General features: G+C 42.7%; 1 protein-coding gene across 1 annotated transcript; it reads left to right on the top strand.

Moving 5' to 3' along the window:
- Positions 1-20,618: 20,618 nt before the first annotated feature.
- On the top strand, positions 20,619-62,437 carry LOC144892278 (uncharacterized). Its single transcript, XM_078778088.1, has 3 exons — positions 20,619-20,873; positions 46,131-46,193; positions 58,824-62,437. Exons 1-3 carry the CDS (start codon positions 20,747-20,749, stop codon positions 58,964-58,966), a joined length of 333 nt encoding a protein of 110 aa, XP_078634214.1. The 5' UTR covers positions 20,619-20,746; the 3' UTR covers positions 58,967-62,437.
- The last annotated feature ends 9,652 nt before the right edge of the window (positions 62,438-72,089 follow it).

Genomic DNA, 72,089 nt, shown 5'->3' with positions numbered 1-72,089 from the left:
TACAAGTGTTCATTTTGCAGCAAGGCATTTTCTAATTCGTCACATTTGCGTCAACATGAAAAACGTCACACAGGAGAGAAGCCGTACAAGTGTTCGTTTTGCAGCAAGACATTTGCTGATTCATCATATTTGCGTCAGCATGAAAAACGTCATGCAGGAGAGAAGCCATACAAGTGTTCGTTTTGCAGCAAGACATTTGCTGATTCGTCATATTTGCGTAAACATGAAAAACGTCATGCAGGAGAGAAACCATACAAGTGTTCGTTTTGCAGCAAGGCATTTGCTGATTCTTCATATCTCCATAAACATCAAAAGATTCACACAGGAGAAAAGCCCTATCAGTGTACAGTGTGCAGCAAGGCCTTTGTTTATTCATCAGGCTTGGGTCGACATCAAAAACATCACACAGGAGAAAAGCCCCATCAGTGTTCAGTGTGCAGCAAGGCTTTTGTTTTTTCATCAGCCTTGCGTCGACATCAAAAACATCACACAGGAGAAAAGCCCTATCAGTGTTCAGTATGCAGCAAGGCTTTTGTTTATTCATCAAGCTTGGGTCGACATCAAAAACGTCACACAGGAGAAAAGCCCTATCAGTGTTCTTTATGCAGCAAGGGTTTTGCAACTCCATCATGTTTGCGTCGACATCAATCGATTCACACAGTTGAAAAGCCCTCTCAGTGTTCTTTATGCAGCAAGGGTTTTGCAACTCCATCATGTTTGCGTCGACATCAATCGATTCACACAGTTGAAAAGCCCCATCAGTGTTCTTTATGCAGCAAGGCTTTTGCTACTTCATCACACTTGCGTCGCCATCAAACGATTCACACAGGAGAAAAGCCCCATCAGTGTTCTTTATGCAGCAAGGCTTTTATTTATTCATCAAGCTTGGGTCGACATCAAAAACGTCACACAGTTGAAAAGCCCTATCAGTGTTCTTTATGCATCAAGGCTTTTGCAACTCCATCATGTTTGCGTCGCCATCAATCGATTCACACAGTTGAAAAGCCCCATCAGTGTCCTTTATGCATCAAGGCTTTTACTACTTCATCATACTTGCGTCGACATCAGACGATTCACACAGGAGAAAAGCCCTATTAATGTTCTTTATGCAGCAAGGCTTTTGCAACTCCATCATAATTGCGTCAACATCAGAAACATTCACACAGGAGACCAAGAGTAAGAACACTAAATGATAACGAGGAGATAGATGAGGACAAACAGCAGACGAAGAAGAGGAAGGTGACAAAATATTTAAAATGAGCCGCAACATCTGGAATAAGATCAAAATAGAGGAGATGAGCTGAAAGACCATGACTCCCTGGAATAGAAAAGCAAAAAACGGAGAAAAACACGAGTAAGTTTTTTTTTTTTCACTTTGTTTTTTTTTTTGTATACGGGATTGAGGCTCGTGAAAGAGCTAACATTAATCACACAAAAAAATCAAAGAGACACATCAAACATATAATAAGGGGAGCGGTAGACAAGATGGGGAGAGAGGGGTAAGCACACAAACACAACATTTGAGAGCAGGGACATCAGGAGATCTGTGGGACGGTGAGGACTTGGGGGGAGGAGGCGTGTAAAATGGGGGGGGGGGGGGGTAGAAGTATAAAACACGTGGACACTGCAAGGACTTCCAGGAAAGAAGTTGGTATTTCAAAAAAGTGGATCTGGGGTGAATTTGCAGAGGGAGAAAAGATCAAGGTTTTGGATGGGGGAAGATAAGAGATGGTGGTGAACAGCTGTTTTGAAGACCTGGAGGGAGGAGTGAGATTGAAGAGAGTGAGGGAGTTTGTTCCAGAGGCGGGAGAAAAGTGGAATGAAAGAGTGAAGGTGAGCAGAGACTCTTGATTTTGGCAGTTTAGCCATAAGAGGGTTGCTGGCAGATCTTGTGCGACCTGCGGGAATATTTGGGGGACAGAGCACAGAGAGAGCTGGGGGAGCAAAGCCGGAGAGGAGTCGGTAGAAGACAGAAAGCCCACCAACCTGCCTGTGGTGAGTGAGTGAAAGGCCCTCGGAGTTAGCTTCATCATGGGAGATTCCAATGATTCTGAAAGCTTTGGTTTCAACAGCCCTTCAGAACCATTTCGAATTATACAGTGGGTTAGAAAGTTTTGTCTACTTTATTTTGAAAGGACGGATGGAAGGAAGGACATCGGCTGATATTGAAATGGCTTCACAGCTTAAAATGAACACTGAAAGATATGTGATATGAATGAAAAATATGTGAAAGATATGTATTTGTAAATGACGATCCGAAAGATTTGTGACATTAAACGACCCAAAACCAATTATATTCCTCTTTTCTTCTTTTCCTCCCCCTTCTCTTCCCATTATGAGGGATGAGGTCCAACCAAGCTGCCTCGACCACAATACTCCACCACTTCCTCCTGCCCTTAACCATCTCTCCACACTCTCCAACCCCCCACCTCATTGATATCCCTGCTCACACAATCCTCCCATCTCATCCAGCCAATCTCTTCATTCCTCGTACTTTCCTCCCGCAACATACCCGCTCTCTTTGCCATTCTCCCTTCCTCCGGACACATCAAGTGTCCAGCGCACTTCAGCCGGCTTTTCATCAATCTCTCCGTCAAGCTCAACTGCACACCAATCTCCTTCCTCACTCCTCAGTTCATCCATCCATCTTCTATCCACCCTCTTCACTTCTGCAATCAATTTTCATGATATCTCTATGGGTGCCATTAATCCCTCCACCCTCCTCCACGCATTTGCACCCACCAGAAATCCTGCCTCCAAATTTCCATCCAACTCACCGAAACTGCCTCCAACTTGCCATCACCGGTCTCTGTTGCCCCCAGATACTCAAACCAATTTCCCTCTCTGATCTCCTTTACCTCTGACCTGATACTCATTTATTTCTTCTGCTGCCTGACCCACATCACCTGAGTCTTTGCATTCCTTCAGCCCATGCTTCCCAAATGCCTCTTTCCACTCCCCCAGTACTTCCTGCATCTCCCGTCTTATCTTCCTGCATCTCCATTGCACATTCACTCCACCAACCTAACTTCTGCTTCCGGCAATCTCATCCATCTCAGTGTCGCCATCACCATGTTTCTCAGGACAGTGTCATAGGCCATTTGCAGGTCCACAAATCCCAATGCCAATTAACCTTGCACCTCCAACTTCTTCTTCCTCAGCTATGTCAGCGTGAACATCCCATGCATTGTCCCTCTTCCCTTTCTCAACCCTGCTGCTCTTCGCCGATCTCCAACTCCACACTTCCTTGTCCTTCCATCCAGAATCCTCTCCAGTACAGTTTTCATGACATGACTAAGGAGTGTAATGCCTCTGCACTTCCCCAGATCTTGAACATCACCTTTTCTCTTCCATATCTGCACATTTAGGCCTTGCCACCAATCCTCCAGTTGAACCCTCTCTCATACGTACATTCATCAGCCTCCTCGTGCAACAAACTCCAATTTTTCCCACAGCATCTGTCATCTCTGCACACATCTCGTCAATGCCTGACTCTCTTCCCCTTCTTTATCCTCTTTATTGCTGTTCTTGCTTCCTCCTCCGTGATCACCACTACCTCCATTTCCCCTCTTCATAACAAGGAAGCACCAGCTCACCATTGCTTCCTCCTCAGTTCATCAGCTCCTTCAAATATCCTTCCCATACATTCAACACTAACACCCTCCCCTCACTGTCACTAACCTCCCGGCACCATTCAAAATCACCACCCAACCCCAATTCATGTCCTCACTATCCTCATCCCTGTCCTCATCCTTACTATCCCCAATTTAGAGATTATCTTCTTCCCACCATCCTCTTCCAACTTGTACACCTCCCTTCCATATATTTCTCAACCGTATCCACATCTCTCCTTGCTGCTTTCTTCTTTTGCCCATACATGTGCAGCAATGCTGCGTACAGTTGAACCCTGTATCCTCAATCTTCTCTGTGCGCTGATTCCAAATCCTCCTTAAAATGAGAAATCTCGAAAAGGTAACAAAATAATTGTTTTCAAAATACAGTGTCTTCAGAAAGTATTCACACCCCTTGACTTCTTCACAATTTGTTGTTACATCCTGTATTTAAAATGGATTAAATCGGGATTTTTTTCCTCTGATCGACACATAATACCCCATAAAGTCAAAGTGGATTTTATTGTTTGGAATTTTTTTCCAAATTAATGAAAAATGAAAATATGAAATGTCAATTAATCCCCTTTGCTATGACACTCAATTTGAGTTCAGGTGCACACAATTTCCTTTGATCATCTTTGAGATGTCTCGACAACCTGCTTGGAGTCCACCTGTGGCCAATTCAATTGATGATCTCCGAAAGTGCTACATCGAAAAAATTGAGACATGGCACATTGGAAAGAACTCTCCAAAGGGGAATAACATATTGTTGCGGGGGCCGGAGGTACGAAGGGCCGTGGTGGTGAGAGCGTCGAATCCTAACTACGAGACCACACCTTATTCAATTGCGTACCGAGCGGTTTTGCATGGTGTGGAAAGCAGCGTTACCCCCACGAGATTTATGGACCTGAGTCTCGCCAAATTCGGTCTCGGATGATGCTTTTGGTGAAAGGACCTACCGAACAGGTTGGAAAGGAATCAAATGTACAGCCTTTTATTCAGAAGGCACAGAGAACAGAGACGAAGATACACCTTAACAATACTTACCTATCATAATAAACCCCACTGGCGCCTTCACTCTCTTACACACACACTCAGGGAATAACACTGGTTAATGGGCGTACCGATGTACGTGCTGGGATTCCTCGCAATTGGCCACGGGGTCTGGTGTGTGCGGCTCGCAGTTCGATGACGTCAGGTCCGCAGGACGAACCGCCACCTCGAAGTTGGCACGGACGAACTCAGCACAGGTAGATGAATTTCATTGCAGATTAGCCATGTAGAAATTACCAACGCTTGCGGGTCTGCCCGATGGCAGAAGAAGATCGGTGCGGACGCGATGGGTGTCGGGCGTCAAACAAAGGCCAAACACGTGTCGTGGAAGAACCTAAAAGGCAAGCGAGGTCTCGTCGTGGGCATGGCGAAAAGGGCAAGAGCTCAGGTGTGTCCTCGAAGAAGTCCAAAAAGCAAGAGAATCGTGTCGTCCTCGAGGCAAAGAGAGAACAGAGCAGGAGGTCATCGACGTGGCGAAATCCCAGGCAAAATAGAATGAAATTGCGATCCGCGTGGGCTTTTACCAGATCCGCCCACGCCCCTCAAAATGTTCCAGAGCCTCCCATTGGCTGAGGCTTGTCGCATCATGGCGAGGTGTTCCCACCCCTCACTTGTCACGTGGGCCTGTGCTTCTGGCCACGCCTTTCTGCTTATTAAAAACATGGCTTCCCTGAACCACACAAGGATGTGACATTCTGCCTAACTCAACGCATATTTGGTCTTTTTTCCTACTCAATGGGAAAGGGCTAATTTTTACATTCAATAAGACATAACTGACTAATGCAGGCTATATGTTGTTGTGCAAGGAACCATGGGGGGTTTGCCATTATGGCACAACCGCAACACTACCCACCTCTCTCACCAAGACTTGACCCGAGTCGTCAACATGGAGCGGCTGGGGTGAGGTGGCATTCTTTTAAACATTACTTTTCGTGTGACACGTTTATGTTTCCCCTTACATTTTAAACTCTAATCCCAGTGCGTGCGACATTTTTTTTTTTTTTTAAACATTTAAATGTACATTTTTAAACTAAATATGTTCCTCCTAATGCGTTGAGAAACTACCTAACAGATTCCCACCTACAGCCTTGTACTGTTCACGTATTGCCGGAATTTTGAAACGAAACACAGAACCGGTGGGCAACATTTTTACATTTTACACTAAAACACCATTTATTTTACAAAAATATGACCCAGGACCTGGACTTGAGGAATAACAATTGGAGAATTTGTTGCTGGAGTTATCTTCATGCTTCTTGCCTTGGCGGGCGGGCTAACAAAACCCGGCTGGCCCTGACCGGCATACAGGCCATTTCAAGATCAGGGCCATCTAATTCTTCATAATTGCACACATGGATCACTTTTTATTTCTTGAGCAGGGCCACTCGAATCGTGGTTCAAATGTGTGGCGTCAATGCCACTCAACAGGTGATCCATGTGTGGCAAGATGATGAGGCAGCCAAGAGGTGTAACAATGGAAATGGGTGTGGCCACTGAGCCAGTGGTCCACAAGGTGATGGATGGATCCCACGGATGATGGGCGTGAGTGGCAGCAAGATGCTGCGACGGCAAGGTAAGTCCTCTTGATGGTCCTGGATCAGGGAGGCAGAGAAGACGCAATGAGCAAAAAGGAAAAGACACGGTGGCACATGCAAAACACAGGTATGACAAGCGGGTGAGAGGAATGCCGGCAGAGTGAAGTCGAGCCTGGCCCGACCCGTTCGTGTCTCCGACCGTTAACTACACTACCCTAGCCCTCCTTGTATTTACAATTCGTATCCACGTCTCGTCTCCCCTGTTCCCTCTTTATTCCAAATTCGTCCCCATCTCCCCTCGGTTCTCCCAGGAAGGAAAGGCGGAATGAACACAATGTTTCTTACTCACGTCATGATGCATCTTACCAATCAAACGTTGAGTCCAGGTTCTCCCAGGAAGGAAAGGCGGAATGAACACAATGTTTCTTACTCACGTCATGATGCATCTTACCAATCAAACGTTGAGTCCAGGTTCTCCCAGGAAGGAAAGGCGGAATGAACACAATGTTTCTTACTCACGTCATGATGCATCTTACCAATCAAACGTTGAGTTTCAACGTTTGATTGGTAAGATGCATCATGACGTGAGTAAGAAACATTGTGTTCATTCCGCCTTTCCTTCCTGGGAGAACCTGGGGGGAGATGGGGACGAATTTGGAATAATGAGGGGACAGGGGAGACGAGACGTGGATACGAATGGTGCGAAATCCATCCCCTTGTGGATGGCTGTGGATGGTGCGAACGGGTCTTCACAAAATTCTCACTACACGAACATCATTTACACATTTTAATCTCCCCGGGTTTGTACCCTGCCAATCGGCCTTCTTTAAACTATGTGGTTCTGAGAACCCGAATTCCCATTGCCCACACTGTGGTGCCATCCGAATTTGGGTCTAACCACACCAATTTTCCATTCGTGCCCTCGCACAATTTCGGGGCTGGGTCGTTTGGCTCGACCAGCAGGTCTACCTCCCTGCACCCCTCCGTTCACTGGAGCCGCCTCCCGAGCTTGCCTGCTCCTCACTCTAACCAACCTGAGGAAGTTCCTCCCTGGCGCTTACCCCCTGATGCCCACCTTGGCATTGGGCAACCCGGGTCCTTTACCTGGATCCTCGGGCCCCACTCACACCAACAAGCTAACCTAACTGGCTCCCTGGGCCTACCTGCGGCCTTACCTGGCCGACGAGCTCCCAGTGACGGAGTGTCCCAATAACTATTTCTACCAATTAAGCCACACGCCCAGCCAATCCACCATCTCCTGCACCTCACAAAAAAAACTATTTCCTCAACATACCCCCACGTGGGGGGCACAATACTTCAACCAGTCCTCTCAACCATGAGCCCCCATCTATGGAGGTACTTGGTTGCGGCTCGGCCTCTAAGGGCCGAGCGATCCGTGCGGGTGGTTGGTCGCCTGTATGGTGGATATCTGGCCGGCATTGCCGATCCGAGAAGAGGGGGGGGGGGGAATTGGTGGGCCCAGGTGTCGGTGTCCATCCCTGCACGGGGTCTTGCGGTCCCACGCATGATGACCCAATCGGCCACGGTTAGAGCACCTCACTCTGTGAGGTGCATGCCTTCGACAATCCGAATTGCCCCTCAAAACCCACCGATCGCTTCTTGCCACGGTATGGCGCCAACAATACCGTGCGGGTGCCGGAGGTACGAATCCCGCATGCCAGTCCTTGCGAGACCAACGCAGCACCGATTCCCTCCGGTCCCCATGGCACACCACTCATCGGGGGCTCACGTACTCTATTCGTCCCACTAAGCACTACCCCGGTCGGCGTCGATGCCTGAGCCGCATCGGCCCTTGCACTCCATTTCGTACTTGCACACACTTGTCCGCAGACTCTCTCCACACACTCCGTAATCGCACACACCCGTGTGCACACTCTCTCTACACACTCCGTAATCGCACACACTGGAGCGTGCACACTCTCCACACACTCCGTAATCGCACACACCGGTGTGCACACTCTCTCCACACACTCCGTTTCAGTCGCACCCCTCACAATGGGCCCATCACGAAATCCTGGGTCTATCCCGACCCCCAAGCTCGCCGACTCCCAATCGCACCAAACACATTTCCGATATCGCTCCTTGCTTCGGGACTCACCTTTTCCCGGCTCTCTTCATTCACCTGCAATCTTTTTATTTGATTATCAGGCATTTCATCACGGTCCGAGCACCGCCCTCGCACACATTCCATCAATTCCTTCCCTATTTCATTCTCCGTCTCTCCTTCTGTCTTTTCAATTTCAATTATTCCTCCTTCTACATTCTCCAGCTTCTGTTTCACCTCTGTTATTTCCCGTTGCGCCTCTACTATTTCCTCCTCTAACTCGACCATCGTCGGTTCCTCTACCTCCCGCGTCAATACTTCCATTGCCCCAGTCAGTTTGGCCGTGCTCTCCTTTAGCCCTCGCTGGACGCTCATCTCACTCCGCTTTACCTCATCATGTGCACCCGCGAACTTCTCACTCATCTTACGCCCAAACTCCTCCCCCATCTTTTTCATGTCACACCTCCATTCTTTTATTTCTTCCCTCGTCTTGACCATGGATGCCCTGACTTGCGCCATAAATATGCCCATATCCGTCGGCACCGCGGCCTCAACCCGTCCGGCCAGCCCCGGGTGCGAATCGACGCCATCTTTACCTCCTCCTGCTGCACCCTCATTATTTCCAAGTTCAATCTGTTCGCCTGTGTCCTGGGCCATTAATTCACCTTCATTGTCTACATTCTCTGTACCCACCGGAACCTGCACGTCTTGGCCCGACATCATCCGAATTTAATTTTAATTTTGTTTTTAAATTTGTTTTGAACTAAATTTGCACTCGCTCGTAATTTCGCAGCACGTGAAACGTACTGCAGGTCCAATCCTACTCCCGGACACCAATTTGTTGCGGGACGACCGAAAGTGGTACGAATCCCCACTCCTGACAACAATTTGTTGCGGGGTGCAGCCGAAGTACGAGGGACTGGGGGGTTCCAAATTTATGGTGCACACGTCACCGAAGAGGGCGATCAAACCCTCACTTTCCCACACCTTCTGGATGCCGAGCGGTTTTGCATGGTGTGCAAAGTGGCGATACCCCCCACGAGATTTATGGACCCGAGTCCAGCCAAATTCGGTCTCGGATGATGCAAGGCCAATTGGTGAAAGGACGTACCGAACAGGTTGGAAAGGAATGAAATGTACAGCCTTTTATTCAGAAGGCACAGAGAACAGAGACGAAGATACACCTTAACAATGCTTACCAATCATAATAAACCCCACTGGCGCCTTCACTCTCTGACACACACACTCAGGGAATAACAGTGGTTAAAGGGCGTACCGATGTACAGTATGTGCTGGGATTCCTCGCAATTGGCCACGGGGTCTGGTGTGCGCGGCTCGCAGTTCGATGACGTCAGGTCTGCAGGACGAACCACCGCCTCGACGTTGGCACGGACAAACTGAGCACAGGTAGATGAACTTCAGCGCAGGTGAGTCATGTAGAAATTGCCAATGCTTGCGGGTCAGCCGGATGGTACAAAGGTTCGGCGCAGACGCGATGGGTTTCGGGCGTCGAACAAAGGCCAAACACTTGTCGTGGAAGAAACGTAAAGGCAAGCGAAGTCTTGTCGTGGGCGTGGCGAAAAGGGCAAGAGCTCAGGTGTGTCCTCGAAGAAGTCCAAAAAGCAAGAGAATCGTGTCGTCCACGAGGCAAAGAGAGAACAGAGCAGGAGGTCGTCGACATGGTGAAATCCCAGGCAAAAGAGAATGAAATTGCGATCCGCGTGGGCTTTTACCAGATCCGCCCACGCCCCTCAAAATGTTCCAGAGCCTCCCATTGGCTGAGGCTTGTCGCATCATGGCGAGGTGTTCCCGCCCCTTCACTGGTCACGTTGGCCTGTGCTTCTGGCCATGCCTTTCTGCTTATTAAAAACATGGCTTCCCTTAACCACACAAGGGTGTGACATTCTGCCTAACTCAACGCATATTTTGTCTTTTTTTACTACTCAATGGGAAAGGGCTAATCTTTACATTCAATAAGACATAACTGACTAATGCAGGCTACATGTTGTCGTGCAACGAACCAGAGCGGGTTTGCCTTTATGGCACAACCGCAACAATATGTTAACTACATGGTATTCATTAAATACTTACCCTGCACAGTCAACTTGGTGCGAGCCAACTCTTCTGTTTTTGAACATTGTTTTGCTTTGATCCAATATGGCTGCCAGACCACGTGAGCAATGACATCATAAATTTATATTCTCTAATATAATTGTTGCATAGATCACGCTCAATACATTTCAAACTGATCAGACGAAGCATTGTCCCTGTCGAATTATGACGTCATGATTATGGTAGCAATGACGTCATCGTTAACAACACCTACTCCCCAAATGGATTTCTTCTGCGCATGCGCAACATTGGAGGTCACGTCTCTTCAAAACTGTCCATGAGCTCCGCTTTCGAAGTTAAGTAATTTTTCACAATTGTGTTTTTGTCGAAACTGTATCTTTCTTTCGGTGTGTGTACCTATTGGTGTGTCTTTAATTGGATTATCGGTGTTGGTTTTTCATACCTGTGTACAGAATCGTCGGTTAGTTTGTGTCGCGTAATCTGAGGCCTAGTGTCGTAGGCTACCGTGTCCGACTTTGGCTTGAGGCTTTGTTTTTGTCTCAGCGGTTCTTCTATTGCGCTGCAATTACTTTCGGTCTCTGTTTTTCATGGTCTTTTCACCCCATACTTCCTTGTTTAAAATCTCAACTTAAAAAAAAACAAACCAAAAAATATATTTCCTCCTCTGTTCTTATCCATTTGTTCGTTCTTATTTGTTCGTTTGTTCTTCGACCACGTTGTTCGTGATCACGTGATCACGTTGTTAAAAATATTTAAACTGTCCCCTGAAGAACTGTATTCTCTCGTATACTATAACACCTTTTTCTTCTTCTTCTATAAAAGGATGCTTTCGACTTGCTCACCAAATCTATTCATTCCAAAAAAAAATTCCATCTCTTACAGTGCCTCTTTCATACATTCCCTAAACACATTCACTCTCCACCCATCCTTCAGCGTCCTCAAACGTATTTTGACTTGAAGGTCTCAAGAAACTCATTTTGCAATAAATGTTAGTTTCCCATTAATCGTACACTTTTCAAAATCCAATCTCACCCCTCCCCTCCAAATCTTCCCCATCACCCCTTCCATCCAAAACTTCCCCATCACCCCTTCCCTCCAAAACTTCCCCATCACCCCTCCCTTCTAAATCTACCCCCTTGACCCTCCCCTCCAAATCATCCCCATCACCCATCCCTTTCAAATATTCCCCCTTGCCCCTCCCCTCCAAATCTCCCCATCACCCATCCCTTTCAAATCTTCCCCCTTGCCCCTCCCCTCCAAATCTTAACCATCACCCCTTCCCTCCAAAACTTCCCCATCACCCCTCCCCTCCAAAACTTCCCCATCACCCCTCCCCTCCAAATCTCCTCCCTTGCCCATTCCCTCCTAAACTCCCCCCACACCCCTCCCCTCCGAGACTCTCCCTCGCTCCTCCCTTCCTAGACTCCCCTCTCACCCCTCCTCCTCAAAGCGTCCTCGCCGCTTCTTCCCCCTTCCAACTTTCACCTTCATCTCCCCCAACCTTCTGCCTCACTCTTCCCCCTCCTCAAATAACACCTCACTGCGCCTCACCCAATCACCATCAAACCTTTTGTCCGCCTCATTCTTCCCTTTCTCCAAGCTATTCTGAAATCTCTGACACACCTTCAACAGCTATCCCTACCTCTTCCTCCTCTTCCACATCTTACCCTACCGCCCCCCCACCCTGTTCTGTATCCGATGCTCCCCCTTCCTCTTCTTTAACAGTATGAACGTCAAACATCCGGGGCCTTCGCTCAAACTTGACTGATCTCTCCATACAGGTTGCTTCTGACAAACCAGATGTGATCTGCTTAACAGAAACTTTCCTCCTTCATGATGTCTCTGATTCATTGGTATCTCTCCCAGGTTACTCCCTCCTCCGGTATGACAGACCTGAGCCTCGTCCTGGAGGTGGGGTTGCTATCTTTATAAAAAAAACTCTCTTCCTCACTCGCCCTGCACTGCCCTCTCTCCACCTCACCCCCAGGAATACCTTTGGCTACGGCTTCCCCTTCGCTCCCACCTTTTTTTCATATGTGTGTTGTACCGTCCACCAAACAGTGCTGACTCCATCTACATCTCGCTGTCTGATAATATGGACCAACTTCTATCTTCCCATCCCAACTCTCTCTTCCTCATATGTGGTGATTTCAATTGTCACCATGTCAGTTGGCTGGGTGTGGGTACCTCTCTCACCAGCTATGGCTCTTCAGCAAAGGACTTCTGTGACTCACTGGGACTGACACAATCTGTCAATTTCCCGACCCGGATCTCAGTCAACGGAGCATCTTCTCTTCTGGACTTGGTTATGACTAACTTCCTGAAAATGTCTGCTGATCTTCTGCTCCAATCGGCTCATCTGATCATGTGCTTGATAAAGTGGACATCTCTCTGACCATTCTCAGAGAGCCTCCTCAGCGTCGTCGAGTCTGGCATTTCACTCAGGCCAACTGGCACGGTCTTCAAGCAGCCATCAATCATCTGGACTGGTCTCCCATCTCTACTGCCTCTGACATCAACTCATCCTGGGAATTCTTCCAAAGTAAATTGCTCTCTCTCATGCACAGATTTATCCCATCTCGTCTTCAGTTGTCATACCCTTCCTCCCATCCATGGTACACGGATTCTTGTGGTGAGGCTATTGCCCAGAAATAACTTGCTTTCATCTCCTGGAAAGCAAATCCAACGGAAGGAAATCTCATTTCCTTTCACAAAGCCCGAAACAAGTGTGTGTCCACCCTCAGGAGAGCCAGGAAACAATATCTCTCCGTTCTCAGGACCGAACTCTCTTATCTGTCTCCCTCTTCCAAATCCTGGTGGCATCTGGTCAAATATGTTTCTGGTGTTTGTTCCCCCTCCATCCCCTCCCTCACCTCAAACGGCCACACGGCTGACTCCGCACGTGAAAAAGCTGAATGCCTCAACTCTGTGTTTGCCTCTAAATCTTGTGTCCCAAACCCATCCCTCTCTGTACCCACCATACCCAGTCGTACCCAGCTGCTCCTGGACTCTGTGTCCTTTCCTCCTGACAAGGAGGAAACTTGACAAGGTCAACCCTCGACTCTGATTCTGCAACTGGACCTGACGGCATCAGCCCACGGGTCCTAAAATCCTGTTCTTCCGCTCTTTCACTCCCTCTCTCTGTTCTCTTCACCCTCTCTTTTGCTCAAGGTCATCTGCCATCTGCTTGGAAATCTGCCAACATCACCGCTTTGCACAAAAAGGTGCAAAAACAGATCCCAGCAACTACAGACCAATCAGCCTTCTCCCAATTATCAGCAAAGTCATGGAATCCATCATTGCTTCAGATATGAAATCTTTCCTCTTCTCCAATGGCTTGATCTCTGATCATCAATTTGGTTTCAGACCTGGTCACTCTACTCTGGACATGCTGCTTCTGCTTTCTCAACAATGGATGGAGGTCCTCAATGCCAAACAGGAAATTAGAGCTGTCTCCCTTGACATATCACGTGCCTTCGATACGGTCTGGCACCCCGCACTGCTGACCAAACTCTCCTCTTTTGGTATCCATGGAAATCTCCACGCATGGCTGGCGGACTTCCTCTCTAGTCGTAGTCAACGTGTGGCCCTGAATGGGTTTCTCTCATCTCCTCTTCCTGTTCAGGCTGGAGTTCCCCAAGGCAGTGTTCTGGGCCCTGTGCTTTTTCTGGTCTTCATCAATGATCTCTCTGACTCTCTTGAAAATCCTCTCTATCTCTTTGCTGATGACTCTACTCTCTGTCGCTCCATTCTTCATCCCTCAGATCGGCAGTCTGCAGCCTCCTCACTCTCTGCAGACCTGGACAAAATCACAGACTGGGCAAACAAGTGGAACATGTCTTTCAATCCTGACAAATCTCACACTCTTACGATGTCTCTCCGAAAAGACCGACTGGACAACCCTCCCTTCTACTTTCTGAATAATCCTCTCCAAGAAGTTCTGTCACTCAAGCTTTTGGGTCTCACTATCTGCCATGATCTTTCCTGGGAAAACCACATTTCCAAGCTGGCCTCCAAAGCCAGTCGCCGACTGGGCATCCTCCGTCGTGCGAAGTCCTTCCTTGGCACACCTGAGCTCCTCACCACATACAAGGCTTTCATCCGCAGCTCAATGGAGTACTGCTCTCCCCTCTGGGCTGGTGCTCCTGCCTCACACCTAGCTCGTCTTCACGCTGTTGAAACCAAAGCGTTCAGAATCATTGGAATCTCCCGCGATGACGCTATCTCCGAGGGCCTTTCACTCAATCACCGCAGGCAGGTTTGTGGTCTTTCCGTCTTCTACCGACTCCTCTCCGGCCTTTCTCCCCCAGCTCTCTCTGGGCTCTGTCCCCCAAATATTCCTGCAGGTCGCACAAGATCTGCCTGCAACCCTCTTATGGTTAAACTGCCAAAATCAAGACTCTCTGCTCACCTTCACTCCTTCATTCCTCTTTTCTCCCGCCTCTGGAACAAACTCCCTCACTCTCTTCAATCCCACTCCTCCCTCCAGGTCTTTAAAACGGCTGTTCACCACCATCTCTTATCTTCCCCAATCCAAAACCTTGATCTTTTCTACCCCCGCTAATTTCACCCCAAATCCACTTTTTTGAGGTGTCTTTTGACTTCTTTCCTGGAAGTCCTTGGTGTCCTTGCGTTTTACACCTATTCTGCCTCCCCCCAGGCCCTCTCCCTCCAAAAACATCTCCCGATGTCCCTGCTCTCAAATGTTGTGTTTGTGTGCTTCCTCCCCTTCTCTCCCCATCTTGTCGACCGCTCCCCTTTTTATATACTTTGTTTGCTTGTTTGTTTGGTTTGTTTGTTTGATAAATGTTAGCTCTTTCACGAGCCTCGACTCTGTATACAAAAAAAAGAAAGAAAAAAAGATGTTGCCCATGCCATACTCTTTCGATTTTTGATGTGCGCCAAGGGCGGTATGATCCGGGGACCATACAGGTCCATCCCGCCATGTCAGCTGACCTATGACGTCATAATTTGGATATGCATCCAATCACATGGCGTACTATAAGTGGTCAAAGTTTAAAATGAATCGATCGAAAAATGAAGGCAGGGATCCATTTTTAAGGTTTTCATAAAATCCAACATGGCCGCCAGGTCAAATGACCTATGACGTCATATTTATGACATGTATACAATCATGTATACCTGAACCCAGATCATGATCGCACAAAAATTAAACACAAGGACATGGTATACAGTTCATAAAACATCAAAATCCGTACCTTTGTAATGAGACTGATGAACTGCATATGCCTGAAAATTAGGAAATAGACATGTAAATATTTCCTCTAATTGTCAAAAATAAGGTCAGAGATCGATTACCCAACCCAGAAACATAAAATGGTGAAACTCGCGTAAATCTTGACAAAAAACTCAAGAACCGACATGTTTGACTCAAAAATGACCTTTAAGATGACCTTGAGGGTTGACCTTGACCTCGAATCATCAAAATAACATCATAATTGGATTCCTCGACCTCGAAAACCCCTGAAAAGTGGTACCATACATGATTCCAACCCTTTTAGTTATTTAACTGATTTTCCTCTAATCCGGGTGGCGGCCATTTAGTATTTCGCCAATATGGGGCCCCGGGGGGGGGGGGGGCGCCCGTCTTGGCGCCCGTCAAAAATCGAAAGAGTATGGCATGGGCAACATCTGGGCCAAATTTGGTGCTTTTGGAAGAATTTGAACCAAACGGCCCCAAAATATCCCTAAGGGCCCTGACGACTTGCCATTCAGTTGAAGATCAACCGTTATTTGTGCGGGGCCGACAGAAATCGTATGCCCCTCATGCTCATCATGCAGCAATGACTTATCAGCACCAGCGACATTCTCGCCATCATCCACATGATGGGTGGTGGTGGTATCACCATCACTGCTGGACTGGAGACACCTCTTTTGAAGATGCCCAATCTTGCCACATCCGTTGCATGTGTACCGTTTGAAACGGCACTGGAGAGCCACATGATTCGCACCACAACGCCAACACATGTGCTGAGGGCCTCTCGCTACCAAGGAAGCAGGTTTCGGAAACACAACTGGTCTAGGCACAGCCTTATACGAGGATGGAGCAATCTTATTTACAGTATCTGCACTCGAAGAGTTCTGCCCTTTTGACGAGATCTCCTTCAGGTTTTCAGCAGTTGTCGCACACGCCTGTGCAGTCGTCACTGCTCGTCCCAGGTCAAGATCGTCTTCTTGAGCAATAAGTTTGCGTAAGATGACATCGTGATTTACCCCAATCACAAAGAAATCTCGGAGCATCTCATCAAGTACAGCACCAAATTGACATGGCTCTGCTAAACAGCGCAGGTCAGCAACAACGCTGGGAATGTCCTGATCCTCCCATCGAGTGTGTGTAAAACTTTTGCCTTGATATGATGACACCAGCTTTCGGCTTGAAGTGGAGCTTGACAAGCTCACAGAGTTCCTCATAGGAAAGGTCAGTAGGTCGCCATGGTGACAGTAGGTTTTTGATGAGTCCGTACACCTTCTGCCCGCACACAGTCAACAACACAGCACGATGACGGATGGCATCACCAGCGGCCGCCATGTTGTTGGCCACTGTTACGGATTCGTCACTTCAGTTGTTGTGGTTTTCATCCACTTGAAACATTTCTGATTCCATGTATTATTATTATTGTTGTTTGAGGGAAATAGCAATTATTATTGTCAAAAGGTAAAAACGTTAAAGTTTTAAATGAAACAGGAACCGGACAGCAACAAAGAGGAAGAGGAGAGAAAGAGGGCAGAGCGAGTGAGTCGGACAAGAAAGCCGAGTTGCTCCAAGTTCGGAAGCGAACATTGTCGAACGGGAGTCACTCGCGAACTTTTGGGTTTCCCAGGAAAGGGATTCCAGCGACAGAGTTGTCATCGCTGTGACCGATCAACCTGCGTGTCAGGTTTTTGGCGGTGGATTCCGAAGAGAATCATCGAAGGGCCATTACGTCTCGAGAACGTGCCGTCGGCCATTTTGACTTGCGCGTTTTGCGCGTCGAGCAAGGTTTCTTTGCTTCGTCAGCCATTTTCACCGCTTTCAGACGTATCTGGTGTGTGTGTGTGCACCGTGGCTTTTGACGATTAATTTGTGGTTCGCCGACTTTGAGCCATGAAAGTCCATACCCGAGGGTGTGATCTCTCAGTCGCCTGGAGGGCGCCTTTGGATTTCCCAGTCACCTTGAGGGCGCCTGTGTGCAGCTTTGGCTGGGTGACTGTACTTGCCATCCGAATGGGATTCTGGTCTCGATCGGACATCGTTCTGGCGATCGCTGGAGCGGATCGACTTTGGTGTGCAGCCGGTATCGACTTTGGGAAAGAGACATTCAGAATGTTCTTGTTTCACTCACTTGGAACACAGTGAGTTATATATTACAAAACTGATGGTACCATCCGAGGATATTGATTGTACTTTTGGTTCATATTATTGTTGTACTGTTATTCTAGTGTGATCTTAAAACAATATTTGTTTGTGAGTAACAATTGGGGTGGCTTCTCCATTGATCTTTGACATACGGAATAAAACATTTTTCTGCCGTGACTCCTCTCGGGGCTCGGAGGTACACAGTGACCAGGGGGTCGGGGAGGAGCACATAACACCACAAAGCACTGGTCCAGCCTCTCTACAAAATCCACCCAATCCTCCCCATCGGAGTATTCATGGCAAATGCCAATAGTCACCATCGAGACACGAAAGGGTCTTCACCTCGTCACCACTTGTGATGTCTGGAAGCACAAACAATCAGACCAATGAAGGCACTCAACTTTATATCCGCTTTATTACCCTGCGCTCGCATAGGGAAAAGCGGGGTTAAGTATTCAGGTGCGTTCGTGTGTCATACGTGTGCTGTGTGCCGCACTGGTCTTCATTTTAAAAATCAATTTTTTCAGCAACCGTTGGTCCGATTGAAATGCAAATTTTCACCACAGGAGTGCCTCTTCCTGCAGAATATTTTAATGATTCTTATGACGTCATAGGTCACATGGTACAGTCGCCATCTTGGAAAAAGTTCGCACCTCTCCATCTCTGAAACCACTGCATGGAAAAAATCGAGGCCTGGCTCATTGTCAAGTACTCCGCATGGGAAATAAGATATGTTGATGATGATGTCATCGGTGCCTTAATTACGGCATCATAATTCGACAAGTACAACACTTATCCGATCATTATTAAAAATAAATTCAGCAACTGTTGGTCTGATGGACACTCAATTTTCACCATCGGAGCGCCTCCTCCTTTAGAATATTTTCATGATGATCATGACGTCATAGGTCACGTGGTACAGGCGCCATCTTTGAAATAACAAAAAATGTTGCACCTCTCTATGGTGGAGGTTTTGGAGGTTTTGAGGTTTTGTTTCCAAAACAGGAGGTTTTGGATATGGCTCCAAAACCGCTGCATGAAAAAAATTGAAACATGGCTCATTGTAAAGAACTCCATATGGGGAATAGGTGCTGTTAACAATGACGTCATTGGTGCCATAATTATGACGTCATCATTCGACAGGGACAACGCTTCGTCTGATTAGTTTGAAATGTATTGAGTGTGATCTCTGCAACAATTATATTAGAGTTTATAAATTCATGATGTCATCGCTCATGTGGTCTGGCAGTCATATTGGATCAACAAAAAATGTTCAAAAACAGAAGAGTTGGCTCGCAACAAGTTGACTGCTCAGGGTAAGTATTCTATGAATACCATCAGGTTAACATTGCACTCAGCTCCACGTTCCTAGTCCCGTGTGTCGGGCATCCGCACACCGGACTCACGTACATCACACCATGTAATGTCTGTATCGTAACACCATGTAATGTCTGTAATGTAACACCATGTAACGTCTTTATTGTAACACCATGTCATGTCTACATTGTAACACCATGTGATGTCTTTATTGTAACACCATGTGACGTATTTGTTGTAACACCATGTAATGTCTTTATTGTAACACCATGTGATGTCTTTATTGTGACACCATCTAATGTCTTTATTGTAACACCATGTCATGCCTATATTGTAACACCATGTGATGTCTTTATTGTAACACCATGTGATGTCTTTATTGTGACACCATGTAATGTCTTTATTGTAACACCATGTCATGCCTATATTGTAACACCATGTCATGTCTTTATTGTAACACCATGTGACGCCTTTGTTGTAACACCATGTAATGTCTTTATTGTAACACCATGTGATGTCTTTATTGTAACACCATGTGATGTCTTTATTGTAACACCATGTAATGTCTTTATTGTAACACCATGTAATGCCTATATTGTAACACCATGTGATGTCTTTATCATAACACCATGTAATGTCTTTATTGTAACACCATGTTATGTCTTTATTGTAACACTATGTAATGTCTTTATTGTAACACAATGTAACGTCTTTATTGTAACACCACATAATGTCTTTATTGTAACACCATGTGATGTCTTTATTGCAACACCATGTAATGTCTATATTGTAACACCATGTGACGTCTTCGTTGTAACACCATGTAATGTCTTTATTGTAACACCATGTAATGTCTTTATTGTAGCATCACGTAATGTCTTTATTGTAACACCATGTCATGTCTTTATTGTAACACCATGTAATGTCTTTATTGTAACCCCATGTCATGTTAATATTGTAACACCATGTGATGTCTTTATTGTAACACCATGTAATGTCTTTATTGTAACACCATGTAATGTCTATATTGTAACACCATGTGATGTCTTTATTGTAACACCATGTGATGTCTTTATTGTAACACATTGTGATGTCTTTATTGCAACACCATGTAATGTCTTTATTGAAACACCTTGTAATGTCTATATTGTAACAACATGTGATGTCTTTTTCATAACACCATGTAATGTCTTTTTCATAACACCATGCTGTAATGTCTTTATTGTAACACCATGTAATGTCTATATTGTAACACCATGTGATGTCTTTATTGTAACATCATGTAATGTCTATCATGTAACACCATGTAATGTCTTTATTGTAACACCATGTGATGTCACCATGTAACACCACATAATGTCACCATGTAACACCACGTAATGTCACCATGTAACACCAAGTAACACCATGCAATGTCACCTTGTAACACCACGTAATGTCACCATGTAACACCACGTAATGTCACCATGTAACACCAAGTAACACCATGCAATGTCACCTTGTAACACCACGTAATGTCACTATGTAACACCATGTAATGTCACCATGATTCTTCTGTTTGAGGTCTCAACCCGCTCTGTCTTTATTTCCGTTTCCCTTCCGTAGGGGGCGTGGTCATGAACAAAATGTGCACTGTGCAGTGAGTCACAGGAGCAGAGGCTCTTTACTGCCTTGGACTGTACTGCCTTGGACTGTACTGTACACTACGACACAACACTTTACTTTCCTGTGTCCAATGAACCGAGACCGAGATCTCTCCGATGAGGAACACGTGGTGAACACTCCGGGATCCACGATGGTCTCCGATGGAAGGAACCTGCTTGATCTGGGAGAATCTCCCGCGGACAAGGAGTTCGGACCCGGTACGTGACGTTCTTATTAGTCCCCGACCGGTGTACACCGGAGGGGACTTTCGGTTTGCACTCCGTCCCTCTGTCTCTCCGTCTGTCCGTCTGTCCGTTTGTCACGCAAAGAACAGTTTTCCGGACTTTTTTTCTAATCTCTCAATGCTAATGATTTCAAACTTGGCACATGGTTTCCTCATGATAAGTTACAGATCAAGTTCGAACTTCACGACGTTTCGATCAGTTTTGACAAAGTTATGGCACTTTGAACTTTGGTAATTCCCCAACAGTTTTCCAGAGGACAGACTGCCGGTCGGGGACGTGAATTGCAGCGCAATACTCAGAATGCTTGTTCCCGTGAGGGTCCGTGCTGTGCACTGTGCACGTTCATAATAATAGTTTATGTTAGAATCACACCATGTACGGATCGAGTTCCCTCGTACAAGATTGTGTCGATCTCCTGATAGGGTTCCCTCGTACAAGATCGTGTCGATGTCCTGATCTGGTTCCCTCGTACAAGATCGTGTCGATCTCCTGATAGGATTCCCTCGTACAAGATCGTGTCGATGTCCTGATCTGGTTCCCTCGCACAAGATCGTGTCGATGTCCTGATCTGGTTCCCTCGTACAAGATCGCGTCGATGTCCTGATCTGGTCCCCTCGTACAAGATCGTGTCGATGTCCTGATCTGGTTCCCTCGTACAAGATCTTGTCGATGTCCTGATATGGTTCCCTCGTACAAGATCGCGTCGATGTCCTGATCTGGTCCCCTCGTACACGATCGTGTCGATCTCCTGGTCGGGTTCCCTCGTACAAGATCGTGTCGATGTCCTGATCTGGTTCCCTCGTACAAGATCGTGTCGATGTCCTGATATGGTTCCCTCGTACAAGATCGCGTCGATGTCCTGATCTGGTCCCCTCGTACAAGATCGTGTCGATGTCCTGATCTGGTTCCCTCGTACAAGATCTTGTCGATGTCCTGATATGGTTCCCTCGTACAAGATCGCGTCGATGTCCTGATCTGGTCCCCTCGTACACGATCGTGTCGATCTCCTGGTCGGGTTCCCTCGTACAAGATCGTGTCGATGTCCTGATCTGCTTCCCTCGTACAAGATCGTGTCGATGTCCTGATCTGGTTCCCTCGTATGAGATGGTGTTGATGTCCTGATCTGGTTCCCTCGTACAAGATCGCGTCGATGTCCTGATCTGGTCCCCTCGTACAAGATCGTGTCGATCTCCTGATCGGGTTCCCTCGTGCAATATTGTGGGGTCTCGTCTCATTGCCCATTACAATATATTGAATACACTGGTCACTGCATCACGTGTGCTGCGGATGACGTGATCACGCAGAGGGAGAGAACGCGACGTGGTTGGCTTGAGTTTGAATGGATTTTATATTATTTTTTATTTTTTTATTTTTTTTGTATACAAGATCGAGGCTCGTGAAAGAGCGAACATTAATCACACAGAAAGACAAACAGACACACAAAACAAATAACATCGGGAGCGGTAGACAAGATGGGGAGAGAGGGGGAAGGACACAAACACATTTGAGAGCAGGGACCGAGAGACATGGAGACATCGAGAGAACTGTGGGAGGGAGAGGGCTTTGGGGGGGAGGCATGGGAAGGGGGGGGGGGTGGGAGAGGTATAAAACATATGGACACTGCCCAGACTTCCAGGAAAGAAGTTGGAATTTCAAACAAGGTGGATCTGGGGTGAATTAGTGGGGGTAGAAAAGATCAAGGTTTTGGATGGGGGAAGATAAGAGATGGTGGTGAACAGCTGTTTTGAAGACCTGGAGGGAGGAGTGTGATTGAAGTGAGTGTGGGAGTTTGTTCCAGAGGCGGGAGAAAAGAGGAATGAAAGAGTGAAGGTGAGCAGAGAGCCGAGATTTCGGCAGTTTAACCATCAGAGGGTGGCTGGCAGATCTTGTGCGACCTGTAGGAATATTTGGGGGACAGAGCACAGAGAGAGCTGGGGGAGCAAGGCCGGAGAGGACTCGGTAGAAGACAGAAAGACCACCTACCTGCCTGCGGTGAGTGAGTGAAAGGCCCTCAGAGATAGCTTCATCGCGGGAGATTCCAATGATTCTGAAAGCTTTGGATTCAACAGCGTGAAGCCGAGCCAGGTGTGAGGCAGGAGCACCAGCCCATAGGGGAGAACAGTATTCCATTGAGCTGCGGATGAAAGCCTTGTATGTGGTGAGGAGCTCAGGTGTGCCTTGGAAGGACTTCGCACGACGGAGGATGCCCAGTCGGCGACTGGCTTGGGAGGCCAGCTTGGAAATGTGGTTTTCCCAAGAAAGATCATGGCAGATGGTGAGACCCAAAAGCTTGAGCGACAGAACTTCTTGGAGAGGATTGTTGAGAAAGTAGATGGGAGGGTTGTCCAGTCGATCTTTTCGGAGAGACATAGTAAGAGTGTGAGATTTGTCAGGATTGAAAGACATGTTCCACATGTTTGACCAGTCTGTGATTTTGTCCAGGTCTTCAGAGAGTGAGGAGGCTGCAGACTGCCGATCTGAGGGAAGAGGAATGGAGCGGCAGAGAGTGGAGTCATCAGCAAAGAGATACAGAGGATTTTCCAGAGAGTCGGAGAGATCATTGATAAAGACCAGGAAAAGCACAGGGCCCAGCACACTGCCTTGGGGAACTCCAGCCTGAACGGGAAGGGGAGATGAGAGAAATCCATTCAGGGCCACACGTTGACTACGACCAGAGAGGAAGTCCGCAAGCCATGCATGGAGATTTCCATGGATACCATAGGAGGAGAGTTTGGTGAGCAGAGCTGGGTGCCAGACCGTATCGAAGGCACGTGATATGTCAAGGGAGACAGCTCTGATTTCCTGTTTGGCATTGAGGACCTCCATCCATTGTTGAGACAGCAGAAGCAGCATGTCCAGAGTAGAGTGACCTGGTCTGAAACCAAATTGATGATCAGAGATCAAGCCATTGGAGAAGAGGAAAGATTTCATATCCGAAGCAATGATGGATTCCATGACTTTGCTGATAATTGGGAGCAGATCGCTCCGATTAAACGGATTAAACGATCGGATTAAACGATCGCTCCGATTATGTTGTTTGGAGTTACGGTGTTTGGCTTGCTCCTTCATACTTCAGAATACAACAAATATCGTGTCCATCTCCTGTGCCGGTTAATCAATTCCGTTCGTTGTAATCGGAGGTCGAACAGACATTTTTGCCTCGGTCACACATAGGCGGATATTTTGGCGACTACGGGCGACTGCCGGCGATCAAGATTTTTCGGCGACTACTGGCGATGTCGGGCGGTCAAATATGGTCAGGCGGCAGTATGGCGACTGCAGGCGGCCACATTGCGCCTGCATTGCGCCGACGCCCCAAGTGGGATGGCGACTGTCGAAGATCGACGACGACTGCATTGCGGATGCACGGCGGCAGCGTGGCGACAGTCTGGCGGCTAGATTACGACTGATGGCGGATCGCGGCGACTGCATTGGGGCCGGGTGGCGGTTTACTCCGACGTCCGCAAGACTGCAATAAGACCGCCGGCGATTGGAGACGATTCACACATGATGATTGTGTGATCACTGCACATCGGATTTTTATGTGAAAAAATAAAAAATATTTTTTCACAATAAACGGCTTTTTGTGCGCAAAAAAATTATTTGCTATTTTTGGAGAAAAAAAACATTTCGCCCTTTTTCGGGAAAAATAAAATAAAATGCCCTTTTTGGTCGAAAATGTCTGGCAACACTAAAAAAAATTAGGGAATTTTTCAAAATTTTTAACTGCGATCGATCTCAAAAACAAAACGTTGCGTCCACTTGCGTGCGTTGCGTCCCCAGTGTGTACAGCAGTGAGGCGGTGTACTACAGTGAGAGAGTGTACACAAAGTGTGAACAAGTCTCCTATCAAGATGAGTGCTGCTCTTCGTGACAAGTGGCTGAAGGAATTCAACGCTGGCGGCGATGGGGCCACCTTCAAGTACGTGTCGAGTGACACGGCTTTCTGTCGAACTTGTGAAAAGACTTTCCGGGCGAAGCAGAAGTCTGAGCTGGCCCAACATGTCCGAGGAGACCGCCACAAGAGCAACTTGGCCTTGAAGAAGAAGAGGACGGTCACGCAAGCCACCATGGAGGACTTTGGTGGCGGAAAGAGGCACAAGTGCGACGTCGTGGCTCAGGAGCTGTGCCAGGCCATGCTGACCGCTGGCATCCCATGGTCGAAATTGGAAAACCCTGCCCTCCGGTCGTTCCTGGAGAAGCACATCACTCTCCAGATCCCCGATGAAAGCTGGATTCGAAAGCACTACCTCGACAAGTGCTACGGCGAGGCCTTGGCGGGGATCCGTGCCGACCTCGGACAGCAGCCCATCTGGCTGTCCGTCAACGAGACGACCGATTCGGCAGGTCGATATGTGGCCAACATCATCGCGGGATGCTTGTCCAAGGAGGGGTACTTTCGTCCCCACCTCGTCCAGTGCATGTTTCTGGAGAAGACCAACTCCGGGGAGATCGTGCGCGAAGTCAATGACATGCTGCGCTATCTTTGGCCTGATTTCAAGCCAGAGTGCCTCAAGGTCCTCGTCAGCGATGCCGCGGCCTATATGATAAAGGCCGGCCATGCCCTGAAGGATCTCTTCCTGGACTTGCTGCATGTGACTTGCGTTGCCCACGCGCTCCACCGTGTCTGCGAGACAGTCCGAGAAATGTTCAAGGACGTCAACGACCTGATTGCCACGACGAAGAAGGTGTTCGTCAAAGCCCCGTCGCGTGTTGTCCTTTGGAAGGAGCAGCAGCCCAATCTTTCTCTCCCCCCAGAGCCCATTCTGACTCGGTGGGGGACTTGGATCGACGCCGCGGTGTTTTACGCCGAGCACTTCGAGGCCGTCAAGGACATTGTGGACCAGCTGAACGATGACGACGCGATGGCAATCCGGAGTGCCAAGGACCTGTTCGGAAAGGCGGACATCAAGCTCAGTTTGGTCTTCTTAAATGCCCACGTGTCGTTCATCCCGAAGATCCTTAAGCAGCTGGAGGAGGCCGGCATGGAGCTGGCCAAGGCCTTCCAGCTCCTTGATCAGGCCAAGGAGGAGCTCGAAAAGATCCGAGGCTGCCGTAAGGAGATCCTGCTCACCAAGTTCAAGGCGGTGCTGCAGCGCAATCCCGACATTGGTGTGCTGAGGACAGTGGCTTTGATCCTGGATGGAGATCAGCACGGATCTGAGGTTGGTGTGCTGGCTGGAGTCAAGCTTGCCGACATCCCCCTCTTGAGGTACTGCCCCATCATCAGCGTCGACGTGGAAAGGTCCTTCTCCGTCTACAGAAACGTCCTCACCGACCGCCGACACCGCCTCACCAAGGAGAACATTACCAAGATAATGATTTCAAACACCTACTTTAACCGTTCCTAATAGGGTCTTGTCAATTTCTTCTAGTCCTCTACTTATCAAACAATGCGGTTGCAATAAAGGTACCTGAACGTCATTTTTTACCTGTTTACTAGCCCAGAGTGCTTAATGTTGTGCAGGAAAAAGCTTACCATTTTTTGTTCTTTTTTTGACTGATTTCTGAAAAACTTGGTAATAATAAAAAATGAATAAAACGGGGGAAAAAAATATTTCGGGATTTTTTCACATAAAAAAAAAAAAATTCCCGCTTTTCAAAACATAAAAGGCCTATTTTCTTAACATAAAAATCCGTAGTCTAGTGATCACACAATCATTCACACATGATTCACACATCAAGAGACGATGTCTACACCGAACCTGCCACCAGCTGACGATGACGATGACTCTGGCAGTCAGGATTATTGACACATTAGTGATTACTTGTGGATATTTGTGCTATTGGATACTTGTGCTGTGCTATTGGATACTTGTGCTATGAACATTGTGATTCATTATTGGATACTTGTGCTATGAACAAATTTGTATTTAATATGAACAAATAAATTTGTTTGTATTAAATATAAATTTCAAAAATCACTGTTTCGTCCTCGCTACAGGCACTCATCAGACGGCTAAAGCTACCGTTACAGTGTTTCTATTTTGCATTTTTAAAAAAAATCTTTATTTCTCTATTTTACATTTCACTTTATTCATTTCAATGATGTATGATGTATGCTTTATGAAGCATAAAGATGTTTGATGTACAATAAGAAAGTTAATAAAGATGTATCATTGTAATGTAATAATCAAACTTTTCTGCAGGGAGAGAGAATGGAAATAAAGTCCAACAAATTATTTCCACTGGTCCCAAGTCCCATAAATAAAGTTTCCAAAGGACCAAAGTCCCAAAAATAAAGTTCCCAAAAGTCCCAAGTCCAAACAATAAAGCTATATCCTTGTCGGCACCACAGGACCTCACTCCACGGAGACCCTCACACCATCCTGTCTTGCCATGGAATGGAGTTCAGCATGAGCCAGCAGTAGGTCATTCGCAGCAATATCTTGGTCCAGTGCTGCCAAGTCATTCAGAAGGACCGGCTTCATCCTATGTTCATCATCCATGATAGATGTTGGTAGAGAGACCCTTGGTAGACCTTGACCATAGAACATACTGCAGTGAGCTGAAATGTCCACCCCTATTTATACCTGGCCAGAAAATCGTGGTATGTCGTAATGCAGTCGCCAGGCAGTCGTATCTCTGTCGCCAATGGCCGTAACTCGGCCGCCACTAGTCCTACTGCTGTCGTCGTCAGTCTCCCATAGCCGCAGGGGAGACGTGACAGTTCTTCTGTAGTCGATATGCAGCCGCAACAGTGTCGGCCCGTAGTCGGGAAGATGCCGCAGGAAGGCCGTATGGCATTCACATCTCTGCCGTGCTAGCTGGTGGGGCGATTGCGGAAGACTATGAGCGACTGGGTTGCGGCCGCTTTACGCTCTTATTACGGATACCGACGACAGCATGGCGGTTCCATCACGACAGCATGGCGGATTTTTTTCCATTGCGACTGAGCGCGCCGTTTTAAAACATTTAAAAAACTTTTTGGCCCCTTTGCGACTCTTGCCGACTGCAGCCGACCTGGGGAGGATAACCACGACTACAGGCGACCGTCCATTACGGTTTCATTACGATTGTCGGCGGATGGTGGCGATTTTTTCAGTCGCCAGTAGTCGCCGACAAATCCGCCTATGTATGACCTAGGCATTTGATTCCTGAGCAGCTTCGTCAATCCTCTTGGTAAGTGTGACGTCCCGCACGCGTCATAATTCTGCTTCCGGGTCCAAACACAAAACCACTGGAGCCAAACACCAGCTGGACTCAGTGAGAAAAGTGCTCGGTCATGCCGCAGTGTTGCGTTCCTGAGTGTGTAAATAGATCAGAAACCAACCAAGAACTGTCTTACTACCGATTTCCTGCTGATAAAAAACAAAGGCTGAAGTGGCAACATACTACTACTACATACAACATGCTACCACTACTACTACAACATACCACGACTGCAACATACTACATACTACTACTACAACATACTACTACTACAACATACAAATACTACTACGACTACTACTACAACATACTACTACTACTACTACTACAACATACTACTACTACTACTACAACATACTAATACTACCACATTACCACAACATACTAATACAACGACAACATACTTCTACTACGACAACATACTACGACTACAACATACTGTTACTACAACATACTACTACTACAACCAACTACATACTACCACTGCAACATAATACTACTACAACATACTACTACTGCCACATTACCACAACATACTAATACAACTACAACATACTTCTACTACTACAACCTACTACTACTACAACATACTATTAGTACAACATACTACAACTACAACATACTACATACTACTACAACTACAACATACTACTACTGCAACATACCACATACTACAACAACATACTACTGCTACTACAACATACTACGACTACAACATACTAATACGACAACATACTAATTCTACCACAACATACTAATACTACTACAACATACTTATACTACTACAACATACTACTACTACAACATACTATTACTACAACATACTATTACTACAACATACGAATACTACAACATACTACATACTCCTACAACTACAACATACTACTACTACTACAACATACTACTACTACAACCAACTACATACTACTACTGCAACATACTACCACTACAACATACTATTACTACAACATACTACTACTGCAACATACTACATACTACTACTACAACATACTACCACTACAACATACTACTACTACTACAACATACTACTACAACTAAAACATACTACAACTACTATAACATACGACTACCACTACTACTACTTCTACTACATACTACTATGACAACTTGGCACTATGACAACTACTACTACCACTACATACTACTACCATTTCATACTACCTCTTCATACTACCACAACATACTACTACTACCTACATACATACTACCTACATACTACCTACATACATACTACCTACATACATAATACCAACATACTTACTACCTACATACTACTACTACCACTACATGCATACTACCTACATACATACTACCTCCAAACTACTACTACCACTACATACATACTACCTACATACATACTACCTCCATAATACTACTACCACGACATACATATGACCGACATACATACTACCTACATACGTACTACCGACATACATACTACCAAGATACATATTAGCTGTATACAACCACTACAACTACGTACTTACTACTAACATACTACCACTACATACTTACTATCTACATACTTACCAGCTACAGACTTTCTATCTACATACTTACTATCTACATACTTACTATCTACATACTTACTATCTACATACTTACTACCTTCATACTACATACTGCCTTCACACTACATACTACCTTTATGCTATTATACATGTTATACATATTAGAAAATAAGTTGGTCAGAGTGAAAAGTGTCACAGGCTCCATTTTCGTGTTTGGACCCGGAAACAGCATTATGACGTGGCGCGTTACGTCACAGCTTCCCAAGAGGACAGGCGCCCACGGAACTACGTAACTTCCGGTTAGTGCACCCTTCGCGACAACAGTCACGTGATTGGATACATTGAAAACAAACCACAAAAGGACATGTGTTACAGCCGGAAATTATGGAAACGGTATAGGTTATTTGATCATAAATCGCTTAATTCTTGTCTGATCTTTACAATTTTAACTTTCCGACAAGCTCGAAGTAATTCTCTTTCTAACAATATAAAGTTTTATGAAAAATAATACGAAATGTTTGTATAGCCGCCCGCGGAACGACGCAACTTCCGGTTAGTGCACCCTTCGCGACAAGAGTCACGTGATTGGATACGTTGAAAACAAACCACAAAAGGGCACGTGTTACAGCTTACTTCCGGTAGTCTCGCCCTCACCGACGTTTGAAGCAAACTCTCTTCCCTTGGATTTTTGGTTCATGAGTTATCAAGTGACAACTATATTCGTTATGTGTGAGCGTCTGTCTGTGTGTGTGTCTGTCCGCAGCATCACTACCCTATGATATCTGATCTTGATGAAACTTGGGTGGGACGTTGATATCATGATCTAGTTGTGTGGCGCAATACCACACAATGGGCGCAATACGCCCTCGAGTGGGCGGATTGCGCCCATTGTGGGCGGAGCCACGCCCGAAAAAGATGTCTTTTTTAGGGGGTAATCTAGTTCAAACAACATCTTCTCCGAGGGGTTTGGTGGAATCTGACAGCGGTTTCGATATTTGGTTCGGTCGATGTCATGTGCCTAGCCCCACGGAGCTCGATTTTTCATTTTCGCCCCAAGGTCACAAGGTCACGAAATTTAGAAAAGTCGATTTTTGATGGTTTTATGACATTATTCGCTTCCTGATAGGGTGAAATGTCGTACATGGTCTTATATTATCACATACATCATGAAATACAAGTTTTCCAACAAATTTCAGAATCTTTGACCTTTGAAGGTCACAAAGGTCAAATGTTTCAAAGTTGTCGGAATCAAACCAAATTTTCGGTATTGTGTAGCTAACTAACCTCATAACTGATTATTGCACATCGGATTTTTATGTGAAAAAAGAAAAAATATTTTTTCACATAAAACGGCTTTTTTGCGCGCAAAAAAATTATTTTGCTATTTTCGGAGAAAAAAAGAATTTCGCCCTTTTTCGGGAAAAATAAAATAAAATGCCCTTTTTGGTCGAAAATGTCTGGCAACGCTAAAAAAAATTAGGGAATTTTTCGAAATTTTAAACTGCGATCGAAATTTGTAACTGCGATCGAAATTTTTCACTGCAATCGATCTCAAAAACAAAACGTTGCGTCCACTTGCGTGCGTTGCGTCCCCAGCGTGTACAGCAGTGAGGCGGTGTACTACAGTGAGAGAGTGTACACAAAGTGTGAACAAGTCTCCTATCAAGATGAGTGCTGCTCTTCGTGACAAGTGGCTGAAGGAATTCAACGCTGGCGGCGATGGGGCCACCTTCAAGTACGTGTCGAGTGACACGGCTTTCTGTCGAGCTTGTGAAAAGACTTTCCGGGCGAAGCAGAAGTCTGAGCTGGCCCAACATGTCCGAGGAGACCGCCACAAGAGCAACTTGGCCTTGAAGAAGAAGAGGACGGTCACGCAAGCCACCATGGAGGACTTTGGTGGCGGAAAGAGGCACAAGTGCGACGTCGTGGCTCAGGAGCTGTGCCAGGCCATGCTGGCCGCTGGCATCCCATGGTCGAAATTGGAAAACCCTGCCCTCCGGTCGTTCCTGGAGAAGCACATCACTCTCCAGATCCCCGATGAAAGCTGGATTCGAAAGCACTACCTCGACAAGTGCTACGGCGAGGCCTTGGCGGGGATCCGTGCCGACCTCGGACAGCAGCCCATCTGGCTGTCCGTCGATGAGACGACCGATTCGGCAGGTCGATATGTGGCCAACATCATCGCGGGACGCTTGTCCAAGGAGGGGTACTTTCGTCCCCACCTCGTCCAGTGCATGTTTCTGGAGAAGACCAACTCCGGGGAGATCGTGCGTGCAGTCAATGACACGCTGCGCTATCTTTGGCCTGATTTCAAGCCGGAGTGCCTCAAGGTCCTCGTCAGCGACGCCGCGGCCTATATAATCAAGGCCGGCCATGCCCTGAAGGATTTCTTCCCGGACTTGCTGCATGTGACTTGCGTTGCCCACGCGCTCCACCGTGTCTGCGAGACAGTCCGAGAAATGTTCAAGGACGTCAACGACCTGATTGCCACGATGAAGAAGGTGTTTGTCAAAGCCCCGTCGCATGTTGTCTTTTGGAAGGAGCAGCAGCGCAATCTTTCTCTCCCCCCGGAGCCCATTCTGACTCGGTGGGGGACGTGGATCGATGCCGCGGTGTTTTACGCCGAGCACTTCGAGGCCGTCAAGGACATTGTGGACCAGCTGAACGATGACGACGCGATGGCAATCCGGAGTGCCAAGGACCTGTTCGGAAAGGCGGACATCAAGCTCAGTTTGGTCTTCTTAAATGCCCACGTGTCGTTCATCCCGAAGATCCTTAAGCAGCTGGAGGAGGCCGGCATGGAGCTGGCCAAGGCCTTCCAGCTCCTTGATCAGGCCAAGGAGGAGCTCGGAAAGATCCGAGGCTGCCATAAGGAGATCCTGCTCACCAAGTTCAAGGTGGTGCTGCAGCGCAATCCCGACATTGGTGTGCTGAGGACAGTGGCTTTGATCCTGGATGGAGATCAGCACGGATCTGAGGTTGGTGTGCCGGCTGGAGTCAAGCTTGCTGACATCCCCCTCTTGAGGTACTGCCCCATCGTCAGCGTCGACGTGGAAAGGTCCTTCTCCGTCTACAGAAACGTCCTCACCGACCGCCGACACCGCCTCACCAAGGAGAACATTACCAAGATAATGATTTCAAACACCTACTTTAACCGTTCCTAAAAGGGTCTTGCCAATTTCTTCTCGTCCTCTACTTATCAAACAATGTGGTTGCAATAAAGGTACCTGAACGTCATTTTTTACCTGTTTACTAGCCCAGAGTGCTTAATGTTGTGCAGGAAAAAGCTTACCATTTTTTGTTCTTTTTTTGACTGATTTCTGAAAAACTTGGTAATAATAAAAAAAGAAATAAAACGGGGGAAAAAAATATTTCGGGATTTTTTCACATAAAAAAAAAAAAATTCCCGCTTTTCAAAACATAAAAGGCCTATTTTCTTAACATAAAAATCCGTAGTCTACTGATTATACATTATTTTCTATCTCATTTCTAGGTCAGTAACCTTCGTTTTGACATTTCCAGGCCTGGCCTGTCCGGGCCTGTTTCGGTTGTAGTCCGTCCTTTGTCATTGAGGACCGCTCTCTCGTGAACCATCTTCGTCTCCTGACTTGTATAAATCTACATTCCATCTATAATAGTAGTTGTGACAATTTGTTTTTGAGGCAATTCATAAAATTAATTATTAATCCATTAAAAGCCATTTTTTTCCAAAAAGCGGGATGACCCGAACCTCGTGTTCCCGTTTTCTCATCAAGATCTTTCTTTGTGCCCAAAATAGACATTATTTAACAATATATTTTCATTCTCCCAATGAATCTGAATAATCACTAATCAGACATGATCGATTTATGCTCAAAACTTATTGCAGAAAGCACAGGAAAATGAGGTCTAATGAGAGAGCAAAGGTGATGAGAGTACCTGATTCGAAGTGTACAGGGCGAGAGTACAAGAAACACATCGAGGAAGTGGAGTACATAATTTGACATGTACAGAGCGAGTGTGTGGAAGACACACACACACACACACACACACACACACACACACACACACACACACACACACACACACACAGGTACCCAGCCAGCATGTCGATGACCATGCCCCTCCAATTAGCCGTGCTAACGAGGTGAAACACCTCGTGAACCAGGTCATACCTGCATCCCGGCTGAAAAGACTCCAAAGCCGAGATGGAGTCGGAAAATATAACAGCACGAAGGGGGGGGGGGGGGGGGTTAACAGCAATTTAAAAGGTTAACAGCAAGGGAGTCCAAACCCATCCCTTTAGCCACCCTCACACACTTAAGCCCGAAAGGGGGAGGATGAGAGGATCTGCCGAGAGTTTGGTACTTTCAGCAATCTGAAAACAGAGCATTGCCTGGGTGGTTGTACCCAAAATAAATGCACTTGGCCCAGTACTTTAGGCTGGAAACTTCCGACTGAAGGGACAAGGGCATCTCGCCAGCTTTGACCAGACGAGCACTCACTGGAGTGCTTTTGAAGACCCCAAGGCAAATATGGAGAGCTCTGGATTGAATAGTTTCCAGCTTCCTGGGGTTAGTTGCGGACATATCCCAAAAAGCTTGACTACCGTAATCGAAATGGGAATGGACGAGGGCTTTATTCAGGAGAATGAGGCTATCCTGATGTGCCCCAGAGAGAACATGAAAGGTTGAGGCCCTTAGCACACTTGGCAGAAAGTTTGTTTTTATGGGAATTCCAAGTTAAGCCCCTGTCAAAAGCGACCCCCTAAAAATGACACATCGGGAGAGGCTTTTCGGGCCGTGAAATTACCGCAAGACAATAATGCGCCCCTGTGCATAACGCGCACCCCCAACTTGGACTTTTGTCATGGTGTAAAAAATCTATAGCCCTATCTATAATAATACGTACGCCCATTTCAGAACTCAAATGAAAAAAATATCGACGTAAAACATGTTATTACATCTTTCAAAAACGGCGAGGTCCATCTCAACCACGACTGTCGGCCACAATATCATGATCGTTGAACATAGCGGCGCTAATGAAAGAATATCACGGCAGGTCAAGGAACGAAATTTACGACAGTCGTAAATCATATCAATCACGATGTTCAGTTGTGATTGCGCAAACTTTAAACATAGCAGCGCATATTAAATAAACTGCGGAAGTCGGATAGCAATCCAACGAAGTAACCCGTAGCCTATTGTCGGACGACAATCACGTGGTACCCAAGTTGCTAATAATTGGTGATATTTTATTGTAAAACCCAAGCCTTATCTGGCAGCTTCATTCAGTTGTTCAAAAGTTTTGCCAGCTTTTCAATATAACAAGTCATTCCTAAAGGAGTTAATATTCCTCATTAGTCGTGAAGCTATCTGTAGCTCTCTGCACCGATATGGTCACAGTGAATAATGCACACACGTCATGATCAGAATATTTCGACAAACATTGTGTGATCAATATTTTGATAAATATTTGATAAGTTGATGCACAAGTATATATTTTACACAAAAGCATAATGTGGATCATATTCTCTTAAATGAAAAGGATATAGATTTTGACAAACTTAATAGCTAGACAATAGACATCTATCTATATTAAACAAAGTACTGAACGCTGGAAATTAATATATTACAGATGCCAACATTCAGTAACGATTTCGATGTGTCACACACACACACACACACACACACACACACACACACACACACACACACACACACACACACACACACACACATACACACACACACATACACACACACACACACACACATACACACACACAATACAAAAATTAATTAATGATGTCAATCAATAGTTTTTACATGGTAAAAACTTTCCACGAAGGTCTTATGGAAACTGACCATAATATACCAAACAATGATCGACATTTACTAGACCACTTAGTCCTCCTCAAAAGACTGCACCTTCAAACATTTGTGTAAAATGCAAATGGTAGTTTTTAAACAAAAAAACAAACACGTTTCTCACAAGCCTCAATGTCTCAGATACCCTTGGGTTCTATTTAATTTCACTTTGTAGCAACGGATATACTTGTGTAAATGAATAATGGAACAAATATATACATCCTTGTGGTTTGTTTCCCGATGTGTATCGGACGCACAGTGCCAGGACAATAGCGGAGAAGTTCGATACATTTCAATAGTTCTCACTGTCTAGTAAAGAAACACATGTTCTAAAATAAAATCATGATCAGAAGAAATCAGAGAGATATAAAAAATAATCACAGTACGGTCATTTGTCAAATATCTTAATATTGAAACAGAACACCAAGATAGTCGCTATAAAGGTCGGTACTCTTTAAGATATGAATTATAGGAAATAACCAATGTCAAGTGGTACTGTCAGATATACAATGTATGATACTTGTGTCGGTCTAAGACCTCAAGGGAAGGAAGAAGAAGAAGAATCAGGGCAACAATGTTTAATAAAATCGATTACAAACACACAGTGTGGAGCAAGGCTCGAGAATGCACCGCCTAACACGCAGCGGGCAATTCCTCAAGACACTCGCTGCAAAATAAGTAAAAAGGCATTTCATTTATAGCAAAATATCAGACAAGAATCTGCACTAAAGACATAGCAAAACCTGGGCCATAAAGACCCACCTTCCCTCGTCCCTTCCTGAAGAAGGCCAAACTTAGACAAAAAGATGTAAGCATAGGATAGGCTGAGCCTTTTTGGCTCTTTATCTAAACATATCAGACCCGAGCGCAGGCCGAAGAAAATATTCTCATACACTAGGCTAAATGGTAGATGAATGATTGGATACACATGCTGAATACAATAACTATCAAAGGATGTGTAATGTCTATATTTCTTTCCAAGGTTGGTTACATCCTTGATTTAGGAGACATACTAGAAACTACAAAGATATATAATTAATTATTCCCTTCGTGAAGGAGGCGTTTGGCGACATGTTTTCCCTGTACGTGGGTCGCGAGCATTTTATCTACTGTCTGGCACATACATTCAAGGACTTGTTTACTGGGCTAAGGATCCACCCTGCACCTCGAGCCTCGAAACCACATTTTGTCCACTCGCCTCTGCCTGCAGCTGAGTTCAAATCAGTTTTCAGAAGCACGATATATAATTTCAGATGTTATGATCAATTGAGTCATGGGATTTAAACCCTAATGGCTAACAGTTGTACCAAAATGATCAATTTCAATCAGTTTGAGAAATATGCAAGTTGACGGGTTTGACTTTACATTATTTTTGGAGACTTGAGATGCAGTTGCAAATTGTAAGACAAAGTTGTACAAATCTTAAATACCAAGACAACAATATCTGTTGTACAGTTGTCGCCTTAATGTAGGTACATGCAAGTATATCTGGCATCTGCCAAATGATTTAAACCTGATTCTCACACATGCTTCACTGATTCCATAATTTAAATGTCAATAACACCATTAAAGTGTTCATGGTAGTTGGTCAGGTAAATCATGCATGTGAAGTCACTTTCACTCACAGGTGTGACGACACACAAGGGATCATATCTCATCCATCTTCTTTGGCCATGCCTGTCTTCAGTGTGTATGGTGATCGCTGTATTCAACAGGGAAGCAGCAGCGACTATTTCTACATCTGTTGCCCAGACAGAGTTTTTCTCCACACCACTGGATGGCAAATACTGGTATGGGTCATATCAGGATGTCCAGAGTATCCTTCAAAGTGATGTCGATATTTAGCATCAGCGAGAATGTCCACGACATTCGATCTGATGACACCATGTTGGGATTCGCTTCCACAAATCTCCTTGGAGATGGCCCAAAATAGACAGTTTCCGTCACCAACTATGGGATCTATTCTTTTGGGACTGTCATCCAGGACACCTGGCTTTCGAACTGGGCATTGACCACGTGGTTTTGGAATATCCAGTTTTTCGCAGTTGAATCTTCGCCACGAGGCATTCTTCGGGATGAACTGGATCTCTCATTCTTCAATGTCTGTGATATTCACTTCTTGTGAGGATCGGGCGAATTTCGAAGGCACGGATGAGGAGGATGGTTGTGATGTCGTTGGGGAGGATGGTTCCAATGGTTGGGATGGTGAACTCGGTCCATGATTCGGAGATGTCAAGGATGGCAGTGAGTCATATGGAGATGATGGTGCAGAAGGAGTCGGCGCAGACTGGTGGATACTGGAAGAGATGGTGGCATCTGCTTTTTCTCCGTTGTACCATCTCTTGAGGTTAGCGGCGTTGTACTTCTTCTTCAGAACAGAGGACCCCTTCTGTCGAATATACAATCCCTTGCCAAGGACTTGGTGATGACATAAGGTCCCTGGAAGCGGGCTGTTAGCTTATCACCCATCCGTGTCTCTCACCGACGATTAACACAGGCAACCTGATCGCCGGCCTAGAAAACAAAAGAATTAGTTACCCATCTGTGTAAATATGTGTCGAAAGATTACCGTATGCATGCCCAAGAGGTCAAACCAATCAGATACCTCATCACGATGTACATGTTAAAACATGTTATATTTCATTTATATAATTTGCAATAACTCAATTGTTCATATTCATCTGTTCACGACGGATCTGTTGCTAGATTTCCATTTCAACACAATGTCATACTGAGGATTACATAGTTAGATTGCAAATTTCAATAATGTATTGCTTCCTGTTTACCTTAAACATGGGACCACTGTGCTTGATATCATAACGTTGCTTCTGTTTCGCCTGGGCTGCTTCAATGTTGCTTCGGGCAGTAGCACGTCGACGTGAAATGGCATCAGCCAACTGCTTCATCCGGGTTGCGACAGCATCTGGGTCAGGTTGTGATGGCAGCGATGAGTCCTCTGCGTCAGTGGGGGTCTGCAGATCAACAGGTAATCGGGCCTTCTGACAATAGAGGAGTTCTAAAGGTGACATCTTCGTTGAGGCTTGTGGGTTTGTCCGGTAGGCAAATGCAATGGGCTGCAGGTACTTGTCCCAATCGTCACATTTGTCGTTGATCATCTTCATAAGCTGCGTTACCATAGTCTGATTGAAACGTTCTGTCAAACCGTTCGTTTGTGGATGATAAGCAGATGTCATTGCTTGGTCTGTATCAAGGATGTCACACAACTGCTTCACCAAAGAGTTACAAAATTCGCGACCTTGGTCGTGAAGGAGAACCTTACTTGCGCCGAACCTATGCACCAGTCCCATCAGAAAAGCATGAACAGTGAACACTGTCAGCAGATTTGTCGCTTAATGAATCAACCTCAACCCATCTGGTCAAATACTCAGTGGAAACAATGACATAATGCTTCTCATCGGCCGCCTCCTTCAATGGTCCAATAAGGTCAACTCCCCGGCGATGGAAAAGGTCTTTTACCGGAACAGGGTGTAACGTAGCAACATGATGTCTGTTGTTGGTGTTTGCTTTTTGACATCTCTGACATTTCTTACAAAATTCACGTATGTCGTTGGTCATCTTCTTCCACCAAAATCTCTCGCTGATCTTCACTCTAGTTGCATTCTGGCCAAAATGGCATCCCCCAACGAGGTCGGAGTGAAGGGATTCCATGACTTTCTGCTTCTCGTCATCTCCGATGACAACCTTCTACTTCTTGCCATCTTTGCCTTTGTGGTACAGGACCCTGTCGATTGTCTTAAAAAATGCCTCCTTCTTTCTTAACCGCCGCTTATCTTCCTTGTCAAAATCAGGAGGATAGGTACCAGATTCAAGATAGTCTGTCAGATATGTCACCTCTGGAGCATCCATGGTGATGAAATAACTTGTGATAGCAGTGACTTCTCAAGCAAGGATGAGAGGACAGTGATATGAATGATATTTATATACAGAAATACAAAAAAGCCCCAAGCATGTCAGATTAATTAAATGATAGTCATTTAAATACCTCTGCCCCTCTCCCACCTACATCAAACTTTCATGCACATATGCTGGGGCACAGTTTTAAGTGACATTGATTGCCAGATTATCAACTGATTATCCGTTTCGGAGATCGTAATGTGTGCGTTTATCAGAATTTATTTCTTGTTCTTGAGTATGTAGTTTTCTTACTCATTGCGCTGCTAACCAGTTAATCTAATCTAATCTAACATTAATCTAAACATGTTTTCAAACCAGAAAGAGTCTCATTCTAGAGTCTAATTGTTTTGATTTATATTGTGTCCCTGTATTGTATGCTATGAGTATTAATATGCACATTTTGAGTATTGTACTAAATATGTGACATATAATATGAGAATACCACTGCTGTTAATATCGATATTTAAAATTTCCATGAACGCACGTTTTGTAATGTATGTCAGTATTTGTATCGTTATGGGAGAGCTACATAACATAACATAAGAATTCCTATTACTATTTATCGATCATATACGTAAGTATGTAAATTGTTGAAATGTGACAATTTCTACAATAAAATATAGTTTAAAATAATTGTCACCCAGTGTTTATATATATATTAAATATCTCCATTAGCTTTTGCGTAAACTTTATTAAAACCGCCAACTCCGAGTTGGGATTGAGACCAAAACCACTTGGTCATTGTAAAGAAAACAAACTTGTGTAATCTCATTTATTTTCATCTTCTTCGAAATTTCATCCGCAAAAATAAGCACCACAAAAATTAATGTTTGATGCACATCATAACGTGCGCGGTTTATTCGAAAATTTTGATTTACGCCATCATGATGTATGGTTACAACAATGTGATATTGATATCAAATCTCAAGAAAAGAAAATACACACTATAGCTATAGATTACACGATTCGTTTCTTCAAACATGGTCTAACACGTGTAACGTCTTCCACGGTGAGCGTCAAAATCAATCAATAATTACTATGTATATCAAGTGTTTTAAAGTATGTCTTAAAAAGATTGAGAAAATGTGTTAGTCCGCACTCAATCAATTCCCCAAACAATATTAGCAGTACTTTTACCACGTCCCCTCTTGTAAACCAATATTTCCATATGTATATTTATATTTGATGTTAATTTATCAAAATATAAACAAATGCATACGAATGTAAACATTCATCTTGAGGCCCATAATTGCTTCTGTTACGTGCTCCTCCCCACACCCCGGTCACGGTGTACCTCCGAGACCCGAGAGGAGTCACGGAAGAAAAATGTGTTATTCTGTATGTCAAAGATCAATGGTGAAACCACACCAATTGTTACCAACAAACAAGTATTGTATTAAGGTCACACAAGAATAACAGTACAATAACAATAGTAATCAATTGTACAACCAATATATCATTTTCCTATGATGGTACCATCAGTTCATACAAGGTAACTCATTGTGCTCCAAGTGAGTGAAACAAGAACATTCCCAATGTCTCTATCCCGGCATCAAGCCAAAGTCGATCCGCTCCAGTGATCGTCAGAATGATGTCGTATCGTAACCAGAATCCCGCTCGGTTGACAGTCACACTGCCAAAGATGGGCGAAGGCACACTCCAGAAGCGACGGGGAAATCGCACCTTCAGGTATGGACGTTCGACGGCTCCCAATCGGCGAACCGCAGATTTCCCACTCAAAAGCCACGTTACACACACACACACACCAAGTTAACGTCTGGATGCGGTAAAAATGGTTGAAGCCAGGTGAAAAACCTGGAGCGATGCGAAAATCGGCGTGAGTCAAAATGGCCAATGGCCCGTTCGAGATGTAATGGCACTCCAACGATTCTCTTTGGAATCAACCGCAAAACCTGTCACGCAGGTTTATCTGTCACAGCGATAACAACTCTGTCGCAGGAATCCCTTTCCCAGGAAACCCAAAGCTCACTCGTGACCCTCGTTCGCCAATGTTCGCTCACGACCTCGAAGCAGCTCAGCTTCTTTTCCAACTCACTCGCTCCGCCTTCTTTTCCTCTTCCTCCTCTTCATCATCTACCGGTTCCGGTTTCTTTTAAAACATTAACTTTTTTTACCTTTTGAAAATAGTAATCTCTATTTCACTTAAACGATAACAATAATAGTACATGCAACCAAAAATGTTTACAGTAGATGAGAACCACAACAACGGAAGTGACGAATCCGTACCACTTCAAAATGTCGCATGTATATAATAGCGAAAAAAATTCATATCTATGGCACGTGCACACACTTCCCAACATCCTGTAGAATTGTATATGCATAATTGTATATGTCCTCTTATATGCAGCGTCACACGGCAATGCAAGAGAGTAATAAAAGTTCAGTTCATACAGGTAGATATTGACATCCTTGTTTCGATTGACAGGTGTTGTGGCGTTAAATAATTGAGATAATTATATTGTAATTATATTTCAATTCGGAGTAACAGGTTCATGTTAAACAACTGAAATAATCATTATTTATATTTAAAAATCACGCAATGCCTTATCTGCTTTCTGTATATTATATCAATTGTGAGAATACAATAAATAATGCGCGTATTGAAACGCCAAGACCTTATCTGTTGAGAAAATGCTCAGCAAATATGTTGTATTGAATGGTAATGTAAACGAGCATGGGGGGCGATTCTATTCTGATGGGGGTGAGAAACGTATCCGCCGGGGGCGAGTTTATACTGGTACAGAGTCTGTTCTGGTACGGATGGCATTTCGAAGGCACGGATGACGAGGATGGTTGTGACGTCGTTGGGGAGGATGGTTCCAATGGTTGGGATGGTGAACTCGGTCCATGATTCGGAGATGTCAAGGATGGCAGTGAGTTAGATGGAGATGATGGTGCAGAAGGAGTCGGCGCAGACTGCTGGATACTGGAAGAGATGGTGGCATCTGCTTTTTCTCCGTTGTACCATCTCTTGAGGCTGGCGGCGTTGTACTTCTTCAATAAATTAAATACAGTATCAATCTGTACTGGTACAGATTCGCAAGGGGGGAGAGTTTATACGGGGGCGGATTTATTTTGCGACACCGGCAAGCTGACCGAGCGGTTTTGGGGAACTTGAACTTTTGTTTTAATGCAAGCAGTGGAGGCTCAAGAGTTTAGACTGCCACAATGCAGCTCAGGGGAGCTTGCAACCTGATTCGAAAAATGTCAAGCAAACAAAATGAAATACAATCAATTTACTTCAAAGAATGCAAAACGATACAATAAGCAAATCATATAAGTATGATGACGGACTTAGTTAATGAATCATGACAGACTGAAACAAGAACGGCACTCAGTCGAGAGCATACCTCCGCCTGGTTGGCCATGTCACTCAGTGGTGAAGAATCACTTCAAAAATTAAATAATTCTCATATCCGAATCCATATTCAGATCTTCACCAAAATCGAATATATTCTTATTTGTGACATACATAACTTGTCCAAGTTTCGTCCAAATCCATCCATAACTTTTTGAGATGTCCTGCTATGTATTGTTTTTGGCCCTATCTCACAATGGTGAAGAATCACTGACAAAATTCAACAATTCTCATATCCGAATGCATATTCAAATCTTCACCAAACTCGAATCCATTTGTCCTTGTCAGACACCCTCTGGTGCACCAAGTTTCGTCCAAATCCGTTTGCAACTTTTTGAGATATTCTGCAATGTATCGTTTTGGCCCTTTCTCCCAATGATGAAGAATCGCTGAAAAAAAATTCGAACAGCTGGATCCGAATCAGGATCTTCACCAAAATACCATCATTTCGTCCTGGTAACATACGCTCCTTCTCTGCCAAATTTCATCCGAATCCATCCACAACTTTGAGATATTTTGTTCACAAACAAAGAGACAGACAGGGGTGAAAACATACCCTCCATCGACCTTTGGTTGCGGAGGTAACAACTAACACAGGCCACATACATCCGATACGAAAGGCCGACACAACATCACACACACAGACCATCTATCTAACCCAAGAAGGGAAAGGGAAGCAAAAAAAACAAAAAAAACAATATTCGCAGGGAATTCAAATAAAACGGGACGTGAGGATGGGAATGGAATGGGGTTCAGGCCTGTTTGAAGGTCAGATTCATCGATGCTCGTCAGAGCGGGGCTTGGTGGGAACAAAGTGAATGGACCAGTCATCACGCTCTGCGATTCCTTTCTCCTTTGAGCCTTTTCCTTTCTCCAACCTCCTTCATGCAACACATCAAATCCCTCAGCTCAGGAAGTTCATCGAGTTCGACTCCCTCGTAAAGCACACGTCGAGCCCGTTCACAGCATGAGGCACCGATTGTCCCCGCAGAGACCCAAAGAAGCGCCCTTTTCCACGGAATACCTCTTTTCCTTTTTGTCCACCTGATTCTTGCACACTGAATCCTTCAGAACGTTCATAGAGATCCAGTCCCTCACACCAACATGCTCAAGCCGTTCACGCCACGAGCAAGGATTCTCTTTTTAACGTGCCGCCAAGAGCCGCTCTTCCTCTTCCTCTGCCTATCTCCTCCCACACGTTCTTGCTACAAAGAAAAAGAGTTGAATCCTTTCCAAAGCTGTTTTTGTGTTCCACCACCAACAGTCAAAATCACGTGGATGAAAGGGAGTGGATATGGGGTAAACTTTTAGAAAAAGTAAAAATAATACGAAAAGGTCCTATTTGGGATCCACAGTTGACCTGGCATTTCTTGCGCAATCCACCCAAAACAACACGAATCGTCTATGCTTGCTTTGTAAACGATTGACAGTCCCACAAACGTAACAATATTAATCATAAAACGACGTCACCCCGACAAGATGTTATCATTCCTCAATACAGGACAAGGGTTGTTGTGACCATAAACCAAACCACACATCCTTCCACAAATGTTTGACGCGGGAGAGCCGGCTGGCTTCCCCCCACCTCCCCATCATGGCATGGCTGTTCTCAACACTGCACTGAACCGTTCAATTAATTTTAACACAGTGTAGTTTCTACCACATTATAACTTTCACCATGTGATTGACGACTTAAATGGTGTTTATTTTGCAACATCCTCGCATCCAGTCGTGTGTATCTTCTTTTTGTTATAAAAGAGCAAATGTATATGGTTATGTCGCTGTGTATGTATGTTTATTGGCGACGAAAACGTCTTCTTCTTCTTCAAAAAAATTACCACCCTCTTGATTAACCCTCTTAATTGCGTTGAGACTGCTGAGACCCCTCAGACCTTTGATGACCCTTTAATTCCCCCAATACCCTTCAGACCACCAAGACCGCTAAAGCCCCAAAATACCCTGTAGACCCCCAAAGACCCAAAATACCCTTCAAGGCCCTGAGGCTCAAAAATACCCTGAATACCCAAATACCCTGAATACCCAAAGACCCTGAATACCCAAAGACCCTGAATACACAGAAGGCCCAAAACACCCCGAAAACCCAAAAGACCCAGAAGACCCAAAAGACCCAGAAGACCCAAAAGACCCCGAAGACCCAAAACACCCCGGAGACCCCAAACACCCCGAAGACCCAAAACACCCCGAAGACCCAAAACACCCCGAAGACCCAAAACACCCCGAAGACCCAAAACACCCGAAGACCCAAAACACCCCGAAGACCCAAAACACCCCGAAGACCCAAAACACCCCGAAGACCCAAAACACCCCGAAGTCCCAAAACACCCCGAAGACCCAAAACACCCCGAAGACCCAAAACACCCCGAACACCCAAAACACCCCGAAGACCCAAAAGGCCCCGAAGACCCAAAACACCCCAAAGACCCAAAAGACCCCAATGACCAAAAAGACCCTGAAGACCAAAAATACCCGGAAGACCCAAAGACCCTTAAAGACAAAAAAGACACCAAAGACCCTTAAGACCCAAAAGCCTCTGAAGACAAAGACCCAAAAGACCCTGAAGACACCAAAGACCCTGAAGACCCAAAACACCTCAAAGACCCAAAATACCCTTGAAGGCCCAGAGGATCCAAAAGACCCTGAAGACCCAAAACACCATGAAACCCAAAAGACACCGAAATGGTCAAAGATGCCTATCCCTCTGAAACGACGTGTGGTGAGGCGCGCAGAGTGCGCCGAGTCACGCTAGTATGTATAATCACGCAAGCATAATATATAAAACAAAGTGTGTGTATGTGTTGGTGTGTGTCTAAATGTAAGTGTTAAATTTAACTTCCACACCCCGCACGACACTCCGACAAGCTAAGATGACTAATAAACAAGGGATCACGGAAAGTCAGACCTGACGGGATACAAGTTACCGGCACAGATCGAGCAGCGCCGACTCGGACGTGCTTTCTCGAGCTTGCCCCGCAAGAGACCTCCCATTCCCGTGATGCTGAAATAATCAGAATCACTACAATTTAACACAGGTGGAGGCTAATTAACTTGGTGTGTGATTTTGAAGGTGCTTGGTTCCACCTGAGCTAATTTATAATTGCTATTATATGGGGGTGGGCACTTATCCAACTAAGATATGCTAGTTTTGTATTTTTTATTAATTTTCTGAAATTTGCATAATTTGTTTTTCACTTGGAAGTTGTGGGTTGCGATATGTAAATAAATTGGAAAACGTCTGATTTAATGCAATTTAATTCCAGGCGAAAGGGCAACAAAAGTTGAAACTTTGAAAGGGGGGTGTAGACTTTCGATACAATGTTCTGATCATGACTTTGTTTAGAACTGTTCCTTAAAATTGAGATCGAGTGTGATGTTTTATTTTCAGATTTTATTGTGGCTGTGAAGGTGGAGTCCGAGTGGCTGGACCAGTCTTCCTCGTTCGACAAAGGTTTGAACGACAACAATCTTCATGTTGTAGTTCTTTTTCGTTATTTTTTATGATAAAATGAGAACGCTATTTTTGTTTGTTTTGCCAATTGAAGTTTCTGGTTGATGCTAATCAGGGGGGAGTCATAATTTCTTTACGAGTGACTGTTGGGCAGTGCATTGGTTCAATGCAATGTCCATGTGAATTATTATTGATCATTTATTATTGATGATTTTGTGTTGTTGACCGTGATGGAAGAAATTAGGGGGGTTAACGTAACACTGCATGCGTAACAATGTGAAAATGGTTGATCAGAGTCGTGATGGCAATGTACAAAAGAGCGTGCACAGCTGTAAGGACGAAGGACGGGAACAGTGGTGAGTTTGAGGTGAAGGTGGGAGTGCATCAGGGGTCGGTACTAAGTCCACTACTATTTGTAGCTGTGATGGAGGTGCTGGGTCAGAACGTAAAGGAGGGTTTACCGTGGGAGTTGTTGTATGCAGATGATCTGGTGTTGATTGCAGAAAGTATGGATGGACTGAAGGAGAAGATGAACAAGTGGAAGGAATGTATGGAGACAAAAGGTCTGAAGGTGAATATCGGAAAAAACGAAGGTGATGGCAAGTGGTAAAGCATGTGTTGAGGTGGAAAGAACTGGGAAGTGGCCGTGTGCTGTGTGTAGGAAGGGTGTCGGAGTGAATTCCATTCAATGTACAATGTGCGCTGAGTGGGTTCATCAAAAATGTAGTGGTTTGAGAGGGTCATTAACCAGTGTGGCAGCTACATTCAAGTGGAAGGTGTGCACAGAGGGAGCTGCAGATGGAGGAAATGTTGAGTTGGATCTTGGAGATGGCGTGAAGATGGAAGGTGTGAAAACATTTTGTTACCTAGGAGACATGCTGAATGGAGAAGGTGGATCAGACTCTGCAACGGTTGCTCGAGTGAGATGTGCATGGAAGACGTTTCGGGAACTGAGTGGCGTGCTGACGAGGAGGGGAGTGTCGTTGAAGCTGAAGGGAAAGGTGTATGCTGCATGTGTGAGAAGTGTTATGATTTATGGGAGTGAGACATGGGTAATGAACGTAGAGCAGCAACGAAGGCTGGAAAGGGTGGAAATGCGAATGGTTCGATGGATGTGCGGAGTATCGTTTAGAGAGAGCAAGACAAATTATGAATTGCGAAAGATGATGGGAATATTGCCTGTGATTGATGCTGTGAAGAGGAACAGGTTGAGATGGTTTGGTCATGTGTTGAGGAAGGATGAAAGTGACTGGTTGAGAAGAGTGATGGAAATGAATGTAGAAGGAAGTAGAGGACGGGGAAGACCGAGAAAGACTTGGCTAAAGATCGTTGAAGAAGAAATGCGGGCAAGGGGGTTAACAAGGGGAGATGCAGAAAATAGGGCAAAATGGAGAACATTGTCATGGGGACCGCAAGGCTAACCCCCGGTCTTGCAGGGAAAATGGCCTTAAAATGTCTGTTGTTGTTGTTGTATCTTCTGTTGTTGAGATGAGGTGTTGATTGCAAAAGTTAGAGCAAAAAAGGGAAGGGTATATTGTAGTTGGATTTGCAAACCATGGAATTCTTTTTTTTGTTTTAAATTTAACTTTATTTTTGTTGTTGTTTTTGTTTTTCCTGCAATGTCAAAGCTCATGAAAGAGCTAGAACACTGAACAGATCAAGACACAGGGAAAAAAGAACAATCTAGAATGGCACTCAGTAGAGAGCATACCTCCGCCTTCTTGGCCATATCACTCAATGGTGAAGAATCACCGAATTATTTTTTAAAATCATATCTGAATCCATATTCAGGTCTTCACCAAAATCTAATCGATTCTTCCTTGTCACGCACGCACACCCTTTCCACCACGTTTCGTCCAAATCCATCCATTACATTTTGAGATATTCTGCAATGTATAGTTTTTGGCCCTATCTCCCAATGGTGAAGAATCACTGAAAAAAATTAAATCATTCTCATATCCGAATCCCTGTTCAGAACTTCACCAAAATCGAAATGATTAGTCCTTGTCACACACCCAACGGCTCCACCAAGTTTCGTCCAAATCCGTCCACTCCTTTTTGAGATATCCTACTTTGTATCATTTTTGGCCCCACTTCCCAATGGTGAAGAATCACTTTAAAAATTCTCGTAGCCGAATCTGGATCTTCACCTAAATCTAATGATTTCGTCCTTGTGACACACGCTACATCTCTGCCAAATTTAGTCCGAATCCATCCACAACTTTTTGAGATATTTTGTTCACAAACAAACAAACAAACAAACAAACAAACAGACAGGGGTGAAAACATAACCTCCATCCACCCTTGGTGGTGGAGATAATGAGCAGAGGTGAATCATGATCCTGATTAATGTAGTTTCACCAGCAGGGGGTTTATGGTGGACTGCGTGTACCCTGCAGAAACCTAGGGGGAACAAAGCACGGAAAGAGCAGAGGGTGCAAGACCAAAAAGGAGACCCTAGAAGACAGAGAGACGACCAAGCTGTCTGCGATGGGAAAGTGATAGGCCCACTGACTCATCTTCGTCACAGTAGATTCCAATAATATTGAAGGTCTTGGTTTCTATTGGCGTCAAGCTTAGCAAGGTGTGAGGCAGGGGCACCGATTGCCCAGGGGGAGAGCAGTACTCCTTCAAGCTGCAGATGAAGGCCGAGTTGGTGGATATGAGTGCAGGTCTTAGCTCTTTCACGAGCCTCGATTATGTATACAAAAAAAAAAAGAAAAAAAAAAAGGTGTGCCAAGAAAGGATGTTGCATGATGCAGGAAGCCCAATCGGCTGCTGGCTTTGGAAACCAACTTTGAAATGTGGTTTGCCCACTGACAATCATGCCTGAAAGTGAGACACAGGAATATGAATGACTTATTTACACCACTTGACTTTTTCACATTTTCTTGTGTTTCACCTTGAATTCAAAATTGATTAAATGGAGATATCTTTTGTCACTGATCTGCACATAATACCCCTTAATGTCAAAGTGCAATTTTTGGGGGAATTTTTAAAATAAACCAATTAAAAATGAAAAGTTTGAATGTCTTGAGTCAATAAGTATTCTTGGGAAAATGCCAGGGGTATAGAAAATGCCCCTTTATGTAGTATGCTCCATGTGGCAAAGTACATCATAGAAAAGAAGGGACATTCCATAGCTTGTAGAAAATGCCAAACAATACAAAATAAGGGACATTCAAAAATCTTGTGTGCATGGTGGACTCCCTGTGTGTTCTGAGGAACCAAGTAATGCTCTGGAAAAGTTCATATTAAGGTGTGCCCGACATCTGGCAAATAAAATTCATTTACTTCTTCATGCAGGTGAATGAATCAAATTGGCACCTCTTTGTATGAACTGGTGTCTATTTACTTCTGTCATGCCTCTGTTTATACAAGTGCACATTTGCATAAATAAATACAAAACAATTACCAGACATTTGAACACAAATAATCATTAAAATTCTGGAAGCGGTCGAACTTGGTGGGAAGGCTTCTTCCTCTTCCTGAACGTCATCATACTTTTCTCAAAACGTGATCAACTTTGATTGATCAACATTCAGCAGCATATATTCAACGCAAAGGTAAAATGATGATTTGACATTTGTCATGGATTCTGATTTGGATGTAAATGCTTTTCCATTATAATTGCCCTCATTTCAAATACTAGGGCATGCCCGTACTATATCTATATCTAAAATTATATCCCCCCCCCCTCTATTTACATGAAATGGTTTGGTCCAAAGCGAACGGCTTGCGAGTACGGTGACAATCCCCCCCCTCTATTTACATGAAATGGTTTGGTCCAAAGCGAACGGCTTGCGAGTACGGTGACAATCCCCCCCCTCTATTTACATGAAATGGTTTGGTCCAAAGCGAACGGCTTGCGAGTACGGTGACAATCCCCCCCCTCTATTTACATGCAATGGTTTGGTCCAAAGCGAACGGCTTGCGGAGTTTGGTAAAGAAATCGCCATAGCTCGCTAACTACTTGTCCGATTAATATGAAACCTTGAAAAGGCACATCCTCGGGTCCCCAGCAATATACCTGGCAAGTTGCAAGTATATCGGACCGGTAGTTGTCGCGAAACAGCGGTCACAGACAAACATACATACATACATACATACATACAAACATACAAACATACAAACATACAAACATACACACAGAGATTACTGGAATTCTAGATAGATGTTCATGTGTCTTTTCGCTTTGCAACGCGGGGTACTCCTGCAAGTACCACATATGAAGGGGCCTTTTCTGTGCCCCTGTCATTTTTCCCAAGAATGTCCCTTCTTTTCTATAGTTTGCCACATGGCACATACCAGATAAAGGGGCCTTTTTATGCCCCTGGCATTTTTCACAAGATATATTTTAAATACGAACAAAATGCATTTGTTCATCGTACAAGACTTTATACAAGACTATACAAAAGACTTGAAGAAGTAAGGGGAAAAAAAGATTCAACCCAGATGGGATTTTAACCAACAATCCCAGCTTGGGAGTCTGATGCTTTATCCATTAGGCCATTGAGCAAGCATGTTCGAATTATTTTTAAATATATTGTTATGTCGGTGGGGTAAAGGAATATCTCGGGCCAGGTAGATCTGTGCAGGTAACATGGTTCGACTGTCGCGATAGGGAATCTACCCTGTAATAAGTTCTATGTGTAGTCCAGTTTTCGGGATAAGCTGTATTGATGTGCCTGCTATGATGGAGCAGGGCGTGCTAAATAGTACAGGGATTATGGAAAAGATTCCTTTGTTCATAGTCCCCTCTGTTGTCAAACCTGTGTCCCTTATGGCAACGCACTCATTCAATCACTTAGATAGGTCCTTAGTGCACTCATTAAATAATTCCCCCCCCTTACCACAACGGCTTTGGAAAACGGGCAGGAAGCCAGGCCGGGGCACCGCCAATGGGGCCGCAACCAGCCACACCACCAGCTGGCCTCGCAATCAGCCTCGTGGCAGGATAGCCACGCCCAGGGAGCGGGTAATTGGTTGGAGTGGGAGGAACTTGACAAAGGGGAGAAAGCCATCAAGTGCAAACATTCTGGAGGTCGAGTGACGAGCCTCTGGTTGGAGAAAGAAAGACCTGACGTCACAGGGCGAACAGTAAAACTGCCGGCTCGCCGGGATCGCGCTCTCATCTCTGCTGGCCTGGGCTGATTCCTGTCCTTCCTCCCTCCATTCAATTCCTCAAATTCATTTTTCATTCCCTCCATTTGCTCACTCTGAGCCTCCATTTTATTGTTCATTTCTCCCATCTCTCCCTTCAATTCGCATTTCATTCCATCAATTTTATTTTCCAATCGTGCCATAAATTGCATTAAGACCTGGTTGACTTTGGGGGCCGTCCCTACAGCGGGGGAAGGTGTTCAAGATCAAATAGCTCCATCACCATGTTCAACCCCCCCATCTACAGTCACGTGAAAAAGTAAGTACACCCCATGTAAAGTTTTGACTTTTTCAACATATTTCTACATACAGCTATTTGATCTTCATTTCAACAATATTGATAGATAAAGGTGATATAACATAACAAATATCATGAAACATTTACATTTTGTAGTCCATTGCATAATTTAAATAAACATAAATGCAAATTTCGCATGTGGAAAAAGTAAGTACACCCTTGGCTCTAATCGGTGGTATTGCCCCCTTTGGCAGAAACAACCTCAAGTAGGCGTTTCTTATAACTGTCTACCAGTCTCTGACATCGACTGGGAGAAATTTTTGCCCACTCCTCCATGCAGAATTCTTTCAGGTGTTCGATGTTTGAGGGGTTTCTTGCGTGCATAGCTCGTTTCAAATCCCCCCACAACATCTCGATGGGATTTAGACCCGGGCTTTGACTTGTCCATTCCAGAACCCTCCATTTCTTTCTTTTCAGCCATTCCTTGGTGGATTTTTTATTTTTTATTTTTTGTATGTTTAGGGTCATCATCATGTTGCAAGGTCCACCTTCGGTTGAGCTTCAACTTTCCGACAGATGGCCTCACATTATCCTCAAGCACCCTCTGGTACAATGAAGAATTCATAGTGGATTCTTTGATGGTGAGCTGCCCAGGCCCTGATGCAGCAAAGCTGCCCCAAACCATAATATTTCCACCACCATGCTTTACAGTTGGTATCAGGTTCTTGTGGTCAAATGCTGTCTTTAGTTTTCGCCAAACATGTCTTCTGGTACTGTGGCCAAATAGCTCCACCTTTGACTCATCTGTCCAGAGCACATTTTTCCAGAAGTTCTTCTACCGACTCCTCTCTGGCCTTGCCACCCCAGCTCTCTCTGGGCTCTGTCCCGCAAATATTCCAACAGGTCGCACAAGATCTGCCTGCATCCCTCTTATGGTCAAACTGCCAAAATCAAGACTCTCTGCTCACCTTCACTCCTTCATTCCTCTTTTTTCCCGCCTCTGGAACAAACTCCCTCACTCTCTTCAATCCCACTCCACCCTCCAGGTCTTTAAAACAGCTGTTCACCACCATCTCTTATCTTTCCCCATCCAAAACCTTGATCTTTTCTACCCCCGCTAATTTCACACCAATTCCACTTTTTTGAAATACCAACTTCTGTCCTGGAAGTCCTTGGTGTCCTTGTGTTTTATACTTCTCCCTCCACCCCCCCCCCCCCTTCTCACGCCTCCTCCCCCCAAGCCCTCTCCCTTCCACACATCTCCCTGCTCTCAAATGTTGTGTTTGTGTGCTTCCCCTTCTCTCCCAATCTTGTTTTCCGCTCCCTCTTTTTGTGTGTTTTGTTTGTCTGGTTGATTTGTTTGTGAAGTCAATGTTAGCTCTTTCACGAGCCTCGATTCAGTATACAAAAAAAAAAAAAAAAGTGCTGGTCTTTGCCTAGGTGTTCATTGGCAAACTTTAGTCTTGCCCTGATGTTCTTTCTGGACAGCAAAGGTTCCTCCTGGCACACCTCCCATGGAGATCACATTTGTGCAGCCTCTTTCTGAAGGTAGACTCGTGCACTTTGACATCAACAGTGGCAAGAGCTACCTGCAGGTCCCGTGATGACATTCTGGGGTTCTTCGAGACTTCTTTCAGCATCTTGCGGTATGCTCTCGGGCTGAACTTGCTGGGGCGGCATGGCCTGAACAAGTTGGCAGTTGTTTGGAATCTTCTCCACATGGAGATGTTCTTCCGGACAGTCGAATGATTGATTTCAAATTGTTTGGAGATCTTTTTAAATCCTTTCCCAGACTCGTAGGCATCTATAACCTTCTTTCTGAAGGCCTCAGAGAGCTCTTTTGATCGAGGCATGGTTATGCTGCACACTTCAACAACAAAGAGCAAATCAAACTGAATGTCTGAGGTTTAAATAAGACAGGTTCCTCCAAGATCCTCTCCAACGATGTTCTAATCATTTGCACCTGAGCTGGTGCACCTGATTCAAATTTTAGGTATTTGAAGTAGTGATAAATGTAGGTGTGCACTTACTTTTTCCACATGCAAAATTTGCATTTATGTTTGTTTAAATTATTCAATGGACTACAAAATTTAAATGTTTCATGATATTTGTTATATTATATCACCTTTATCTATCAATATTGTTGAAATGAACATCAAATAGCTGTATGTTGAAATATGTTGAAAAAGTCAAAACTTTACATGGGGTGTACTACTGTACTTACTTTTTCACGTGACTGTACATCCTACTCACCCCAAATGCTTCCCGCATCTTCCATCCTTTTTTCCATATTGCCCACCTCCTCCATCCGTTAAGAAGAGGTCACTTTCCCGCGTGGCTTTTACCAGGAATAAAATTTAAATTTTAACTGACGCCCTGTTCGCGTCCCGCACACCGATCGACGATGCAAATGTATCGCCTCCGACTACGAAAATTTTGTTTCCAAATTCTCCACACTCTTGACACCAAATTTTTACCACGGTTACATCCCACTCCTGACTACCAGTTGTCGTGCGAATACCCTCCGGTTAATACCGGGGCTCCCGAATGATCAAACGGCTTTAATTGAGGCGACGACCAAATATGGATTCGGCTATAAACTGCAGGAGGAAGAAGTGAAGAGGAAGAGGCGGAAGCGCTTACCTATAGCGATCCAACCGCAGCTCCGATCCTGCAGGGGAATTAACTCAACGAACACATGTTGAATGGAAAGGGAAAATAATGCAAGGGTTTATTTACAAGGAATCTCCGGACAGGGAAATACGCGCCGGTAATAAAATGTCCTAAATCGGGATCCTGCACACTGACTTCCAAATACGAGACAGGGGAATGAATTGCAAAAATAACTGTCCTCAGTGTACGTGTGAAATGTGGTGCGTCTTAACTGTCTGCAGTCTTGTCCACCGTCCAACGCGGCTCCAAGCTCCGGCGCGAGGAAACCCTCCGTCCGCTTCGCCCACGCGCTCCGCCAGGCCCGAGCCAACACCCCACTCCAGGCTCCTCGTCAACCGCCCACGAGGTCCGTTCGCTCCCAGCACCAAGAAGGACCGAGCACTGCTCCAAGCACCAACGCAGGGCTCGCGATCTTCACACGAGGTGGATCTCCAACACGAGACACAAACAGACAGGAACGGCAAGAGCACGGGATGAAGGAAGGATACGAATCAGACCAGGCCGGCAGAGAAGAGAGCGCAATCCCGGCGAGCCGGCAGTTTTACTGCTCGCCCTGTGACGTCCGGTCTTTCTTTCTCCAACCAGAGCCTCGTCTCTCGACCTCTAGAACGTTCGCACTTGCTGGCTTTCTCCCATTTGTCGAGTGCCTCCCGCTCCATCCAATCCCCCGCTCCATGGGCGTGGCTATCCTGACATGAGGCTGGTTGCTCGGCCAGCTGGTGGTGTGGCTGGTTGCGGCCCCATTGGTGGTGACCCGGCCTGGCTCCTGCCCGTTTTCCAAAGTCTTTGTGGTAAGGGAGGGGAATTATTTAATGAGTGCACTGAGGACTTATCCAAGTGTTTAAATGAGTGCTTTGCCATAAGGGACACAGGTTTGAGGACAGAGGGGATGACGAACAAAGGAATCTTATCCATAATCCCTGTACCATTTGGCACCCCCTGCTCCCTCGTAGCGGGGACATCAATACAGCTCATCCTGACAAACCGGACTACACATAGAACTTATTATAGGGTAGATTCCCTATTGCGACAGTCGAAGCAGGTTACCTATACAGATCTACCTGGCCCAAGATATTCCTTTACCCTCTGACATAACAATATTAAAGGGGTATAAAGTGTGTTTTTACTGTATATTTCGATACATTTATTTTTGTATATATCTTTATTATATTCTCCGGGGGTGATTCTCTCTGTTGAACGTCTGTCCGGGGGTGTGGCTTCCTTCTTTGAGAGAGTAGCTCCACCCATTCTGGAAGAGGCTTCAAAAACAAATATCCACCATTTTATTTACTCGCATAACTTTGAAGCCTGTTTTGTTCGGCCCATGGTGTCTTGCTCTCTCTCACAGTTTCATTTCAACTCTAATTCGATATCTCATTTCATTTTTCACAGTCGCTAACATGGTTTTGGACTCGGTTGAAAAAAAACGGGAATAAAATCCGATTAAAGTTTCCGTTTATAGAACGAAATGCATTTTCATTGGCCTATAACATAAAGGCCATTGACACTCTCTCACTCCTTTATCTCCACTATAATATAACTCACCATCTGATTTCATTTTTATCGATGGTTTTAGATTCGGTGTCAGCAATAATTGATAACATTCACGCACACATGGGAAATTGCCGAGATATATGAAAAAAAAATCACGGCACGGGCTGTCATACACCGCCTAAAATAACCGACGGGAAAATGGCGAGATATTTTCAAAATTAGTGGCGGACTTTTCCATTTGATGACAGTCGTCACGATGAAATATTTAATTTATACGTCGTCACAATAATGTGGGGAAAGGGGCAAAGCTTCGTTCACGTATCGTCACAGACGGCAAATTGCCGAGATATATTAAATAATTGCGGCTTTTCGCGGCACGATATATCTTACACTGCCCAAGTACAAAGACAGGAAATTGCCTAGATTTATGAAGAAATCGCGTCGGACGTTTCCATCGTCATGATTAAATGTTTAACTTATACGTAGTGAACAATGTTGGGAGAGGGTCGAAGCTTCATTCACGTATTGCCACAGACGGCAAATTGCCGAGATTGTGTGTTTGTGTGTGTGTGTGTGTGTGTACATGTGTGTGTGTGTATATATGCATATGTATATATGTGTGTGTGCATATGTGTATATGTGTGGATGTGTATATGTGTGTGCATGTGTGTGCATGTGTGTGTGTGTGTGTGTGTGTGTGTGTGTGTGTGTGTGTGTGTATGTGTGACCCACTCCTGTGTGTGTGTGTGTGTGTGACCCACTCGTGTGTGTGTGTGTGTGTGTGTGTGTGTGTGTGACCCACTCGTGTGTGTGTGTGTGTGTGTGTGTGTGTGCGCGTGTCGAAGAGAGACACAGAAATGTGAGTAACAGAAATGAAAAAAACGAGGTGTGTGTGTGTGTGTTTCTGTGACACACTCCCCAGTGTGTGTGTGTGACCCACTCCCCTGTGGGTGATCCACTCCCTGGTGCAGTGTGCATGATGGGGGCAGGGAGGGAGAGGATTTGAGCTCTTGAAGTCACATTTTACATGAGATGTAATCACACATTTCAAACTGTATTTCCCATTTGCACGCACATGCATTCACATGTTATCAGAAGTAAATACATTGTGTAGATTACATCATTTGTGGATCTGATAAATTGCCAGTAACCATTTTGTAAAACTGAATGTGCAGCATCAAATCAAGATGTCCAAATATCACACCCATCCATGCCCGTGGGATTCCCACGGGTGACCCCACTAGTCTTATTATAATAGAGCAAACGTATATGGTTATGTATGGACCAAAAGGTCTTCTTCTTCAAAATAAATAATTAACACCCTCTTAACCCTCTTAATTACGTTTAGACTACTGAGACCCCTCAGACCTTTGACTACCCTTTAATTCCCCCAAGATCCTTAATACCACCAAGACCCCTGAAGACCCAAAATACCCTGAAAGACCCATAATGCCCTCAGAGACCCCAAATACCCTGAAGACTCAAAACACCCAAAGACCAAAAATACCCCTGAAGGCCCTGGGGCTCAAAAAGACCCTGAAGACCCAAAATGGCCCCGAATACACAAAAGACTCCAAAGACCCAAAATACCCAAAATACGCCAAAGACGCAAAACACCCCGAAGACCCAAAACACCCCGAAGACCCAAAACACCCCGAAGACCCAAAACACCCCGAAGACCCAAAACATCCCAAAGACCCAAAACACCATGAAGACCACAAAGACCCTGAAGACCCCGAAGACTCAAAACACCCCAAAGCTCCAAAAGACGCCAAAGCCCCAAAACACCATGAAGACCCAAAAGACACCGAAATGGTCAAAGATGCCCATCCCTCTGAAACAACACGTGGTGAGGCACGCGGAGCGCGCCGAGTCATGCTTGTATTTAACAAGTACAAAAAGTTTTAATTAAAACAAAAGCCGCGTCGATGTTACACAATGCCTAGATGCAGCTGTGCCTATAACGTCGATGTTATAAGCACAGGACATTCCTATTGATTCGATTACTTGATGTTATTTTTGTGCAAAGTGAAAATATATCTCGGCAATTTCCCGTGTGTGGCGACGAATTTTTAATATATCTCGGCATTTTCCCGTCTCTTATTTCGAGCGGTGTATGACTGAGCATGGCGCGATAAAAAAAAAAAATCTCAATGGACTTGAAGCTACAGGCCTTTGAGAATTCATTTCGTTCTATAAAGGGCAACTTTCATCGGATTTTCTTCCCGTTTTTTTTCAACCGAGTCTACAACTATGTTAGCGACTGTGAAAAATGAAATGATATATCGAATTTGATTTGAAAGAAAACTGTGTGAGAGAGGAAGACACCATGGGCCTACAAAACAGGCCTCAAAGCTATGCGAGTTAATAAAATGGTGGATATTTGTTTATATGAAGCCTCTCCCAAAATGGGTGGAGCTATGGTTCCCAGAATGGGTGGATCTTTGAGGTTTTGTCTTTTCTGCAAGAACAAGAAGAAGAAGAATAAGATGACGCAGTGGTAACAACAACAACAGCAGAGGGCACTCTATGAGCAGCGTCTGCGACGCGGCTAAAAATATTTAATGAAGCAAAAACTATCACACTCAGGTGGAATTTGTTTCGAACACCATTAACGAGACCTATTGGCCAATGTATATTCCAAGTTTGAGCTAGTTTTAATGTGGAGCCCTTGAGATATGAGTGCCAACATATTTTGGGTGGACGGACGGGTGGACGGATGAACAGACACCAACGTGATTTCGACGGTTTTCAAAATAAGACTCAAGAATGCGGAAACAAGCCGTTGATGAAATTTGGAACATACTACCTGGATGTATAAAACAATTTCTCGTGTTTAAGGTTCCCAAAAGCATAATGAGCTCCATCATTAGGAAATGAAAGAATATAAGATTGGAGAACCCCAACCTCGCCCTCTCCCAGGGAGCGGACCTGTTTCTCCAGGTTTGATCGGATTTAAAAAGTCTGATGTGTATGTTTGCAAGTTTGTAGCAGATGCTCCATAAGCCTTAGAAACTTGAAAAATCTAAAGTTCAGTTTTAATGTGATGTTTTTCTTTTCAGAATTGATTGTGAAAGTGAAGGTGGAATCTGAGTTTGAGGATGACTCTCTATCTCAAGAGAAAGGTCTGAACCACAACAACATTCTGCTTGTTCCAGTTACAGATAGTCATGTGTGTGTGTCTACATTGCACAGGAGGTTGTGAGAGATGCTGTTGCACTTGTCATTTAAGGCCACATGGTGACTTTTGGCCATGTTAAAATGACCCAGCTCATTAATAACAGATTCCTCTCTGCATATTGAAGCATCACTATATTTGTTTGAGATGTTCAGGGTAAACGTGTGTTTCAGAGGAGGAATTAATCTGTAAAACTATTCGGGTCAAATACATCATCATTCACAATGCATGTTCCTCTTGAACAAAACAAAATAAGGAGAGAGGCTAGATGCTAGAGCTTCGTCACTGCCGTAAGTAGATGATAAATGTTGTTCCTGGGACAGCCTCAAATCTCCATTCACTTACATGTTAATTTTCCTCTCACCATCACTTTTCTTCATTTCCCCTTAACACCCCCATTACTGCTACTCCCTTATGAACCTCCTAACATTTACCCTTATGGACCTATGATCCTTCTAGCCTTATGGACCTATGATACTTCTGGCTCTTCTACTATTTTCATTTAGTTTTCCGTCCACTCAAAAATATTTCCATCTTTTTTACCCAACTCACCAGTATTTAAATTAATTCTCTTATTTGTTTTGTGAACTTTTTTACCAGTTGCCTTTTCAATAAGTCTTATTTGATATTTTTCACATTCATTATGTTTTCCATTTATATACCAAGGTTGATTACACCTCCACTCTTTAGTCTGGTTGAGACATTACATCATTTATATAAGAGTAAAAAACGCGGCGGAAGCCCGTTAAAATCCCGAACCCCCCTTTTTAACTTCTCACTTATATATATTTTAACACTTATAACCATAAGGGAGACTATCAATTCCATTTCTAAAATTAACCTCTTATCATCAAAAGCCCCCAATGCTTTCTTATTCACCTCTTCTGAATATAATTGATGTTTATAACTTCTTATTCCATAAATCTTTCTAAACTCTTCTTTCTTTGTTGTTAAACAGTTATAATAATCCTTAAAGTTTATTGTTTCATTAATAACATTTTTCTTTACACCTTTTAACTTCTTATCAGTCTTTTCAACGTTATTCACAATGTTTTTATAAGCATATGCCTTTGACCTCAATCCCACAAATTCAGTCATAACACTTCCTCCCAATTCATCCTTGAACTTTCCAATCACCTTTTTATTTTTAGAAGAGAACAATCCACTCTCTGGACTATAATTACTGGTGTCATAGATATTGATGTCCTCCTTCATGTCTGAATAAACATCATCAGTATTGATCTTCAAAATAAAACTATCTGTATCCATATAAAGTAGATTAACATCATTTTGATATTTCTTCCTCAAGTCATTTAAAAATAATCATACATTAATGACTTTGATAAATCAAGAATTGATGTCCCAATATAAATAGGTTTGTCCATTTCAATACTCTCTTTCATCAAATGGATCGCACAAAAGTTCTCAGTAAAGACCTCAGCTCCAGTAAAACTCGGTCTATTAATTAATTTTGATGCTTGTTCCCAAGATGTTGCGAGTCTGATATTTTGTCTTTTCCTCACGTTCTCCATGGTCTTACCAAAGACCGCATTATTCATCAATTTTTAAAAGTCTTTCTCAAAATCTGTTTTTGACTCTGTTCTTCTTTGTGTATTAAAATCAATGTACTCCTTTAGCCAATGACTTTGATTGAACTTTAGAACCCTGTGGATCTTCTCTACTCTTAGACCTTTTGATAAATATTGTCGCAAATTTATTTGGTGGAGAACATAATTTTTCTTGTTATATAATGTAGTAAGTAATTTTTCTGTTGATTCACCGATATCAAACGACTGTTGATAATCACTCAACCATTCTTTCTTTGGAATTTCTTTCTCACAAGCAAATGGAAGATCTTTATGTTTGATATGAAGTTCTTCGGGATATTTAAAATCAACCTCAAAATAATAACCAACCTTTGAATCATCCAATTCTTTTTGTGTGGAGATACATACATCTTGTAAAACCTTTTTGTAGTCTTTTTCCTTTACCCATCTAAGTTTTCCATAAGGAAGAGCCTGAGACATTGCCCAGCCATCCAGGTTGTTCGCGTCATAGTACATAAAGTAAGAACTCTTTTTCGTTGAATCATAATTCGGAAGATATTTCTTATTTGCTTTTGCGTATCTACTCGAGCAGCCTTGTGAAATTCCACCTCTTTTTGCCTTTTCAATCATCAAAAGCATATCAACATCGGCTATCAAATCCAAAACTTGTTTTGTCATTTTCAACATCGCACTCCAAGCCAATCCAGGTGCTGTGTAGTAGTGAGCAGGATCCAATCCATATCCAGTGCGACAAACAGATCTAAAGGCTTCAAATACATCGGCCAATAAAAGCACATCAGTTTTGAGATATAAATTGTGATACTCGCCAAGATTCTTGATGTTATATTTTTCCCAAACATTTTGTGTGTGTACATAATCTTTATCAGATATATGACTGTTGTTTAATTTGTTATAGAAATTTTCTTTTAAAGGAAGTTGTGTTTCATTGAATCTCTCAAATGAGTCCATATATTCATAGGGGTAAATTCCCTTTTGTGTTAGTAAATCTTTATCTGAAAAATACTCTGAAAGACATGGAAACTCTTTTAGATTTTGAACCAAGTTAGCCAATGGACTTGCCATGAATTTAAATGTATCAAGAAATCTGATATGAGTAATAGGAGATGAGTGAATTGTTTTTGTGAATGAAATGTATTTTTGATCTGTGTTAGGAATTGCTGAAATGTGTCCAGATGTCTGAAAGTTCAGTAATAAATAGATGCGTATCATAATGAGCGTTGTTATGAAGAAAGACAGGAATGAAAGTGGAGAGTTTATCATTAATATTACAACTTTGATGAGCCGGACCTCTATATTTACCAGTGAGATGACAATGATCTCTAACCTTTAGACCTTCACCAATTTTTTCCTCACAAATATGACAAACATTGTTTTTTCTAAATTCCCTTTTCTCTTCACTCGTCAAGGACATTGGTTTATTGGTTTCCCTCATTATCTTGGTTAATCGAACACAGTCTTTTTCAAGTCGTTTCACAAACTCCTCAGGGGTATTTGAGCCTCTATACTCCTCTAACTAGTTATATTTATCACCAACGGATGATTTGATATAATAACAAAAACCGCAAGGAGTATGTTTTTGATATTTATTTGTGTATGATTCTTTTGGATCTGGAGAAGCAGTATCTATTTTTTCTAGAATACTTTCGAAATCAGCATATATTACAAACGGATGTTTGATCTTTTCCTTTTCATCTTTGAATGTGATCTTTGAGCCTTCTTTAGGCATATTGATTACCATTGATTTATGTTCACCACAATAATTTGAATGTTTATCTAATCTTTCTTGTGAATTGAAGAAGTTAAGACAACGCATACAAATATATATTTTATTTGTTCTTTTATATACTTGTGGTTTTATTAATTTAGCAATATCTTTGATGTATGTACAATGTGAATTTTCCTCTGAATTAAAATATAGAAGATTAATATGAGTTTGTTTACAATTGTCAGAAAGCTTTAAAACCTGAATGTTGTTTGTTTCTGTTAGACCACAAACATTAACTGATAAATTATTCATCTTTTCAAATTTAGGAATATCATTTAAAGCCATCGGAAACTTTAGATCTTTCGTATTTAATGTATTCTCATATTTTTTATAATGAGATACTCTTTCATCATGAAAATGTGGAGGATGTAAGTGTGCTAGAATAGACCAGAGAAAACATTTATTGTCTTTATTTTTGATATTGATAACTGCTTTTCTATTTTTGATAACACTGGGTAAATCAATGTAAGAAGAAGCTTTTAGAGGATCTGATTTAAGAATATGAATGTCTATGGAAATAATTTTTCCTATATTGAATCCACTTCCTACGATTGAATTATCCACATCTTGCTCTTGTTTAATAAGTTCATCATAGACTCCTGATGTTTTAAAATCTTGATATGAAGATATAAAGTGTGGCTCAGTTCTCATGTATGGTGTATCTATAACTCCTTCGTCCTTTGTCATTTCTAATTTTACTCCCATTTAAAATTTAAGTGGTTTCATTTCTTTTAGTGTTTTTTCAATCAACGTTTGAACAGCAGGTTTAACTATTTCTACAGCATCAACTATAGACTCTGGTTCAGGAGGTTTGAAGTTAAAGACTCTTATTTTAATATGTCCTTTGAATGCGCCATCAGAGTTTTTAGTTGTGATAAAATTTGATAAATGTAGAATTGTTTTAAGATGGATTTCGAAGCCTTTCTTGAGGATATTTTTTATTACAGACAGAATAGTGTTTTGTTTCCTTCTGAATAGGAGCTAGTAGGTGAAGTAGATTAAATGTGTGTTTGTTAGTTTTAAAGTGTCTTTTGTATTGTTTATATTCTTGTTCACAAACATCGCAATACGTTGCTTTGATCATATTTATATGGTAAAATTATACTTAAAGTAAAACACCTTTTTACAGGCTTTTTTAAAGATGAAACTGTGCTTAAAGTAAAACACCTTTTTACTCAGAATCATCTGAGTCAGATGTCAGAACAGTCTGAGTCAGAAACACATCAGAATTCAACACTAAAATCATCATCATCACTATCATCTAAGTTCATTGAGAACACACTATCATTTGTGTACACTGAAGTATCATCAATAAAGCTACTCTCATAACTATCATTTGAACACAAACTATTCGTATCATAACTATCTTCAGATCCTAGACTCTCAGTGTCATATTCAGTATCATAACTCTCAGAGTATTGACTGTTAATATCACTCATTTACATACCATTAAACTTCCATCAATATCTATATATTTTCTTTCATTAGAACTAATAACCACAATATTTTTTACATTAAATGTTATTTTCAAATAATCTCTAATAATCAAGGTACGGATTGATAGTTTACCACTAATATTCATATTATTAATTTCACCCACATCTTTGGGTCTATTAAAGAATATACAAATGTTTCCTCGAGAATCATTGATGGTCTTATCATTCATTTTCAAAGCTTCTTTATCAATGATCTTTTCAAGCTTTGAATAAATTGCCAGTAGTAGTGGAGAAACTTTTGTCAAATTTACTTAAATAGAGTTATTAATTAACATAGCTTATCCCATAAATTTAATAAAAGGACACATGTTATTCTCCATTATGGGTTTAATCCAAAAATTTCCATATTTATTTTTGTTCAATTTAACATCTTTGACATATTTTTCTGCTGGTACCGAAGTAGAGATTGATTGAAATTTGTCTTTTGTGTTTTGAAACATTGTATTTATTGCCTAATAAACTTATGTTTAGTTTAAGTAAAAATTTACCATATAAATATGATAAGATCTGAAGGATATTTAGAATTTCCAGACTCTCCATATGATAATTTAGAAATCTGCCACCGTTGTGGTAGAATAGGGCTTAATAATGAGGGTTCATATAAACAATGTATTTTCTGTGATTTAATTTTAATTAATGATAATAATAAATAAATAAAAATATATAACTCTTTTAAATTAGAACCAAAAATGAATTACTTTACAAGATTAATAAGAGAGATGAATGTTAAGCATTATGATGATAATACACCATTTCTTTCAAGGGAAGAGACTATTTGTATTGAGGAAATGTATAAGGGTTTAATGATATTTATTATTCAAAATAATTTTAATGGATATGTTAATACAAGATACTATATAAATAAAATAATGAATTATTTTGAAATTAAACCTGAACTCAGGATAAAATATAGAGTTTCTAAAATAGCTCAAAAAAAGTTAGATGACTTGTTTTCCAAATATATAAATGAATGATTTTTTACCCATTTGGGAAAATAAGATAAAATTTAATAACCATAAAAATATTCCAAATTCATTGAGATGTCTAATAGTTGGTTCAAGCGGCTGTGGAAAAACCTGTTTGCTCTTAAAGATGCTCCTCAGCCCTAATTTTTTAGATTATGAAAATTTAATAATTTTTACAAAGTCAAGTTTTCAACCTGAGTATCAACTTACTCTCACAGGGTTTTAATGCGGATCTTAAAAAGGAAGACATTATCGGTTTATTTAAACTTCAAAACAAACTAAATGATTATAATATTGATGATATAATACAATTATTTTGTGATACACAGACATCAAAACCAAAACAAAAACCCATAACTTGTATTCTCAGTGATAATACAGATGATATACCTTCACCTCAAGATTTAGATAAATCAAAAAAGAACCTCGTTATCTTTGATGATTGTGTTAATGAGAGAAACCAAACAGTAATGGATAGCTACTATACAAGAGGGAGACATTCTTCTTGTAATTGTATTTATCTTAGTCAGTCATATTTTCAACTCCCTCAGTGCTCAATAAGAAACAATGCCAATACTTTTATTTTATTCAAGTTAAATTCAATAGATGTAAATACTTTTTGGAGAGATAATTGTTCTACGTTATGTAGTAAGAAGGAATTTGAAAATTATATGAAACACACGATTGGAAAATATAAATATATTGTTGTGAAACAAGATGAGATACTAACTGATATTTTTTTCACAAATAAATACAGAAGATGAATACCGAAGAAAGAGCAAGAAAGTTTAAAGAACATCAAGAGTTGGTTTCAAAAGTTGTAAAGCAACAGGAAGACATAAAGAAGAAAAGGAGACAGAAACTAACTGGTGAAGAAGCCTTTGAAAGAAAACAAGAGAAATTTTTTAAACCACTTTTAAAAACTCAACAAACGATTTCACCTACAGTTCCCACGGTAGAATTTACTCTGAAAAAACTTCAAATGCTCAAAGATTTTAGTCAAATGACAGAGCAAGAACTTGGAGAATTAGAATATGATGATGAAGGATTATTTCGGCATCTTGAGAAGGTAAATAAACTTTCCAATTATATTGTAGAAGCTCTTCAAAACAATGAATATTTGAAGGGTTCAAAAAAACCAGAGCAGGTCTCATTCCAACAGAAGAACCAGCACAGTTCCATCTTGTGAAAGAAAAGTTATTGATATTTAATGATAAATTGGTGTTCTTAAGTTCTGACCAACCAAATGTTGAATTAACCCCAAGATTAATGTTTCTTCCAACAAAAGATGGACATGCTAATTCACCTTATTTTGATGAACCGCTTGATATGGAAAGAGAGGAAGATAAAGAGTATATTGAGTTGCTAAACGCACTTGATTATGGAGTTTCTGTTGCTGGTAAAAGTAAGAAGAATGAGAAGGAGAAACATATTATTGATGCTTTAAGTAAGCTTGGTTCGGGTGTTAGTTTTCTTCCAAATGACCCATCACAATTAGTTAATAGACTATTATTGTTGTTAGGTAGTAAGAAGGCTGGAAACAACAATTGTTTTAATGAAGCATCCGCCATTTTAGATCAGTTGATGAATATGAAAATAATTAATAAATGTCAATACAAAGATATTTTATTAGATATTAAATAAGATGAGAAGCACAATTCTTATTTTTAATTTCACAACGAGTGATTACACAGCTTCATTCCCTTACCCACTACAACTTGACCCCACAAAAGAATACGACGCATCTTTATTGTCGATGGAAACTTATAATACCTTGTTTAATATCACAGAGAAAAACAACAAGTTTAGTTATTATCCAGGAAGTGGATATAAAACTATAACCGTTTCACCCGGAGCTTACGAGATTTCTCAAATATCTTCTGAAGTCTCTTGCCTTATGAAAGAACAAGGTGATGAACCAAAAAATATTGTAATAGATATTCAAAAACACACTTCAAAATCAACTACTAAACTTAAAAATAATTATAAAGTTGATTTCACGATTGAAAAATCGTTTAGAGAGCTATTGGGTTTCTCTTTAAAAAAGATTGAAACTAACGGGACGATTTTACAGTGATAATGTCATTCAAATATCCTCCTGTATAAATTCAGTATTAATTCATTGTGATTTGATTTATGGTGCTTGTAACGATGGAATAAGAACAAATACAATATTTTCATTCAGCGCATACTCAACCCCGATTGGTTATAAATTTAATATGGAACCAAAAAATCTTGTCTATTTACCTGTGTCAGGAAAAACCATATACAGAGTAAATTTTAGGATAACCGATCAAGATAATCGTATGATCTCCTTTAATGAAGAAATTATATCCATCAGAATTCACCTACGTGAAGTTTTTCAATAAATAAATAATGGTTATTGTGAGAAAACACGAGTTGGGAAAATATGAAATAATTACAGGGGATGGGATGTTCCTTTCACCATACTATAAGGGTGAAGGTATGTTTCTTGGTAGAGGATACTATAAACCAAAGAGACAATGTGGTGTGGGACATCAATTTAGAAATAAAGGAAATGGGATAATTGATACTCTAATGGGTATTGGTTCAACCATTCTTAAACATAAAGACCTAATTGGTTCAACTACTTCTGCTGTGGGCTCAGTTGCAGGTGCTATAAAGAGTATAAAAGATGCTCAAAAGGAGTCTCATAAATTACAAGCAATCAAATAAATTAAAAAAGGTAAAACTCAACTATCTTCACAAGAACGACAAAAAATCATGAAAATACTTGGGTCAGGGATTCAACAATTTTAATGCTATATAAATACAAGTATGGAAGCGATTGATAGTATCTATGATTTAGATGATACGATTATCATTTCAAACTCCACTAAAAAGGAAGACTATTTTAAGGTAAATGCTATAACAGGAACAGACTGGAATTCAAACGGAACAAAAAGTTTTGAAATAAATAATCAACAAACTTACTTGAATCTAGCTGATAGTTTCTTGCTGTGTAAATTTAAATTCACTAAGGCTGCGAATAACACTAATGCTACACTCGTAAATGATTTCTTCTGGAAAATGGTTGATAGTGTTCGCCTGTATATTGGAACACAAGAGGTTGAAGCGGTTGATTATGTCTCTGCTACATCTGAAATGATGAAATTTACACTATATTCGTTTAGTGATAGAATGGGTAAGGGAGCTGTTGAAGGTTTTATTCCTGATATGTCAACGGGAACAAATGCTGACCCTGGTTATAGTCAAAGGAAGTCAATGTATAATGATGATACAAAAGCAGAGAATAGTTTTTCCTGTAGCAGTACCTCTGAAAGGTATATTTGGATTTTGTGATGATGAAAAAGTTTTGTATGGTCTTAAAATTAGATTTCAACTACAAAGGAATGATAATGTAAATAGGTTGCTTTTTGGGGTTGAAAATGCTTTTGGCGACAATAATAAATTTGTTATTAATGATTTGTGTTGGCATATCAGTGAATATACTCCTAATCTTAAAACGGAAGAGATGTTAAATCGAAGACTTAACTCAAAGAAACCGCTAAATGTATCATACCGTAAAAGAAGATGTCAACACGTTAAACTGGAACACACTACCTACACTTGGAATTTGGGTGTTCTTCAAGGAAAGCCACGATACCTCTGGCTCATTTTTAAAAAACCAGATGGAGAGGAGGGTACTGATAAGAATAATGCGCTGAGTGATAATGCTAATGTGAAACAACTTCGGGTTTCTCTTGATGGCACATTTTATCCGCGAGATAGATTGGAAATTGATTGGGAAAAAAATGATTATGCGGAAGCCTACAAGTCTTACCAAAAGGTGTGTGAAAGCAACGGTAATAATGAACCTATTTTGGTTATGGTTGCGTTTCAAAAACTTTATACAATCTACACAATTGACCTGAGTTCTCAAAAGGAAACTATAAAGTCTAATAGAGTGGATACTTCTCTATACATTGAAAGAGGAGAGAATGAAGAAGTTGATACTTATTGTTTGCTTTTGGAGGAAACAGAATTACAGATTAATACAGATAATGGTGTTATGATTAATATCACATAGGTTTTTTCTCATAAATAAATGAGTAGGAAAGAACCGGTATATGTTAATTAAATCAATCTTAATAAATTAACATCTTGTATTCAACATCAAAAGCCTTGTATTATTAATGTTAATACAATTCAAAGAAAAGGGACAGTAAGAATTGATGTTTTACTCACAAGAGAGCAGGTAAAAACACTAAATGATGCTGGATCACTTAAAATTAAAATGACAAAACCTATGTTAAAGAAATATTCAATACAAGAGGGAGGATTTCTCCCGTTTCTAATTCCTTTATTTGCTGGTTTAAGTGTGGCGGGAGCATTGACTGGTGGTATTTCAGCAGCGGTAAAAACTGCTAACGAAAGGAAGGCACAACTAAAAGCTCAAAAAGAATTGGAAAGACATAACAAGGAGTTGGAGAAACAAATTAGTGGAAGTGGTGTAATTGTAGATTTTGCTCAAAACCTTGAAAGTCTACCTGATAAAGCTAGATTGTTGGTTGGAGATATGCTTTCCTCTATCGCTCAAGCGGGTGTTAAACTAACTAAACGGGGTAATGGATTGTATCTTTCTCATAAATAAATGGATAAATGGTTTAAACAATTTGGAAAGAATACAACGTCAAATATAGAACTTGCTGAATATTGTAAAAAACTAAAAATTGATAATGTGGTTATTTGTATGAGAGATGAATTAACAAAGTTGTCCAGTAATACAAAGAATATTATTATGAATTTAGACACACAGAATGGTTCTCATTGGGTTTGTATTCATAATAGTCAGGATAAATATTATTTTGATAATTATGGTATGCCACCACCTGATGAAGTAATACAATTCTTACAAAATGTTGTTTATCACACATTTCAAGTTCAAGAAATTAATTCTAAATGTTGTGGCCTAAATCTAAAATTATGTATAATTTCAACTCAACAATAATGAAAATTTTTATGATGTCATTTTTAATCTAATATAAATGACATGTCGGAAAAGATGGTTCTATCTTTGGAGAATCCTCTCAGGATATTGATTTATCAAATTATTATACAAAGGCACAGGCTGAACGACAAAAATATAGTATAAGTAAAAATATTAATATGAAAAATACTTATAAATTAATCAATTATCCAAACCCTACAGATGCGAATGACTAAATTAGATTCAGTGATTTATCACAATATATATCTTTAAATAAAACAGCACGTTTTGTTAAACAAGTAAAATTTACAACCACAACACCTGGTTATACTGACCATACACCTTTCCTCATTCAATTTAACTATCTGCTTACAATTGAATTTTATAAAGAAGGACATATAGTTAATACGTGAATTAATAAATGGGGGTATGATATGCCTGATTTAGGGTATAATTGGTCTTTTTCAATAAACATAGAAGACCTACATGATTTTAATCAGTCTCGTAAAGAAGAATATTATCCGCTTGGTGAGGATAAGGATTTATGTGGAAGTACAATTAATAAACAACAAATACATGGTTTTAAGAAAAGAAAAATATATGATAGTATAGCGATGGCTAGCATGACAAAGAAGTTAGGTAATGAGATAAGGATAGAAAGCCGAGGAATACAAACCGATTTGGTAGTGGGAAGATGGGGTGGTATTACCTGTCATAATATTAATCTCACATATATTTCTGATACATAAATGGCAGGAAGAAGACTACAAGAGAATTATAATTTTTGTATTCAGGGATACCTACAAGAAAAGGGCACTCGGTATTACATGCCTTATGATTTGGAGCATATACATGGAAATTTTGTCATTAAAAACTGGCCTTATACTGATATTGCTAAACCCACAAATAGAGACTTGTTTAAAATATTAAATAAAAATGAACTTCTCAAAGTTATGAAATATAAAACTCTTTTAGAAATCATCAACAAATCTTATTGGTATCCTATTATGAGAAAAATAATTATAGATACAAGAATATCTCAAAATCCAGATGAATATATGTATAATATTCTATGGGGTTCAAACTCAAGGGTAGCAAGGGATGAGGAAGGAGTTGAGGAGAAGGAGGAAGGAGTTGAAGAAGAGAAGGAGGAAAGAGAGAAAAAGAAGGAGGACAGGGAGAAGAAGGAGAAGGAGGAGAGGGAGAAAAAGGAGAAGGAGGAGAGGGAGGAAAGGGAGAAAAGGGAGAAAAGAGAGAAGGAAGAGAGGGAAGAAAGAGAGAAAAAGGAGAGGGAGGAAAGAGATAAAAAGGAGAAGGAGGAGAAGGATGAAAGGGAGGAAAAGGAGAAGGAGGAGAGGGAGAAAAAGGAGAGGGAGGAGAGGGAGGAGAGGGAGGAAAGGGAGAAAAAGGAGAAGGAGGAGAGGGAGGAAAGAGAGAGGGGGGGGGGGGAAATATAAAAATATGACCATTCCTGAGATGAATGAAAGATTGAAGTTATTACGGCAAATAAATCAATCTCAACGCACCGAAGAGGAAAATAAAGACTAATGACTCTTTTGAGTATATTGGTTTTTAAATTTGCTATAATAAATTCAGAGAGCAGATATACAACATATACTTGATGATGTTGGTGTTATTGACTTTAGTTAGTTTTATTTGTAAATAAATGGAGGAGAGAGTGAAGGCATTCCTAAGGATTCTTTATGTTTTAAAAATCAAGATAGAAATGTATATGTTGAAAACCCAAAAGGCTTTGGCACTATGTGTCGTGAAAATCAAGCTCAGACACGACTTGACCTCTGGGTAGGTTTAATATCATTTAGATCGGTAATTACATCCTGTGAAAATACATACATGGAACAGGTATTAAATCAGAGCATTCATGAGCAGCAATGGTAGTTACCATATAACAATGGTTAGCGCAGCGCAGCATTTGGGGGCGTACATACCATTCATACTACTGGATAATGTCACAGTGAGTTCCGCTGAAGTGTCCGCACGCCCCGGTTGTCCCGGGTCTTATAGACGGCCCCTTCCGTAGCGAGCACCCCTGGGTTCACCTTGGTATATTTTCACTACATTCTCCCCGCCGTTAAAACTATACTGCCGCTCGGCAGGTTGCCCAAGCATCAGCCAGCAATAAACGAATGGGTCACGTCAATCCATGTCGATGGCAGGGTTACTGCATTTCAACCTGTTAGCCTGGTTAGCATCAATCCCCAGATATAGAAGTATTGAGGAGGAAATCCCAGTCAAGAAGATATCGAACCGAGCAAGCAGTGTTCATCCCAGGGAGAAGACGATGAGCCCGTGGGTAGCAGTAGTCTTACTGTGGGGTAGTCGGCACAGCAGCTAGATGGAAAAGGGGTACCTTAGCGTTACGCAACACATTGCATAAGGTGCGC

This window comes from Myxine glutinosa, chromosome 5 (genome assembly GCF_964187855.1).
Source record: "Myxine glutinosa chromosome 5, kmMyxGlut1.1, whole genome shotgun sequence".
Lineage (NCBI taxonomy): Eukaryota > Metazoa > Chordata > Myxini > Myxiniformes > Myxinidae > Myxine > Myxine glutinosa.
The sequence above is the reverse complement of the archived record's forward strand: the minus strand, read 5'-3'. Positions and strand labels throughout refer to the sequence as shown.

Excerpts from the sequence above, each read along its gene's own strand:
- LOC144892278 (XM_078778088.1), top strand. The coding sequence starts at position 20,747 with ATGAACCGAGACCGAGATCTCTCCGATGAGGAACACGTGGTGAACACT. Across the intron at positions 20,874-46,130 it reads GGACAAGGAGTTCGGACCCG|ATTTTATTGTGGCTGTGAAG; the intron begins GTACGTGACGTT and ends TTTTATTTTCAG. Across the intron at positions 46,194-58,823 it reads GTCTTCCTCGTTCGACAAAG|AATTGATTGTGAAAGTGAAG; the intron begins GTTTGAACGACA and ends TTTTCTTTTCAG.